The sequence below is a fragment of the Nycticebus coucang genome, chromosome 7, assembly GCF_027406575.1.
Source record: "Nycticebus coucang isolate mNycCou1 chromosome 7, mNycCou1.pri, whole genome shotgun sequence".
NCBI lineage: Eukaryota > Metazoa > Chordata > Mammalia > Primates > Lorisidae > Nycticebus > Nycticebus coucang.
The window spans coordinates 39,802,651-39,874,739 of NC_069786.1; positions in this window are offsets into that span (position 1 = coordinate 39,802,651).

The window sequence follows — 72,089 nt, forward strand, 5'->3', positions numbered from 1 at the left end:
TCTCTTGAGCCCAGAAGTTTGAGGTTGTTGTGAGCAATGAAGCCATGGCACTCTACCCAGGTGATAGAATGAGACTTTGTCTCAAAAAGAAGAAGAAGAAGAAGAAGGAGAAGGAGAAGAGAAAAGACAAGACAAGACAGTGCTATCCTGCTTTAGTAAACGTTAACATATAACAAGGGAAGATTAAGAAAATATGGAACTGTACAAAGCTACGGTTATTTGAAATAATGCTGTAAGTTAGGGTAGATCCTTCATATTGGCAAACATGGTACTGTTTAGCAATTTAAAACTAAATCAAATTACCTGGATGGTGTTTCTAAGTTTAGAAAACTTAAGTAAACACAATGGAAAACTTCAAAGAAGTATGTTATGGAACTGAATTACAGAAATAGGGGTTTATAGTACTAAGTGGGGCATTACGAACAGTTAAAAAGAAAACTAAAAAAGCAAAATACTGGCTCGTGAATTGTGAGAAGTCAATTAAGGAATGAAGATCTGAATACTCAAATCACCCCAAAGGGAGGAAATTCAGGACCAGACCAAGTGAATGCTGGAATAATTGCCTGGAATAAATTTATACATAGGATGAGAAGTCCACAAATGGAAAGAAAAGAGCATACATCTATTGTCATACACAAATGGGATGACAAAGAAATAGCACATTTGAAGATTAATTTAAAAGTACATGTGAGTATAAGATGACTATAATCTCCATTTATGGGAAATACATGCTCTTCAGGTAAGACTTGGCCCTGATCTCCAGGCTGGTTCTGTTAACTGCTTCCCCACTATCACGGATTTTTCCCAATTGGTTGCTTTCTGTAAATGTGTCTCAAAGTGCACTCCTTCAATTTGCTTGTATATAGCAGATAAAAACAAGACAATGATCCTTCAATATGTATTGGGCATGAATGCCAAGCCACGGATTTAGGCATTAAGGAATTTAATTTGATTTTATTTTTTTGATGACCGAACTTATTTTCTCTTCTGAGCATCTTTTTACCATGTGTTGAAAATTAAATTCCCATGGAAGAGTCTCTCATCTCTAAAATGAATCTTGGAGAAAGAAGTACCTAGTGTTAAAATTATATGGGCAAATATAATTGCCCATATAGTGCCATGGCTTCATTGCTCACAACCTCCTCAAATTAGATGGGTGCAGACTGGGTGGACAAGAGGGCTCTAGTCCAGCGTGGCAGTATCCATCTGCACTGGAAACCTACTGAGACTTAGATCATGCCACGTGACCTCTGATCCAGAATATGCACATGTCACTGCTCTTTCCTTCTTACAAACTTGTGGTGTCTCCAGATCAGCTTTCCCTTGATTCCTAGAAAAGTATAGCTGCTTCCATTCTGACATTCCTGGAAAGGTGCTACACTTAAGATCTATCTAAATGTTCCATGAACCCCTTTCTATGTTGGGTAATGGGAAACTCCACGTGGACTGGCTCTCTAGACCTTGTCTAGATTTGGGAACACATTCCTTTTTTTTCTCCCAGACATCCTACCCTATCCAAGATCTTTATCATCTCTGCCTTATCTTTGGCCCTACCCTCAACTACAGAATTATTTTGTATCATCTGGGGAGGGCATCTCTTACTTATGAGGAATTAATCCAAGTTTTTGCTTTGAGGTCAAAATTTTATGCCACACATAATTTACTGCTTAGAAATACTGAGAATCTGAGATTCTCTTGCAATTATAAAGCCTTTTTATAATTCAAAATCTTTTTTGCTTCTGACTTATCAACCCTTTCTTGAGACAATTTATGCTTCCCAGGCCAACAGCCAAAAGGAAGGTTATTGGATAACAGGAGATACCAGGGAAAATGCATCAGTTAACATTGAAAGTTTTGCCAGCTATTTGTAAATCAGCAGATCGTATTTCTGGACCTGGTTATAACAGCTTTTAAATACTTTCTCCCACATACATCTCAAAATGTTTAGGTCTCTAAAGACAAATCCTCTCTGACGCCTTTGTGCCTTCACTCACATGACTCCACTGTCCCAATCTGCGGGCTTCTTCTTCTCTGCCCAGGTGACTCCATACCCGTGTGGCAGAGCATCTGGGGAGAGAGGGTGGGCTCTGGATTTAGACCTTGTCTGTTCAGCTTCCCCATTTAATCCATGTGAGATGTTGGACAAATTACTGTTTCAAATGGAAATGGGAATAATAAGTATACCTTCCTTAAAGGTTTATCATGAGGATTAAATAATCTGGACCACATACTTAAAATGCTATTCATAATGCATTCAATAAGCACTGGCTGCCTTCATTCACCTTTTGAGGCTCACTCAATACCATTGTTTCCAGATGTCCTTCCTGCATGACCTTGGTTTTGGCTTTAGGACCTGTATTCCGAGGTCCCACAGTTCCTCCTGCTCATCCCAACTCTGTTCCCCTGGTGGTTATTAGGGTGAGATGTTACATGTCAGCCCCTGGGGGTGGAGAAAATAGGGCATAAGGGCTATTTAGAAGGGTACAGGGTGAATTTTTCAGAGGATAGAAACCTTTTCTACTTTGAGGAGTAACCTCATGCTAACATAGTCCCTGCAGGTTTTGTGTTTCTTCCTCTAACCCTATGTAATATTATAAACCTTCTTCTGCTTTATTAGTATATCAGGAAGTGGGGTGGGTGTGAGAATGTGGCAGGAAGGAAAAAAGATTTATAGTAAAATATTGTTAGGACTATTTTTTTAATCCCCACTTTTTCAAATAAAGAGAAAAGGTTAGTGGAACCAGAATGACAGATTTAAGGTCACAGGTCAAATAAAATGTAGTTAAATCATCATTCATCTCAGCTCTTAAGATGTGTATCATCTTTGCGTTTAGTCAATGTAATTCTACTTCTCATGAGAATGTGCCTTTTCTGAAGAACTCATTATAAATGATGTCTGGACATTGAAGACAAAGAAGACTTTGGTTCTTGAAACTGGACTCTCACTTTTCTCTCTGCTCTACAGGCCCTGCCTGGCTTGTCTTGTCTGGGTTGTAATCTCAATTTCTTAAAGCCTTACTATTAAACTTATGGACCTGAATCTTGTTCCAATGTCTCAAGTTTCTTGCCATAGATATAGTTTTTTATCTTAAAGCAAATCCTTCATTCTCTTTGTCTGCACAGAGTTCCAAGGCCTGGATATCATCTAGTCTTTGGGTAACATCTTCCAGATTTGTTTTAAGCTGATTACATGTTGCTGAACAATCAGATTTTCTGCCCTGAGCAGCACAAAACCCAGTGATGACAGTGCTGGCTCCTGGCCACCAGCAATGTGATGATGCAGCATCGGCCTTTGACAGCCACGATTTGATCCTGGGTGTTCTCAAATGGCTCACACCCTCAAAGGGTGGGAAAGGGAGTCTCTTTCGTGATGTGACAGTGATGTGAAGGCTGCTCTGCGTCCAGCCCTTCTGCTGCCTCCTCTCCCCTCTTTTATCCTCAGTCTCCTTGTCATATTCTCCTTGCACAATCCCTTACCTTTTTATACCCACTCATGTTTCTAAGTGAGGCAGATTAAGTGTTTTAAGACAGCTGTTTTACAAAGTTGAATACCAGCACAGGACATATTCTGTTTGGAAATGCAGGTAGGACTTGTTATATCTGTTTAAGAACTATAAACCTAAAATGTGGAAAAGCTTGAGCTGGAGTTCCCTTATTTTAGTTTGAATCTCTCATTCAAATTTTTCTTTTACTTACTTTGCCATCTCCTGAGTTGCAGCTACTGATGCCTTGAGCTCCATATGCCAATACATGATAGTGATTCTTATAATTCGATCTTATTTTTTGACCAAACACAACATGAGCTATCTATGGAGGCAGACATGTATGCCCAGGACATGCAAGCAGCTTTATTTATTAATAGCTTCTCTATATCTGAATACTGAATGCAGAATTCAGGGGAAATCACAATGGCTTACCTTTAGTCATTACAGAATGGAGCACTGTAAACTTTAAGAGAACAGGGGGAACAAGAAAATGCCAGTCAACTAGAGTTCACTTAGCCTTTCTAGATACTTACCAGGAGTAAGGTTTGGGACTAGAAAAGCAATGGACACGAAATATAAAATGAAGTCCCTGACTTTTAGATTTTTGATCAGGTCTAGGAAAGAGGGCATAACTAATGATAAGTCTGGTGAGTTTGAACATGATAGACAAAGTATCTGCTTAGTTCTATAGGAAGTCAGCTCTGTTAAACACTGGAAAGTGAGATGGGGATCATCATGGTTTGAAGTGACCTGAGGACGCTTACAAAATTTGAACCTATGTTGGGCTATGAAGAAAATGTAGGCAAGGCACGCACTGCAGGAGGGAGAAATACATACGCAAGATTTCAGACTGTGGAAGAAAGATTAAGAGGCCAGTGTGGGAAAGCTGAGAGATTAAGTTTGGCTAAAGGGCTCGCTCACAGAGGTGTAAAGCAGGCTGGCTCTGCCTGCCACCTAGTAGGAATTTAAAAACACGTATGAAACACACAGAAAAAGGTTAAAATGAACGATTGATGCCACATTGTGATATGTGGCTATGTTCTCTGTACTTTTTCTAGTTGGTTAAAGGCAATAGTTAAAGTAAAAAAGTTAAAAGTAAAATCTTAATTCATGCCTCCTAATACTTTAAGCAAAACCCGAATCTTCATCAGTAATCTACAGAAAATGTGTTATGATCACATTTTCTCACATGAGTGAGACCAGGCAAATAAGTGTGATAGAGGTACCTGCTTTGTGGGAGAAGAACCCAAGATGTGCAGCATCTAGAACACCAGCCCGTAAATGTACCCAGAAGTCTGGAAGTGACACCCTTTTCCAGAATTGCTAATGAGTGCGCCAGAGTTTTGATTGTGAGTCAGAGAGAGGTAGTGCCTCTCTTCTGCTCTGTTTATCTGAGTATCCCCAGGGTAGTAACTAGCCCCTTGGATAATGCTAGCACTGACAGAATGTTTGCCACAAATTCAGTGCTCAATATATACCTTTGTCTAGATTCATCCCTTAAAATACCTAATGTGGTTCTTTAATTCAGAATTTTATCAACTCAATGAAAAGATCAAGTGAGACGAAGTAAACGTGGACAATGGATCCAGCTACCCTACATATAAATATAGCTGTAAACAACCACAGTTGCAAAATTGACAGCTGTGTCACCAGTTCCTCTTCAGTGAGATGAAGAGAACGGTATGTAGTCTGGACGCGTCTAAATTCCTCTACTTAGTGCACTTTTCCGGGGTTGCTGAGTCTCACTTTCTGATTCAGGAAGTGGTCACTCCCCAACATTCACAAATTTTCCAGGGATTTGTAATTGCACAGTTTATTTTTCCAACCATCCTGAGATTCCAGGGCATTTTGTTCTCTCTACTGCTCTGCAATGTGATTTTTATGAATGCCTTATTGCCCTGGAAATGACAACTTTGTTCCTCTCCTCACTACAGCCTGGAATCTGTGTAGTTTATTGTCCCTGATTTGCTGCTGTGCTGGGGAGGATTGGTTAAATCTTGATCCTTTTCGTAACAAAACAATTTCCTGCCTGGAATTTAAAGACGAAATTTTGTGTACCTTGGCAATCATCTATATGTGATATAAAAAATATTTAAGAAAAGGAATGAGTGAAACAAAAAAAATTGCAAAACTATTTTATATTTTAAAGGTTTCTATTACTTTGTTAAAATGACACGTTATAATAATACATTCAAGGAATAAGGAAAACAAATGTGAGTAAGAAAATAAAAACATATCTAGAAATCCACACTCAGAAATGGCCATTATTAGATTACAAATGAACACTACTCTAGAGAAATATAAGGATAGGTAGATGAAATTAGAAAAAAATAATTTTTTTAAGAGAAGAATATTATAAACATGAAATTATAGGTATGTACATTGGTATAAAACCAAGTGTCAAATATAATTTTACTTATGCTTAAAACTTATGCTTTACTTATGCTTAAGTATATTTTTAAGAAAAAACACTTAAAATAATGTTGAAGAAATCACTGAAGTCCAAATACATTTTAAATCATTCCTAGACAAACAATTACTAAAATAATCTCTCTCAATTCAAGAAAAAAAGCTAAGAGGCTAAGGTCAGTATTTTTTTTTTGCTATGCTATTAAAGGAAAAAAAAGTGAAGATAATACTTTCGCTGTCTATCTCTTCTGACTCGATATTTTAATTGATATATTGGATGATGTTAAGACATAACAATATCATTACATTTCATAGTAAAATTCCAATAGCTGTTTAGAACTAGGTTTACTTTTGAACTTATTAAATGCTTGCTCCTTGTTCTTTTACCACAATCTCTGTATTCCTGAGTTATTTATTTGGAGTTAACCTCTTGGTTGGCTGGAAGCAAAAAAAAAAAAAAAACAACCACCTCACAGATGGTGTATTTTCTGGAAATTTTTATGTTTAAAAATGTCTATTCCTTCCTGTTATATTTAAATAGTATTGGGCCTGCATTTAATATTCTCAGCTCTTTTACGCATTGCTCTGTCTTCTGGCATTGACTTAATGAGAAGGTAAACTCCACGAGGGAAGTGTTTTGTCTGTTTCATTTGACTGTCGCCTGAAACAAAGTCTGACATATAATGGGTGCCCTCAAAACACTGCCAGGGATCAGCTGAGCATGGTATAAACAACACTAATACTAGCCTGGCTTTACTTCTGTTCAGGGGTCTTAAAAATTATTTTATAATTTTTTATTTGAATTTTTATTAATTTTTAATTAAAATCATAACTATACACTTAACAGGGTAAAATGTGATGATTTGATATACAATGTGGAATGCTTTAATCAAACTCATTAAGATGGGCATCACCTCACTTGCTTATTTTTTGTGGTAGGAAATTTAAAATTTACTTTTTCAAATGTGCATGATGCAAGGGCATATTTCTTTTATAATTATTAAAGTTTAATATCTTAACTAGGGTGTATTACTGACATTGACTTTTCTTATACAAATATTATCGCAACATGAATGACTCTATATTCATATTATTTTATTTCAAAAAATATCCTTTTTTTGTTAAAAATATCAGAGTTGGACAAGTTGCCCCTTAGAAAGTGGAAATGATAACTATGTCTACTTAGGTTTTAATATAAGTTAAAAGGAGCAAAGCCTTGGCGGGGGGGCATAGGAAACACGATACGTACATGTAGATACTGCTGTTATGTCTTCATTGTTATTTGCTCTGACTTCCCCTCTCAGTATTGTTTAACTCCAATTTCGTATTTGTTATGCTATGTAAATGTTATATATGAAAGATCCACAGAGGAGACTATAACTACTTTTTATGTCTTGAACAATTTATGGTTTCCTCTGGAATTATTATCTTGCTTTCTGTTTGCTTCATCTTCCCTGTACTAACTACTAATTCCTCTCCCTAGTAGGAACCTCATTTCAATATTTCCAATTAAAAGACCACATCAATGGTGCATAATCTTGGGGACCCATCTCTGTGGGCCCAATTGCCTGATCTAATGTGGACTGGATGTTCTTCGTACGCGTTACATAGTGTCATCTCAGTGTCTCCTTCACAGTCAGCAATGTGACTCTCTCTTTCTTAGATCATAAGTGTATGTTTCTCTTGGGTCACCTCAATTTGCTTATCCTCTGGTAAGCAAATTTTTTTGTGTCTGGGAAATACATAAACCATGATTTCCTATTAGTCTGATGAATTTTCCTTTCGGTTATAATGTTTAATTTTCAAAATCTCTAGGTTCTGTTTGTTTTTTCTTTTAATGTGTATTTGTAAATAGCATTCTGTTCTTGTTTCATGGATGCAATACCTGCTTTGTTTGTTCACAATGGCCTGTTCCACCTTATGATTTCTTTTTTTTTTTTTTTCTATTTTTCCTTAATGATTTATGCCTATACATTGTTTGGTTGTAGTTGTTTGCAGTTGTATTTAATTTATATGTGGGGTATTTTATCTACAACCATTGTATACTTTAGTTTGTCTCAGTTCTTCTTTTCATTGATTTAATGAAACCTGAGGTAAACCCAGTATATAATGAACACAATTAAGTGGAAACTTCTACTAATGAATTGAATACATTTTTAATATGTTGAGCTCTTTAACTTGGTAACACCAAATATTGTTGTATTATTTATATTTTCCTGATTTTATCATTGTTATTAATTTTTAAAAAATCTTTATATCTTTTTTCTGCCATCACTAACATTTTATCAAGCCCATCTCACTGCCTTGATCTGTTGGTGCTGCTATAACAGAATTCCAAATACTGGATCATTTGTAATGAACAGAAATGTAATGACTCACAGTTCTGGAGTCTATGAAAGCTGAGACACTGCAGGGCTGGTGTCTGGCAAGGGCCTTCTTGTTGCATCATACCATGGTCAAAGGCATCACACAGTAAAAGGACAAAGAGAGGGTGAGAGGGAAAACAAACCCACTCCCGCAGGAATGAGCGCACTCCCAGGATAACTGCAATAATCCCTTGACGAGAGTGGTGTCCTTGTGACCCAAACACATCCCACTGGGCCCCACCTCCCAACAGCACCACAAGGGCGATTAAATTTTAACATGAATTTTTCAGGGGACAAACATTCAAACCATAGTGATTATTATTAGGAAGATGGTTCTTTTATGCATTTTTTTCATATTTATTTGTAAGGATGTTCTTTTAGCTAGGCTATCTCCATTTTCAATTAAATCTTTTTATTTTTAAAGTCACTTATCTTTGAGCCCCAATGTTATTGCAATTTAAATTCCTGCATAATGTAACCATTCCTAGAAAATTATTTTGATCCTTGTACATTTTTTTCAGACTATGGTCTTTGTCTACTTTTCATATGCTCTATTTTTTTAAGTTTGTACTTTTCTCTCACTTATATTTATATACTTTCCTATTTCTTTTTATTTTCTTTGCTTTACCTTAATATGGGGGCTTTATTCAAATTCTCATAGTGTTCTAATATAATGTAGGTGAATTTTCCTGTGCCTTCCCCCCTTATTAGAGGATAGGTTGTCTTCACCTCAGAATTACAAAGTGCGTGTTGTGATCTTCTTTCTCTGTCCTCTGAGATGCATGTAGCAGGGTCAATAGGTGAGTGACGGGGCAGAGGAAGGGCTGTCTTGGCAAACTTGCTGTCTTGATTGGAGGCAATGAATTCTGTTATTTCTTCTGAGATTTTGACATACCAATAGTTGAGATCATGGGAACAGTGATCTAAGATTTTTTTTATCAGTCTAACAATTCTCTCTCTCTTGTAAACCTAAATTTCTTTATCATGAAGTCAGATCAACTTGTTAATTTCTTCTATTCCTTGCCCCTTAAAGTATTTTGTAGACTAGCAGCATAGCATCTGAGAGGAGCCTGTTAGAAACGCAAGGCTTCACCCCAGAGTTTCTATGTCAGAATCAGCATTAAGATAGGGGACATATTAGGGTGTCTGTGGCCCAGATATTGATAGCAAGGGAGGGACTGTCACACACCAACAAACGGGTTTGTTTTAACATGTTCTCCCACTTTTGTTCCTAAAGGTATTGATTTATTTTCTCCTTATATCCAATTCTAATAAGCTCCATTCTATTCCCTGACATATTCAGCTACATTTGCCTTTTATTATTAGTCCCTACGTCTATGATTTTACCCCCACTCCCCAAATTAATAGTGTATGAAATGGGAAGAGCCTGGGTGCTTCCATCTTGTCCCTAAAACTATGTCCCAGCAGATAGGAACTTCTCCCAGCAGCCTGTGATTTCCCACACGCCCACCTACAGGCAGCTATTGGCTTCCTCAGTCTACTTCTCCTGGACAAGAGGTTTTCTTTAAATTCTGTTCATTTCTCATTCTCTACTGCATTCTAGCTGATGAGATGGGAGGCACCAAGGTGTTATTCTAAATTTTAAATCTGAGTGTATTATTTTACAGTGCTCTAGCAACTGAAGAATACTGATATTTCTAGGGCCCATGTGTCATGACACTTCATCAGCACAGGTTTTGCAGGCAAGTGGTTCCCCCACCACCACCCCAACCCTCACTCTTCACCTTTCAGCTTGACCCTCAAGTACGCCCATCAACTGGCTTAGTGAAGCTGTGCTGGATTTATTCAGAGCCTGGTAAGCTGTGAGAGGTAATATTAGTGTGACCTTCCATGAATTTTTTCAACCTTTACAAGTAAAGGCAAACCTCCAAGTTTAAGAGATAATTCTCTTTTGCTGTTCAATTGTGCCCTGTGATCTGACTAGAAAGGTGCCAGTCAGTAATGTGCCAATATACTTCTATGAGGACACATGAGGACAAAGAAAAGAATTAACACTGATTAACAAAAGGACCCAGGGCTATAGGCTGTAGATCTATAATAGCATAAATATAGAATTATAGCTGTTTAGGGCAACATTGCATACTTAGTAGATTTAATGTTTAGTCAACCAGTTAGGAATATGAGGCATTTCAAAATATAAATGAAGAAAGGATGGCAAGAGCAGGTCAGGAATGAAAGGGAAGAAGGAAGGAAGGCAATTAAGAGAATATACTTGGTATAATTCTAATGTAATCTGTTTAATCCGTATTATGGCACTGCCATTTTTTTCATTGCCCTTTGCTGTCTCTTGAACCTAGTGCTAATATTGTCATGCCACATCCACCAGACCTGGATTATGGGCTGGAGGAATGCATTTGAACCTTGTCAGTAAAAGAGCATCCATAGTTCACTCCATTTATTTTCATGAAAAATGGGAGAAGGAGATGGGATGTTGGTTGGAAAGACAGAGAAAGCAAAAGAAACCAAGGTTCATGACAATTTAATATTGGAATATTAAGTATCAGAATTTACCTGTCTGTTCATAGCCTTTTCTTTCTTCCCCTTTCTTCTTTTCAGTTTTGTTTCATCATTACTCATGTTTTTGTGTTTGCCTTGATTTCTCTTTTTCCTGGTAAGTCCTTTCCCTTGCCTGCTCCCATTTGTCTCATGCAGACAGTATAATTTGTTCTTTGAAAACTTTCTCCTGTCCACCCATCATTTTCTTTTTAAACTCTACCTTTGGAGTAGATGGACTCCTTTCCAATTAAAGTACATCCAATTTTAGCAGAACATGGAGACTAGTGGCTGTACTCTGGAAGAGAGCTAGATCAAAAATTTTTTTCAAAAGCAGGTAAGCACTTTAACTTGATTGCTGAATAAAGAGTAGCTCAGGGCCTTCTTTTATCTGGAGAGAGTCCTGGCTCTTCTCTTGGGATTTGGGGTACAGAACTCTTCCATACCATTCTATGGAAGTAGTTCTTCAGATAGATTAATGATAAACAAATACATTCTTAATTTATTGGTTGTAAAGGAAGTACAAAAGAAAAATCTTTATCCATTGGAGACTTTGATTCCATTTTATTGTGAATTTTGATGCTGTGGCAGAGGTATTGATTCTCTATCCTGGGTGTAGAGATTAGTACCTGAATCTATGTTGCTGAAAAAACATACTACACGTATGAGAAATAAGTTAAAAACCATGTTTGCAAAGAAACACATCAAGTCAAAATAAATTTGTAACAATATAAATAAAATGCAAAATTGCCCCTTTAATGCATTATTCAGCACTAAATGGCTATTTTGAATCAGTTTGGCAAGGATTACAATAATTGCATTGGTTAGGGTTAATATCTACTGAAGGGGAGATAAGTGAATTTGGTACAGAAGAGTTCAAATCTTAGGATGACTTTGGTAAATTGAGTTTCAATTTTATAATGTATGAAGTGAAAGTAATAACAATATAGTACAGATAAATAACATAAGCCTTGCGATATTTGTTAATACATACTATGGAATGTAGCGGATAATTTTAAAGGATTAGCTCAAAAAATAAGAAGTAAATGCAGATCAACTAAGTAAAAGCACAGTTTCATTCATTTTTACTTACTTGAAACATAAATTATATTTTAATTTTAACAGCCTTTAAAAAATAACTGAAATTTGATGTACTATATATTTACCTATGTCATATAGAAAAATTTATCTAAAATGTGGGTAAATATTTATTTGATTCTTTGAACTAAATAAGTTATACCCACTAGGAATTAATCTTTTATAATAAAATAAATCCTATGGTGAAGAATTTTATAAAATAAAAATGGCTACTGTTTATTTCTTCCTTATATTTTACTTTTTTATTTTCATGAATCAACTTTTCTCTGATACTGCATAACTAATTTTGCAACACCTATGAACAGCCTTCACAACAACAAAAAAGTAGCTATCAGTGTGCCACAGCACAGGCTCTTGTTTTCAAGGAAATGGGTTGCATAATTTTAAATAGTGTAAAAAATAGCCATATATCATATGACTATTTTAAAAATTTCTATCCCATTGGCTTCAAACCTTTCCAAAAAATGCTCAGACATAAACATAATGAACAAAACTGGCATTTTTGGCATTGCCAGAAAAAAGGAAAGCCTCCTTTAAATCATTGAATATTGGGAGAGAAGCCTGAATGCAAATCTTCAGATAACTAAGTTTAACTATATGTAGCTAACATGATCATTGCACATTCAGGATGAAGATGGGCCCCGTTCTGTCTGTAACAAGATAATACTGTACTGTATTGGCAAATTCATTGATTTACTTTCTCCCGTAAACATCTCAAATTCAAATAGTACCATATGCTGCATATATAATTACTAAAACCAGTATCTTTTTTTGATACAGTGCTTTGGGAAACCAAAAATATACTTTTGAATACTTTTTCTAAGAGGACAGAGTGAAGTTCTGGTTAAGAAGAAAGGAGTTATTTCAAGGCCTTTATAGCACAGGCCCTGAGAATTTTGTTCTATACTATATAGAAAATATGATTTCCTTAGGGATCTAGTATGAGAGGACTTATAATTCTATTGATTTATGTGTTTATTTAGGTATTTATTTGAAAAGGTCTCACTTTATAGCTCTGACTGGAGTGCAGCGGCATGATCATAGTTCACTGAAACCTTCAACTTCTGGGCTCAATTTCTGCATCAGCCTCCCAACAAGCTAGGACTACAGGTATGCCACCAACTCAGCAGATTAAAAAAAAAAAATTATAAATGGAGTCTCATCGTGTTTCCCACATTGGTCTTGAACTTCTGTCCTCAAATGATCCTCTCTCTTTGCTCTCCTAAAGTGCTAAGATTACAGGTTTAAGACGCCACATCCAGATGAGGGCTTGTAATTAAGGAACTATAAGGATGTTGTTGAAAAAACATGGGGCGGCACATGTGGCTCAAGGAGTAGGGCTCTGGTCCCATATGCCGGAGGTGGCGGGTTCAAACCCAGCCCCGGCCAAAACCACAAAAAAAAAAAAAAAAAGAAAAAACATACTACACATATGAGAAATAAGTTAAAAAACATGTTTGCAAAGAAACACATCAACAAGTCTAAATAAATTTGTAACAGTACAAATAAAATGCAAAATTTTATGTAAGGCATCCATGTTTGTAACTTGTGCACTTATAAATGTTGCCGGGGGTTGAAGCTATTATTCATGGTAGACTATAATTTTTAGTAAGTAAGTTTTCAAAAAGAAAAAAAGAAAATGACGACATAGATGTCTTTTTAAATAATGATGAAATGAGTTGCAAGGGGCAGAGAAAAGGCAAACAGCATAGAGGCTTTTGGTGCTCATCGTGAAAAGGGGGTTATGTTTCCATGAGGTTTATATTACCACATTGGTAGTATGGATCATCCAAGACTACATGATGTCAATTTTATGTTTTAAGATGGTTTGCATGAAGTCCCTGGTGTAATACATTCTGGATATATCATAAAACGTGATTAATAGGGAACATTTTAATTTAGAACGTTCCACCTCCATTTTTATTGTAGTCCCTGAGCATTTCACAGGATTAACGGTCTGGCCTTGAAGTTAGCTGCTGGAAAATTATATCACCAAAATAGACTTTAAACCACACATGCTGTTTCTGTTTTACTGTCACAAGTTAACGGAACAGGGTCATTTGCTCCTTGCCTTTGAGGACCTCTGTCCTTCTGGGTCTTTTCTGCGCTCACCAAGAATCATTCCAGAGGGTCAGATGTTGAGCACTCAGGCTGATGGCATGAAACAGGTGTTAAAAATGGAGGCTGCGTGTGTAGTTGAGCGCTTGACGTGAAGGCTATTTCTGTCAGCTGCTGTGATTGACTATGCTACTTGTTAAAGTTGTTCTTTCCCAGAAGGCTCCTTAAGGATTACTTTGTGGGCCTTATTGACACCTTTAAACTTTCAATAGCCATTATACTTACACTTTTTTTTATCCTGTCATAACATTTTCCATCAGAATTATATTGATTTCGTTTTGTGAAAAATATAATAATCTTCGTAGTGACTGAATTTTTCTATTTCTGCCAGAAAGAAAACTATTAAAATGCTTGCACGTCTTCCTCAAACTGATATTACGCATTTAAAATACTTTTGTAACAAAAAATACCACACAGACATATGTATCCAGTAAAGGGTTTCCATTTTTATGACACTTGCTTCTCAAGAACAGACATATTCCTTAAAGGAAAAGAAAAAAAAAAAAAAAACGTTGCCAGCTCTGAACTGATTGACATTTGTTTACTTAACTCTCTCCTTTTGAAAGCCTGCACACCTATTTCAACCTTGAACAGTTTCCAACTGTGGTATACTGGAACATTTTTTCATTTATTAAGTTCAGTGTTGCCAACCCAAACAAAGTATAATCAGCGATGATCCGAGCAGACCAAGCTGTCTAGCACCGTACAATGTATCTGCATACTAATTTCCAAATTCCCTCACATTTCCAGAGAACTAATGGGATCATTTTCATTCTGTTACAGCAACTCAACAGTTACTGAATCACCATCTGTGTTTTCGTTAACCTGAATCAGATATGAATTCTGTTATTGCAAGGTAGAGCAGCTTGTTTAATGATTCTTAATCTTTTCTTTAATTAAATCATGCAGCCAACCTGAAAAATCTATCTTAATGCAAATTAGGAGCTTTTTTGGCATTCGCTTACAGTAATGCACTAATAAGGTTAATTTATGAAGGTTCTCTTCTAGTCTGTACAGATGATATTTGTTCACTGCATATTTTTAGCATATTGTCCCTTTTTGTAATATTTTAAGTAATAAAAACACAGTTATTTTTCACTTACACAAATGAGAGATACTGTAAGCAGTACTCTCTGTTAACCAAAACTAAGTACAAAAAAAAAAACAAAAAAAAAAAAAGAAAGAAAGAAAGAAAAATTCTAGGTAAGAGGAGAATCCATTTTGCTGAATTTCAAATGCCATTTCTTTGGAAGTAACTGTCTTTCTGTAACCATTTTCAGGTTCTAAGATGTAGGAGAAAAGGGGGAGCTGAATAATTAGATGAGAACTATTGAACTATTGGAACTATTTTTATCTTTTGGACATTAGGTAGTAGTATGAAAAATAATATTTCATGAAATAATCCTATCAGAATTTATTAGTTACATAATTATTGTGAGTTATATTTTGATAATTTCAAAATACCTTGTTTTCTAAATAAATATTTCCAAGTAGATATTATGATTATATATTTCTTGTGGTGCCAAATTTAATGTAAACACATAATCATGGAGCTTGAGTAGGTAAGGAATAGTCTAAGCTAACAAGAAATGACAAGTTAGTTGCAAGAATAGTGTGATTGAAATGTAATGAATAAAAGAATAATTTTAACCAAATAATTCTAATATTTACCTGTATGTCTTTTTTTAATGACGCTGAGTCTAATCACATTATGTTACATAACACATCATTTCATAATGAAGACACAGAGTTAGTGGCTGTATTTACTAAATCTCTTTTAAATCCAGAACTAATATTTGATTAAATAACACCAAGGATTGTTAATAAAAATAGAATGAAGATTATTGCTGTAAGTTTGTCATGGTAAGCATAAGAATTTATTAAGAATAATATATACAGAAGTATATTACAATACATTCATGTAAAGATGTGACTATAAATAAGATGTAAGATCTGCCCTTAAAAATTTCAGAAATTTTGTGTAGGATTACTAGTTTTTCACCCACAAGGTTCGCTGTGACTTAGTAAGATGACAGCATTTCCTCAAGTGCTTATATCACCTTTATATAGTTTGGCCAATTTGCATGATGTGTCTAAAGTCAGAAGGTCATTCACTAGGAATGGGCTATATATTTAATAAGATTATTAAGAACTTCTGTCCCACATAACACTTTGAAATGTGCTATGGTAGAATGCTTTTAACTAATCAATTAAAAAAAATTTGTGTGGTTTTAGCTCATCTATTCTTACAACATTTAGATTCAGTCTCCAAATAATTAACTGATTACACACATGTTAATATTGTAATCTATTTCTTAGAACAAAACTGAGTATCAATTATTTTCAATACTTAATTTCCAAACACAGCGAACTTGTTACTTATGGAGAACATTGAAGTGTTTAAAAAATCATTTTGGGATATTCATTATAGAGCTCTGAAGTGTGAGTGTATCATCCATTGCCCAAAGCATTGGGAAACATGGTAAGTAAAAGTTGAGTGCTGTGGCCTTAAAAAACGTAATAAATTGCAGAGCACAATGCATTTGCTACGACCAGGCCCCTAAGCTTACCTCCTTTAACCACAGGACAAATATATGCAAATCTTGACCTGTGGTTTTATATCTCCTAGACATTGAAAAGATAAAAACAAATTGATAAATAGGGTAACAAATGTATTATTGCCTTCAAATTCTAAAGTCCAGTACCACTATTGACTATATTTATTATATCTCCAGGTAAAATTCAGTCCAAGGGGAACTAAGCCCAACAGAAACCATTAGTCACTTGGAGAATAATTATAGAGCTTAATTATAATTAGAATCAAAGCAAGACAGTGGTGTTCAATTGCCACCAGCAAGTGGGAAAAAGTATTTCAAATACTGCGGGTCAGAGATTAGAAGATATATAGGTATTACCGTAGAGATGATCTTTGGTATGAATGAGATCCTTGTATTTAAATCTAAGAAAATACAGAAATGTTTCTTTCTAGCAGACTGTCAAGTTACATAGCCTTTTATTTCTTTGAGGCAGAAATTATAAAATGCTGAATTATTACCTTACAGCAGAACTGCAATTTTAAGAATTTTAAACTATTATTGACTGCTGTCAGATAGGTTTCTAGATTTATTGACTTAAGAAGTAGATATAAACTGAGGTGAAGGCAAGGTCAGGTCAATATTTATCTTGTGAATCAATAGATGTTGATAGTAACAAAAAGTGAAGCCCAATAAATGTGCATGGTTGATAGAAGAGGAAAAATCTGTTCAAAAAGTTTGTAATTTTCAAATTTCCTTTGCAAATTCAACTTGTCAGTTTCAAATATTATTGAATAATATTTACCCTAAAAGTATGAAAGAAAATATTTGTAAATAATAGTCTTGAAAACATAGGCTATTTAAATACATGCCCAATGTTCCCGTCTACATATGGCAGATGTTTTTCAATCATACTGTATTAGTAATTATTAAGGTTATTTCCTTATTTTAAGTTTTATTTATCTGACACAGGAGAGAAATAAACAAATTAGAAGATGTGAGATGGTGAATTGAATTTGGGTCAACTTTCACTTGAAAGGTAGTCCCTAAGAATGAGGTATAATTATTTGGTTTACTTGTGTCTTATTCATCCTATGGGCACCAAGGTATGTTCTTATGAATGAAAAACAATATTTTCCCACCGTTTCTGATTTCAGATTCTCAAAAATCATGCAAATCTATTCCAAATAGAAAGTTGATCAAAATTTATTCACAGACACCTAGGGGTAGGGAAAAATACATTTTAAAAATCCACAAAACCTATGGTGTATGCCATCCGGGTTTTTGCTTTGTCTAATGTAACAGGATAGAACACACAAGACACTCAATATTTAGCAAGCATTGTGTAATTAAATAGAAGTTATCATATTGTAAAATATGTTCCTGAGGCCCAAGAAAGGAAACATGATCACTTTGGGAAGACTTTTGGGATTCTAAATAAAATGAATTACTGAATAGGAAACAGACTTACATTCTAGTGTGATGAACAACAACAACAACAAACGAAGAGAATAGAGAAGAAATGAGTCATGTTCTCTCTATCAATATTCTTCTAGAAATACTTTGATTAAAAATTATCATAAAAATATCTGCAAACCATAAGCTCTTATTTTAAAAGTCTAGGCCAGAATGTGACTTTTTCCCACTCAATAGAAAAACTGTCTTTGTCTCAAATCTTATGTCGTGTTAACTGATTTGTTCTTTTTTTTTTTTTTTGGCATTTAAAAAGCAGCTTTAGTGAGAGATAATTGATAAACAATAAACTGTACACATAAATGTGTACAGTTTAAAGTGTACAGCCAATAAATTTTATCACATGTACATACCTATGCAACTATCACCACAATCAAAATAACACAACTATGAGTTGCAAAAGTTTCTTGGTGCCCCCCTCTTTTTTCAGTATATTTTATAGCAATATAAGTTTTTTTAAATTTTTTATTTTTATTAAATCAGAGCTGTGTACATTAATGCAATCATGGGGTACAATGTGCTGGTTTTATATACAATTTGAAATATTTTCATCAAACTGGTTAACATAGCCTTCACGGCATTTTCTTAGTTATTATGTTGACATTTATATTCTACATTTAGTAAATTTCACATGTACCCTCGTAAGATGTACCATAGGTGTGGTCCCACCAATTACCTTTCCTCCACCCATCCTCCTCACTCCCCTCCTCTCTCCATATTCTTAGGCTATAATTGGGTTATAGCTTTCATATGACAGCTATAGTAGGGCTGAGTACATTGTATACTTTTTCTTCCATTCTTGAGATACTTTGCTAAGAAGAATATGTTCTAGCTCCATCCATGTAAACATGTAAGAAGTAAAGTCTCCATCTTTCTTTAAGGCTGCATAATATTCCATGGTGTACATATGCCACAATTTATTAATCCATTCATGGATCAATGGGCATTTGGGCTTCTTCCATGACTTAGCAATTATGAATTGGGCTGCAATAAATATTCTGGTACAAATGCCTTTGTTATAATGTGATTTTTGGTCTCTTTGGATATATACCTAGTAGAGGCATTGTAGGATCAAATGGCAGGTATATTTTTAGATCTCTAAATGTTCTCCAAATATTGTTCCAAAAGGAATGTATTAGTCTGCATTCCCACCAGCAGTGTAGAAGTTTTCCCTTTTCTCCACATCCATGCCAACATCTCTGGTTTTGGGATTTTGTGATGTGGCCTAATTTTACTGGTGTTTGATGATATCTCAAAGTAGTTTTGATTTGCATTTCTCTGATGATTAAGGATGATGAGCATTTTTTCTTTTTTTTTTTTTTTAGTGACGTTGGTTTAGTTTATTTTTATTATTATTTTTTTATTAAATCATAACTGTATACATTGATATGATCATGGGGCATCATACACTCACTTCATAAACCATTTGACACATTTTTATCACAGTGGTTAACATAGCCTTTCCGGCGTTATCTCAGTTACTGTGCCAAAACATTTACATTCTACATTTACCAAGTTTCGCAAATTGATGAGCATTTTTTCATGTGTGTAGGTCGCGCACCTGTCTTCTTCAGAGAAGTTTCTCTTCAAGTCCCTTGCCCAGCCTGTGATGGGATCACTTGTTCTTTTCTTGCTAATACATTTGAGTTTTCTGTGGATTCTAGTTATGAAGCCTTTGTCAGAGACATAACCTGCAAATATCTTCTCCCATTCTGAGGGCTGTCTGCTTGCTTTACTTACTGTGTTCTTGAACCTGATCAAACTAATCTGTTCTTTTTTGCTCATATAGCCCCTTCTAACTTCTAGATTATATGTCACATCTGTAAGACATTTTAGAGCAAGAAGCATAATTATGAGACATTTCTACGACATTCTGTGTCAAGCAAAGTTTAGTAGCACATACTAGATCCTTATTCAACACATGTTAAATAAAACTTTTATGAAAAATTTTACCTATCACCTTAGTGATACATTACATTGTTGTTAATGAATTGTTGTTAATGAATTCCTTGAAAAAAGTTCCATTACCTAAATATCTATGAAAAATCACTATTGTATTTCTTAGAGTGAAAATTAAATGAGTTCATTAACTTTTCTGTTTCCACAGCACTTGGCATATAACTCCATGATAATGTGAACGGCAATTTAAAAATGTTCACATGTCTATGTCTGATACCAAGTTACGGTCTCTCAAAGGATGAGACTATGTTTTCTTTTCTTTGGTCCTGTAGGGTCTCCCATATACCTTTCATGGAGTGGAGACTCAATATGGATGAAATAGAATCCTCAAATAAAAGCTTGTGATAAATGAGTTATTGTAAGGAAACATATTCTATCCACGGAGGAAGAAAACTTTTAGGAATACTTTTCTTTGTTGTGAAGACTACTTAATTTTTGAAAAGTAGAAGAAAAAAAGACTGTACTGTATTTCTGTTTTTTTGTTTTTTTTTTTTAAATTTTTTTATTAAATCATAAGTGTAACTATGCAGCCTTAAAGAAAGATGTATTTCTGTTTTTAATATGACTTCTTTTATTTTGTTCCCATTGACAGATGCGTCAGTCTTTTGCACATAAGAGATTGACGTGGAAGTAAACAAACTCTTACAAGTATACAAGCTCAGTGAAAAAACATATTTTTTCATAAATGCTAGTAATTTTGAAGTGCACAGTTATTTGAACAATTCCAACAAAATCTAATAAGTTCTGAATGCATTTAAAGTAAAAGAAGTAGTAGAGCAAACTTGACATAGGTGTTACCACAGGGAGAGAAAGAGAGGAAGAAGGCAGCCATGTCGAGGCCTGTAAGTTTATCGTTAACCTGAGAACCAGTTTTAATACACACATGTGTATTAAAGTGTTTGTTTCAAACTTGGGTGTTATGCTTCACTAAGAGGCAATGATTGTGTGTTCTTCCAAGTGTGATCTTCAACTATGCATGCCATCCTATTTTTATCATTTAAACCAAAACACTTTCAAGAGTTAAAGGAAACACTCTTAATATCATGTTTATTGTTAGGATTAGAAGCAATGCTAGGAGTATCTAGTCCAGCTGGGACAGGTGGTTACCCTCTGTGGACCACTTGTGTTGAAATTATCTGGGGCAGGGCGGGGTTTATTTAAAAATGTGAATTCTAGGCTTGACACCCATCTCCCTGAATCATAATCTCCAAAACTGTACTGGGACTCTACATTTGAGCAAACACCCTGGAAAACACTGGTATACACTGATGTTTGGGAATTTGGAGATGAAACAGAAGGTCAAAAAGAATGGACTCAGAATGAAGAGGCAGGTTTTCACATTTCCTTCTTGCCTAGGGATGGAAGAAAGTTTATCTGCCGAGTTTATCTGGCACACATTTATATTCCTTATCATACTTGGACACACTGGACTCATAATTGAGAAGGATTGAGCAAGATTTGTGAGATTTATAATATAGAATTTTCTAATTGGATCTTGTACATCCTTTGGCGCATTATAAATCCCCTATTTTAAAGGGTGGTCTGTAAATTTGGGCTGAGTGGAGATAAGTATTCAGGCCTTAAGAGAGGCTGCCTTGCTTTGCTCTGCTCCACCAACATCTTCTGGTAACTCAGCCAAGAAAAACAATGGGAATGAAACAGGTAAGACTTAAATTCACCTCTTTACACTCACTCCCACTCCCAATTCCAGGAGTCCCAAAACAATAACTATAAATTAAAGAGGCAAAGCTCTTCTATCCTTAAAGAAATTAAGGAAAAGTATAAATAAGAACTCTTGAAAGCAGATGTTATAAGACCACATTTTTAACTGAAAATATTTAACCCAAAGATCATATTATTTTAACTTAGAATACATTCAAACTGAATGAAAAAATATATTACTTGGAAATAATATTCACTATCTCTGACTGTTGTATCTATTACTCCAATTTACTGCAATCTTATGTATACAGTGAATTCCAGCCTGTAAATGCACAGACTACATAGGCCAGAACCAAAGAAGAAATTATTTCATTTATATTCAACTTTTCCAAAATATGACTCTTTTATTGTGATTTTCCTGAAGAAAGTTTATCTGCCAAGAAATGAGCATTGGTAGGAACAATCCACTGTAACAAGGGGAGGGCTGTTTTCTTAGCATGAACTATATGCAGATTTCCATATTTCAAATAAAAATGTTAAAATTATAGCTTAAATGATTAAATATTATCTGACCCCAAATAAAAGAAAGAAATCACAGTTGTAGTTTCTAAAGGCTGAAAAGACTATTTCTCATCCAGAGCAAAAAAGGCACCATTTGTTTGATATCATTTTGATGAATTATTAATTTTATCACAGCTAAGATGACAGTTAATATTAGAACATTGAATTATTAATTTTCAAATGTGCAATAAAAGCAGATAAACATAAACTGAGCTGTGTTTTACGTATGGGTTGCATTGCTTACATATTCTATTTAAGAGAAATATCAAGGGAAACAGAAGAATTAAAAATCTTGTCAACACTTCTGATGAATTCTTTTACTTAGGAATTTATAAGCCATTTTTAGATATAAGGCACAAATAACATTATGTATTATCTGATAGCAAATGTGATTATTGAACACTAAAGTTATGCATTATCTATATCACAAGTCATTTTTGTATAATTCTAACTACGATAGTTAAATTACAAAGCCATAATACAGGGCAGAAACACTGTAGTTTTAAAGGATTCACCTCTAATCCTCCCAGAATTATTTATTGAGAGATACAAACTAATTCTTCAGCATAGCTTCAGGTTATTTTTTAGAGATTTTGTTTTTTTGGTCATGACAGTTATTTCTGTTACTTCCCAGAATAAAACTCACAGGTCCCAGTTTTCCTTGAACGTACAGTTTTGGTGAAGTTTCAGTTTAAAACCAGGACAGACTTTATACAGCTCTGTTGCACTAGGGGCCATTGTGGAACGTCCTGTCAAATATCTCCTCGTAAACACCCCCTGGACTCTTGAGCCTTCAAAGCCTTAACACACTTGATTCCTGAATACAAAAGTGTTTCCATAGTGTTGGCATTGCAATCACTCAAGCAATGCAGAAGAGAGGGAGCCACCCCTCAGAGCACGGGGACAGTGAGCAGAGACAGGAGGAGGAGGAACCTGCAAGGCAGGCAGGCTGATGGACAATTTTAGAACATGATTCTTGGCCAGAAGGAAGTAGACAGTTGTTCATCCAAGAATTCACAAGAACAACTTAATGCAGCTAAAAGGTAGATTCACTTCCATATAAAACAAAACAACAACAACAACAAAAAGATGTTTTTGTTTCTTTATTGTGGCATTTTCTATTTGGGCACTAGGGTAGGAAGTATGAAAAAAGATGAGTTTCATAGATAGGTTTAATTTTTTTTTCCATTTCATCGAAATAGGAACCCAAAGAGAAAATATGACTTACATTATATCTATGTTAGGCAAGAACAATTTAGCAGTAAATTCATTTATGATAACTTTCAAAGTCATGATGCTTAATCCTTATTTTTACCTTTCTCCATTGCAATATAAGCCCCAACCGAGGATTCTGTGTATGCTGTTAGAAGATTGCTATTAATAAATTACATTATGCTATCTAATAATTAGAATATATATATGTTATAAGACATATCACAAAGAAACAAATTTCCTAATAATCTAAATCACATATGAAAGAAGACCTAGCATTATATTTTAAGCTCTTCTACTCCAAGTTCCACAAAATAAATTTTACATATTCATCTGTTTTTTAAGACACTAAGTGACTTTCCCAACATTACGTACCTAGTAAGGATTCAGAGGCACATCTGTGAATTCAAATATCTTCCCTTTCCCATAAAATGCATCTACCTCTTGAAAATTCACAATGTATGGAATATATATAGACTATTAATATATCTAAGAACTCCTAAAATATTTTGCAATGTACTTAACTTAGCATTTGTTTCCCTAGCTTTACATAACTAACAGAGTCCTCTGAAGAACCCTATGAGCTATGTACTACTATGACCTCACTTTTAAGGGAGGGAAGGTTAATTAAATTGCTGGTTCTGGGAGATCTAGACATTGAACTCAGGATATTTGACTCAACCATGATGTTGCCTAATGTTCACATAGTAGAGCAGACTATATTGACACAGGCATAGTATAATACAACATACTAAACTAAAGGCATTGAAAATTTGAAGCAAAAGAGATTAACAGGGATTAGTACTGTTAACTCCTGGATTCTTCAGGAAGAAAAAAAATGAATTGCTTTCCTTAAATAGAAAAGAGAGGTAAGTCACCTTTCTTCCAGAATGTGGTGACTTTTCTCGCCTTTACTTCCCCCTGACCAGTCTCGGCACTCTCCCCAATCCTCTAAGATCTGTGGTCCTTCACGTCCTTTAATCCTGATGGGCTCACACTACTTTATGCTTTGAGACTGTCAGGGCCAATCTACTTTCGGTCTTTGTTGATGTTTATGTTAGTAATAAACCCAAGTCTCATTCTCTGCCCTTTATTCTGTCTCTGTGTACCTACCCCTATTTCTACACCTTCCTGATTCCCGAAACTTCCACCAGGCCCTCTTTAATTCACAGCCAACCTGCCTATGGAGGTTTATACTGTTCTTTTCTGTATACATCTGTCTTTATTTTCTGTGAATATTGCCCTTTCCTCTCTTGTTCTAAAGTGATTCCCTTCAGAACTCTGTCCTGAAGGCACTTTCTCCTCTTCAGTCCTCTCCGTTGGCGTCTGGTTTTGCTCTCCCTCACTGGGCATGAAGATTGGGTCCTTGTTTGCCTTGATCTACCACAAGATCATTGTCCTTCCTTTCTTCCTCCAAGAAAATAACTAGCCCTGAGTCCTGAGTCCTGAGACTCTCTCCCACATACGGCCCTTCCAAGTTGTGCCACCCTCCCTTGCTTTCAAAGTTTTTTTTTGAGACAGTCTCACTCTGTTGCCCCTGGCTAGAGTGCTGTGGCATCGTAGCTCACAGCAACATGAAACTCTCTTGGGCTTGAGCAGTGCTCTTACCACAGCCTCCCAAGTAGTGGGACCACAGGTAACCACCACAACACTCACTAATTTTTCTAGTTTTAGTGGAGACAGGGTCTCTACAAAACACTCAGTAATTTTTCTGTTTTTAGTAGAGACAGGGTCATGTTTTTGCTCAGGCTGGTCTCAAACTCCTGAGCTCATGAAATCCACCCTCCTTGGCTTCCCAGAGTGCTAGGATTATAGGCATAAGCCATTGTGCCCAGCCTCAAAAGTTTAATTCTTGAAGTTTCTATCATTTTCTTGAAAAATTACCCCTAACATAATTCCTTAGGATTTCAGTATCCATATGGTCATAGACAATGCTTCTGAAATGTCTTCAATTCCTTGGCCTGTGCCCTCTCTCACCTATCCAATGCCAAGGTTATACCAGGCCTAGACCTTGCGGTTCCTGATAGTTCAACTCCTTTCTTCATGTCAGTTTAAAGCCTTTCCCTCTTGCAGCACTATAGCTTGTTCTCACAGCTAGTGTCTCAGTTCCAACTGTCCCTCAGACACATCCCCACCCTTTGTCTAACTCACTCACCTTTTTGGAATCAATTTAGGTATTACTTCCCCAAGGGAGAACTTTAGTTTTCTTCTTTTGATGAGAAGTTTCTTTCCCATTACCCATCACATTCTGTTCATCTGATTTCACAATAATTTTCATGCAGTGTTTTAATATGTATATGAATATATGAATAGATATAATGTAGATAGCTGTTTATATCTCCAACCATACCTACTTTTCATAAGAGCAGGGGTCATGACTACATTGTTCATTATTGAATTCCTGCTATCTTTTACAGTTTATAGTTCATAAAGTAGCAACTCATTACACTTTCCTTGAGTTCACAGATTGAGGACAGAACTTTTGCTCTGAATTTGGCAATTTGGTGATTTCTAGTATTTATACGGATTGCGCTTTCATGATATGAAAAGTGGCAGGAAAAAGTCAGAAATTAAACAGTAAATTTTTAGAGAAGAGTAGTAGCTGTGCTCTTCAAGTTTGTATTGACTGAGGCATGAATTAATGATGGTTTTCTGGGTTTTAATGTTTCTAGTGAGGTATAGAAGGGGTGGGCCAGGGTCCTTTAGGGAGATGATACTCCAGGGACTTTTTCAAAAAGAGCCTAAGAACATGTGTCTATACCATGTAAAGGTAAATGGAAACAAAATAAAGTCCCTGGAAACAATTATCCTGATATTTCTTACTTTGGAAACTGATTTGGTTAACCATGGATTTGATCATGTGGTTATTCAATTTTTTTTCTCAGCAAATATTTATTCTGTCCTAATTACTACCAACCCTGTCCCCACACCCAACTTAGAGGTCTGGTCTCATGATGGGCAGAATGTACTCTCCCAGTATTTGACTTGTTTTGATAAATTAGGCACTAGTGAGCTTTGAGATATGCTTTTAGTGTTGGTTTCTTATACTCCTTCATTTTGGTATGAGAAGAACATGCATTAAATAAATATCTCTCATTGGTCCAAAGATTATAAGACACCTGACTCTGAACTCAGTGTGCATGTTGGAGTTAAGTCAAATCATGTCTAGCCAACATTAGCACAGACCTGTAAAGATCTACAGATCATGGCTGAGAAATAAGACCTGCCATAAGCCAGGGAGCTTGGGGTTGGTTTTTATACGCAATTACTCCAAAGATGACTAATTTTTTTTCCCTTTTCTCCTGTCCCAAAACTTCAAAAATAATTAGAACTAGGCCAGAAACAAAATATTATTGCTTCTATGTCCCTAATGAAATTACAATTATATAATAAGATATAATATATTAATATGATAGAAGCGATACTGTCCTTAATTCCTTTTGTTGTTGTTCGTTTTTGTTTTTGAGACAGAGTCTCACTCTGGTGCCCTAACTACAGTGTTGTGGCATTATAGCAGCCTCATGTTCTTAGGCTCAAGCAATCCTCTTGCCTTAGTTTTTTCTATTTTTAGTAGAGAAGGGGTTTCACTATTGCTCAGACTGGTCTTGAATTCCCGAGCTCAAGCTATCCACTACCTTCCCTGGTCTCCCAAAGTGCTGGGATTACTGGCATGAGCCACTGTGACTGGCCATCACTAAGAGATGGAAAAAGGTTGAGTTAACTTATCACTTATCTACTTCTGTGGTCCCAGCTCCCTAGTCACAGACTTGTACTTGTCTGAGGCCTGTTAGAAACTGGGCTGCACAGCAAGAGGTGAACAGTGGGCCAGTGAGTGAAGCTTCATCTGTTCCCACCACAGGCATCACCACCTGAGCTCTGCCTCCTATCACATCGGTGTAGCATTAGGTTCTCATGAGAGGGCTAACCCTACTGTAAACTGTTCATGCAGGGATTTAGGATGCATGCTCCTTATGAGGATCTAATGCCTGATGATGTGAGGTTGAGCTGAGGCCATATGCTAGATCTGGAGAGTGGCTGAAAATCCAAATTTTCATCAGCAGAGAGGTTTGACTGCACAGAGAGCATAGTAAATCAATTTCGTGCAGACTTATATCAATACCCTATCAGTCAGTGGCAAGTGACAATTTTGCTGCATATGGTGACAGGCTTTATAGCAGGAACACACCTCAGGTGTCACTGCCTCCCATCACTCCCAGATGGGACTATCTAGTTGCAGGAACACAAGCTCAGGGCTCCAACTGATACTACATTATGGTGAATTGTATGATTATTTCACTAAATATTACGATGTAATACCAATAGAAATAAAGTGCACAATAAATGTACTGCACTTGAATCACCTTGAACTTGTACCACCTCTTCTTCTGTTTGGAGAAAAATTGTCTTCTAGGAAACAAGCTCCTGGTACCAAAAATGTTGGTGACTGCTGATCTACTGATTATTTTTTGAACACTCCCCTTAGATATTCCTTCTGTGAATTTATAATCTATATGTGGATTAAAATGGCCCATGAAGCTTCCATTTAAAATACAGAATAAAATTATTCTAGTCGTCAGCAAAACCCACATGTATCCTTTGGAATTGGAGATTAATGGGTGAAAACACTCACTTGGGGTTTGTGAACATTTCCAGTTTCGGAAGCTGCTTGCTGTGCTCTGGGAGCTGAGAGTATGGCCTGACAAGATCCGACAGCATAGAAGATCGAAAGGTGGAGACTAAACTCCTCTCAAACATCAGACAGTCTTTGTAAGAGCAGCCTATCGTTTATTTCCTTCAACACATTTAATACAACTTTCTTTCAGCTGAGGAACCTTTGGCCATGCAAAGCAGGATGTTATTCTCTTATATCTGCTGCCAGAGGGACTGGGAGAGCAACAGCCCTAAAGGAAGAGTAAACATCTTTTATTTAGCTAAATGGAGTGTGAACTAAAGTTGCTACATTAAAGAAGGAGCCAAGATAGACACACATGTACATATACACACTCACACACATGCACACTCACATGCACACAACCCTAACTTTTGGCTATCTGAATCTGAAAACTTGGAAAATGTAAATTCATAATTGTCTTACCATGTCTTACTTACTAGAATTCATGCGTTACTTGATTACTGCATTTTATAATAGCAGTAAACATTTACATGGCTCTGGGTCTATGAAAGATAATGTTCTAAGCATTTTATTAAAATTAATTAATTTAATTTTTAAAAAACCTTTAATCTTTACCCAACAGCAGTAGAATACACATTCTTATTAAGTACACGTGGAATATTCTTCTGAATAGATCACATGTAAGGTCTCAAAGCAAGTCTTAAATTTAAGAAGTTCAAAATAATATTAAGTATCTTTTTCAGTCACTGGATAAAAAATCAGAAACTAATGATAGGAAGAATCTCATGTAGCAGAAATCTCTGTAAGTCAACACCCAAGCACTGTAAAAAATGTTCAACATGTGGAGGTGGTCAGCATAAGGAACTAGGCCTACTTGTACTGTTACATACATGTGGTGCGGTCTAGTCTATGAAAATTAGGGCAATTTAAGGAGGTGGTCAGCATAGGGAGGTGGTCAACTAGGGAGTGTCTACTGTATCTTATAAAGAAAGTAGTTTTATAATCTTTATAGGACTCACAATCACAGAGAACTTAGAAATTTTGCCCAGAATCACACAGTACTTGGTAGAAGCAAGTTCTGATTCCAGAATCCACATTCAAAAAACGGAAAGTATTTTGCACATTATATTTGTGCAAAAATATGGCAGGCTACCCAAGTTAAATAAACTGAATTATATAGTTGTCATTTTTTAAGTAGATCCATTTTTAAACTACCATAAAGTCAGAAGAAAGATAGAAAACAAGATGATGAAGTCCTTTATGCTTTGGCCATAACCACTGTCACTTTCAGGTCATTATTGCAGACTTAGCTCTAAAGAGTGAAAGAGCCTCCTGTAAGAAATTCATTTGTAGGTAGTTGAACATTCAATATATCATATGTTTTAACTATTTGTCACATGGTGACATTTATCACATTTTTCAGTTCCAAGGTAAAGGTTTTGGGTATTCCAGAAGTATTTATTTAGCTTAGGACTGATTTCTCATCCAAAAATTGGGAGATAGCCATGAAAACGCCATGAATTTGGGGAATCTCAAATATCAATAATAGCTAAAACTTCTTAAAAGCTATTTTGTACTGGGTATTGTTCCCAGCATGTTGTCTATATTCTTTCATTCACTCTTTACAAAAACCCAAATAGATAAGTACTGTTATTATTATTCCCATTTTACAGATAAGAAAGTCGAGGCCACATGGAGGTTAACATAATTCTATACATGTAATTAAGGGTACACACCCAAACAATCTTGTTCAGAAACTGTGTTCTTAAGAAGCTTCTCCTTCCCTTTTCCTTTCCCCAAACTTTCCCCTTTACGTTCTTTGCTAGTGGGGCTTTATTTTTCAGTGTATTGCTTTGACAATATGGCAACGAAGACTGTGTTGAATGCAAATATTTCCCTAGGGAGAAAGACGAATGAGAAGAAGGGCATGTTATGATAGAGGACTGACTTGATAGAAGGCACTGGGCTGCCAGAATGATGTATCAGGAAGCAAAATCATAAAATACCCAGGGCCCAGCTAAGAAAATGATGGGGAGCACATGAGAATAATTTATAATGGCAGCTCTTCCTATCCCATGGTTACTTCCACGATTGGCCTTCATGGCCACTGAAGTCCTTTCAGACAGCAGGCTTTTCTGCTTTCCCAGGTCTCGAGCTGCAGTCCTCTGGTAGCCTGGCAGTTGATTGCAGCTTCATCTCCATTACCAGCTGAGGTAGACCTGAGTTTTCAGCCCTGGGCATATTAGTTCAGGATTTGTGCCAGTCAATGGGGCTGAGTGATTCCCTGTAACAGTCTCCCCACCATGATTTCTCATTCTTATGACTGCGCGTCCCATGATTGCCAACTATATTGTAGCAAGCTCATCCCAGTATTGCTTGCAGGACTACACGCGTTCTCTGGCCAAACGCTTTCAACAAGTTACAAAACCTTTGGTTGTTGTCTCACTTCTTTCTGCATCTCAGCAGAAAGGGGCTCCAATCCTCCTTCAAACTAACACCAATACATTTTGAGCCTTGCTGCTGCTTAGAAAATATCGTCTTGTCTTACCTACTAGATCACTCCCCTTGAAAAAGGGACTACCTAGCATGTCATCTGGGTTTTCCTAGGACAGCAGGACATGCATCTCGGGACCAGTCATACCGCTTGTTCTTTTATTTCTCATTTTCTTTGCCTCAGCTTGTCCTTTGTTTCAATCCCAAAGTATCTTGAGTGCCAAGCCCACACAGTCTGTGACACACTTCACTTCTATCACTAACTGGAAACACAGAAAATCTACACTAAAGGAAATCTTTTCAAGTTGAACTTCTGTCAAGCACTTGGAGGAGCATGTGGTTTTGTGGTGAGGTTTTTCAGAGTGAGTGGTGGAAGTGGTAAACGATGACTTCAGTGCTCACAGAACTGCGTGAGGGGTGCCCTGCTCCCCTTACCTATTGGATTCTAATATCTTCTGAAAAAGACCCTCAGTTACTTGATATGATAATATTACGAGCCCTTTTTTTATTTTTTAAAAATGTCAATGTGGACACAGTTGAGGCACTTTACCTAACAAATGCAATCAATGCAACCTGATTCTTTGTACTCTCAATGAATCCCCAAAAATTTAAAAAAAAAGAGAGAGAAAAGAAAAAAATACCATGTGCTATGAAAAACCAGTTTCCTCTTAAAAATTATTTGAAGACAAACTTTTTTGTTGGAGTAGCTTAGGAATTCTTAGCAGAGAATCTCTAGTAATTATCCTTTCTCTTGTAGGTGAACTTAGAAAATAATGAACCAATTCTTTGCCAGAGGCTAGAATACCTGCTAGTGTGTAGTCTAGCTCAGAGACAAAAAAATTATGTATTTGAATTTTCAGATAAGCAGGTAAAATGACAAGTGACAAGAAGGCTGAGGAGAAAAGCTGTGAGAGAGTCTGGAAAATGGGATGACTAAAAGAAATTCAGTATGGCTGCAGCAGCGGGAAAGTGTGACAAGAAGAGACATGATGGTCTCAGAGACGGTGGGGCAGAGACAGTCAGAGGGGGCTCGAGCATGATGAGGGGCGGGAGGACCAGATGATAAAAGTCTGTCGTAAGCTCTAGGGGGGTATTTTCCTGGTCAGTGAAAAATTATTGCAAGGTTTTAAGCAGTAGCATCACATGCTCAAAATTTTATTTACCTTCAAAGGATTATGATGGTTTCAGTAAGGAGATAAAGAACAGAAATTAGAAGAAAAAGTTACTGTCTTTGATTCAGCTTGTGGCAAGTGTACAGAGTTGAATGGAGAGAATACAAAAGGTAGGCAGAATTACCCATTGCTCAGGAGGTTAAAACTTTTAAATACAAGAGCTCTCCATTCTCATAATCAGAGCAAACCTACCTCGCCAGTTTCCCATAGAAATCAGTCTGTCCCTCCACTCTTTATGCTCCAACCACAGTGACCTTTCAGTCCCTCAACCTCGAAGCTCTTTGCACTCCTGGTCTTTCTCATACATATTCCTTTGGCCTGGCATGCCCTCTCCTCCCTGCTCCTCCAGTTTCATACCTTCCTTCAGGACTTGTCCTGAGTCCCCAGTGAAACCTGGATATTCCTTTTATATCTATCCAGCCCACACTAATTGTTTTGTGGGGAGAAGTGTGGCAGTAACTATAATCAGATTTGAAGACTTTGCTATGAGGAGGTCTCTTTCATTATACTCCAGGATGTGAGTATTTACTTTTTACTGCATTTCTTGTGCCAGGGCACTGCCTATGTGTAGTCTGCTAAATAAAATTTGTGTCTGCTAAATAAAAAAGCAGACTCAGATATTGAGGCTTTATTAAGTCTATTATAAAACCTGCCCAACATTGTAGCATCAGTGTGACCAAAACATTTGATCTCCTTGGGTTTCTTCTGAAATTGAGTACTTGATGATGTCTATCTTCTACTTAGAGGTGACATTTATGACCTTCACCTGGTTAGCATAAGCAGTTTGTTCTAATTCTAATGGTTCTCAGCCCTGCCTGCACAGAACCAAAACTTGGGTAGCTTTTAAAAGTACGGATGTGCAAGTCCCATTCCAGATCAATTGAATCAAAATCTCTCAGGACGGGGGTAGGGGCTGGTATTTTTAGATGATCCAGGAGGTTACAATATGCATGAGAGATAACTACTGTGTGATGTTTACTTAGCCATATCAGATAAAATATCATAGAGGTGCAGATCTAGTGTTCAGATACATTTATGTAACCTAGTAAGCTCACAAAACCAGGGAGTGCATCATTATCCACTTTGCAATTCACTTAATTTTCCAGAAGCATTTATTGGGTCTGTGTTATGTGCTATTATTGCATTAGGTAATAGAGATGTAGATATTTTTAGGACTGGGTGTGTTTAGAAATAGCTTATTTCCTACCCGAGATAACAAAACATAAAATAATCTGACTTGTGTATGCAAAACCTCTTCCATTACCAATATTTTCATTGACTTGACTTTGAAAAACTTTGTTTCTATATTCCATCTTCTAAATCAGTTATGCTCATGTTTATTATTTCTGATTGCACATAGTGTTGTCATATGATTCTAAGTATACTAGCTTTTCAAACGTTGTTACATTAGACGTAATAATAGAGGAAAAGCATGTCTCCAAAGATTTATCACAGTGGAGGATACAAATGAATTACTAGACATGGTTTTTATTTTATAAAACAAAAAAGTACTATATATTGTCCACTGAAATTGTGTTTAATTGAATGTGGAAAGGAGAAATGTTGAATCTATTTTTGCTGTTTGCTGAGCAACCAGAATCTTTGTAACCTGTTGTGCTAATTTCCCGCTGAAGTACAGTACAGGGAATCCAAGGCTGTACGCATACCCTTTGTTTACAAGGCTTTTTTACTTTATAAATGGACTAGGGATGTATAGCAAAAAGTAGTAGATTGTTGCAAGATTTCCCTCTGTGTAAATTTGAATGAACTATGTGTCAGAGGCCTGTTATCTGACTCTGCTTCAACCTCTTAGTCATATTCTTGGGTGAATTCTTTTCATATTGTGACTAATTTGAATTCTCAAAATGTGACTAATTTGCAAACATCATTATTAATGGAGCCATGTACTATCATTTTGAGGACTGTCCAGCACTGCTAAGCAGATTAGAAAGGCACCATCTCACCTGCTTATCCATGTCATTTGTTTGATTTGTTTATGATTTCGAACAACCTAGAAAGTCTCAGACCCACTACGTTCAAAACTCATGTCTCATTTCCTCATGCTTTTTTGTATTCTTTTAGTTATGTGAGTTCTCTGCATGGAATTAAAAAAATGATCGTTATTACAAAATTATAGGCACCATCATTCGGTCTTTTAGGAAGTCATGTAAATTTCTGTCAAGTTCTATAGAATTGTCTTGATCAGTGAGTATTTTCTAAAATGTGTTATCTTGTTAGTATCTTCCTTTCATCCTACATCCATTATTAGTAAGAGCTCTAAGACTGCTGATATAATGATATATAAAAACTCGAATGAAAAAAACCAATAAAATGAATTTATATTTAAAAACATTTTAAGATGATATATAAAATTGTAACAATCAAATGAGAATACAATGTAGTACAGAGAAAAGAAGTAGGACTTGGACTCTATCCAGGGGTCCTCAAACTGCGGCCCGCAGGCCACATTGTTCCCGTTTTGTTTTTTCACTTCAAAATAAGATATGTGCAGTGTGCATAGGAATTTGTTCATAGTTTCTTTTTTTGTAAACTATAGTGTGGCCCTCCAATGGTCTGAGGGACAGTGAATTGGCCCCCTGTTTAAAAAGTTTGAGGACGCCTGCTCAGACCAACGATTATATCCAGGCCTGCCAATTTCTCTCTCAGAAGCTTTGGTTTAATTACCTGAAGTTTTCTTCCCGAACCTCAGTTTACTCATATGTAAAAATAAATATAAAAAAGTGTGATTAATAATAATATTCATGTTTTAATGTGAAAAATTCTAAGTACAGGGCAAAATTGATTTTAATTGTTTAAGTAGGTCTATTTTCTGCATTTATGACAAAATAACCCAAGTACGACAAGAGGGCATGTATACCATAAGCATAACAGTGCACAGCCCAAATGTTCATCCAAAAATATTTAATAAACCATTTCTCTATGTAAGACACTGTTCTTAAAAGCTAAGGATATGGGAGTGCTAGATATGGTCCCTGAGTCGTGGATATAACATTCATATTGGAAAAAAATCCTATTAAACTCTTCATTTTATCAGCTTCAATTTCAGCTAGGAGCTTTTCTTTCTACTGTCTCTTTTAAGTCAAGATCAAATGGAGAGCAAAGGGAGTGCACCTTTCCTTTTTACAGTTCCATCACTGTTCAACATAATAATCGCTACCTACTTTTCTGGGACAATTTTGAATATTAATAAGAGGACTTCTATGAGATCACCTCCTTTAGGAAAGTGTAATATAAATGCAAGGCATTACAATTCATTGCTTTTCAAATGTCATATAAGATATTTAACTGGATCTGTGTTATTAATAAAAAGTAAAACATTTAACTAAAGAGGAATTCAGAAGAGGAAGCATTTGGAATTCTACATTACTTGATATGAATAGTCTATATAATTTTTAGAAGTCATTCCAGCTTTATAAAGTATTTTTCTGTTGAGGTAGTTGAAGCTTCTAGAAAAGGAAAACTTTGAGATGCATTTTGAGGAAGCAAAAGACAAGGAGAAAAAAAGTATTTTGAGGTTTTGGGGCTGTATTATGTTAAACTATCTGTAACATTATGTCCGATGACTTGGGAATTTCAAACAGTTTGTTGCTGTTTGAACTTTAAAAATTGTCTGTTTGATTTACCTCTTTATTCACTGAGGAAAAAGTATTGAGCTGGCCTGATAGTCCCTCATGAAGAATTTGTATTAGTCATAAGAAAAAATTTACTTTTGTTAATTGGTGTGGATTAACAACAATATTGTGAAAGTATCAGTTTCTGAAAGGTGTTAATTATTAAATAGATCCTCAGTGGAGCACTTTCTTGGATTTCATTCTAAGACCAGGTCAAAGTGTAATATCTGGGAAAACCAAATCAAGTTAAGGAGGGCTGCTTGAGAAGAGAAGTTTCACCCATCAGCCCAGGAAATCATATCAGAAACTGAAAATTCTTTCAAAGTATTAATGAAGCCAAGTTTCACGACTGGAAGAAGTTCACACTTGAGATCTGAACTAATACAGGTGACCAAAAACTGTGGACAACATAATTTGGGGAGGTTTCCCCTATTACAGTCAGATTTGGGAACTCATTAATCCAATTAATACACATATGCCAATGATATGTATACTTTAAAACAATGATGTCTCTGAAGTATGTAATAAATAGTCCAAAAAATTGTTCAGCTAAGTAGCAAGAGGTTACAATCCTCTGTTGAGAGCATTGCCAAGAATTGGGACAGAATCATTGATTCTTCTTGGATGCCTCATAGAGAAGGTAAATTAAAAGGTAAAAATGTTTTCTAGAATTGTAAGTTCACAATTGAAATAACGAATAAATACCATTTTGATGGCAATAGTGAACAAATAATTTTCTTTTTAAAATTTAATTTATTTTAGTCATTATTTAAATTATTTATTTAAGTCATTTGTACATAGATCATAAATACATTTATGTCATTATGTCAAAATTGACTTTTAAAGAATCCAAAAATCCTTTCTTGTTACCTTCATAACAACCGTGGGGGTAAGAATAAATATTACTATTTTATAGCAGCCAAGGTTCAAAGAGTTAAATAATTTCTCCATAAATGACACACTGCAAATAGTAAAGTCAAATATTCATGTCCTTGCATTTCAATATTGTTGGTGATCAGTCCTGTCTGTCACATTTCCATATTGCCAGCATTTACTATTATAAGTTCTTAGGCATCAGAAATGTTTTTCCTTGTTCAACCTCTTTTTCTTATTCAAAACTTTTCATAACAAAACCAAACAAAATAAAACTTCCTTCATCTTTGTCCATCTATGCCCTCTCAGTAAGACTGCCGACTTTTCATTCTTTCTGTCTTCCTGGTTTACATGACCATCAGTTTAAGATGGTGTCATCAAAGCCCTAGATTGAGTTGTGGCAGTAGAGAAGTCTTTACTATTTTCAGTCCTGCTTTGTTATTTTTGCAATTTTAGAACTTTTCGTGCTAAGAGGGAAGGAAGGTTTACTGTTTATATTCCATGGCATCTTTAAAATTTTAGTTAATATTTAGTTCTTGGTTCCAGATTTTAAAGAGGAGAGGGCAAGGATAACCAAAATCTGTCCAGAATAAGCTTTTAGAGAGTTAAGAACAGTGAGAAAGAGCTAAGACGTGTATTAAATGCTCTATGAAACAGAGAATTACCTAAGATAACTTACCACCACGAGGTGAAAAGGAACTTAGTCCTATGCCAAGTTCTGAGTCCCAGGCCAAATTCTGAGTTCACCAGCAGCCCCTTCAGTTCTGCAGATCCCCAGGGCCTGTGGTTGTCATCCCCTTTTGATCTAATCTAATTCTTAAAACCATCAACCCTTGCTTCCATACACATGTCATTTCCCACAGCTGATACTCATCCTCTACAAGATGCTAAAGTCTGGCCGTGGGCTTAGCCTCCTTTGTTTGATTTTCCTTTATACAAATGTCATAGATCTTTCGTATATGATAGAGTCTTTGTTAATGATTTTGGGAAATCATTTAAGAAATTTAAGTTACAAAACTCCAAAATTTATATATAAAATTATTTTGGCCCCACACCACCACCACTGGGCACAATTTCTTATAAACTTACATTCTGACACTATCGTCGTCTTCCTCCTCCTAGTCTCTACCCCAGATTCCTCTTCTAACACAGAGCTGTATACTTACCTCTTCGTTCTCGCAAACCATGACTTTCAGATATCACCACCTGATCCAAAGTGTAGTGATTAAGTAGACCAATTAAATTCTCTCCTTCTCCTGTACTACTTATCAGACATTGTAAGAATGAAGGGGGATATCCATTGATGTTATAAGTTAGAAGGCGATATCACAGACACTGGAGAGAAGATCCAGGAAATCCAGTGGCGGAGGCCACTAGGATGAATTTTAATCCAGCACTCATAGTTTTGATCTGATCATCTGGTTTTTAGTTTTTGTTTAGATCTCCACATATGTATCTTTGGAATAAATTATATATTATGTGAAATAACTTGTATGTCCTTGTTTTTTATAGTTGATAATCAGTGGCATATATCCTTTATCCACTCAGATAAAGGGGAAGAAGAAACTTCTAGATAACCAGTTTATCCCTTCACTTTAGATCTTTGGCAATCTTATTGATTCCTAACACCCATACCACTTTATGGTCAAGAATACTTTCTAGGTGATGTGTGAAGATTAATAATGCATTTTTGTGTAGTTAGGTAATTAAATTTAATAAATTTGTTTGGCGTCCATTTTATTTTATTTTATTTTTTTTTTTGTAGAGACAGAGTCTCACTTTATGGCCCTCGGTAGAGTGCCGTGGCCTCACACAGCTCACAGCAACCTCCAACTCCTGGGCTTAAGCGATTCTCTTGCCTCAGCCTCCCGAGTAGCTGGGACTACAGGCGCTCGCCACAGCGCCCGGCTATTTTTTGGTTGCAGTTTGGCCGGGGCTGGGTTTGAACCCACCACCCTCGGTATATGGGGCCGGCGCCTTACCGACTGAGCCACAGGCGTCGCCCTGTTTGGCGTCCATTTTAAATACATGGCATTATGCTAATATTTTTAAGAGTAGTCTCATAAATTCAACATAACTAAATGCTAACTTGTGAATGTCCCTCTACCTCTCCGACTTTACCACACATTTCTTTAAAACCTAGTAATGTTTGGTACATCTCAGGAAGAGCTACCACCCTCAACTTTGTTGCACTTGCCAGAAATCTCAAAGTAACTTGGAGCACTAAACTTTTCTTTATCTCTATAAACAAATCAGCACCAAGTCCTGTGGATTTGTCTTCTAAATATCTCATTTCTACGGCCACACAACAAAGCCCAAGTGAAAACTAGCATCACTGCTTGGCTGGAATTACTATAGTTACCAACTCATTTGTCCCCCACATTTAATTTGGCATCTTACCAATCTCTTTTCAACAATGAGATCAGAAAAAATATTTCCAAAATGTTAAACTTACTATATGACACCATGTCACTGCTTATAATTCCTTGTATTGAATTCTGTTATTCTTAAGATAGAATAAAAATTTTTAAATGCCTGTGTGATCTCTCTAGTTATATCTTGCATTGCTTCTGCTTGCTCTTCTGTTCAAGCTTTATTTGTCTGTCCTTACTTCTGGTATCATTTAGATTTCTCTATGACTTAGGGAATTTTTATGAGCTTCCCTCACTTTTCTTAAAATATTTCCAAGCCCTGCTGCTCCTCACAAGTCCAAGCCTACTTTTCCTTTACTTCTCAGCCAAAACTTTACTTTCTCATACGGGCCTTTTTTGATCCTGGCCCTACTTTAATTTTTTTTTTTTTTTTTTGATAAACACTCACAGAAAGATGTCTTTTCCTTTGGTGGCCTTATCTCTATTCATTGTTACATAATAATACAGAGGAATCAACAGTACTTCTTTACAAGCATAAACCAGCTCAATCAACAGTGGGGGGTGGGGATTTAGCACAAAGTTATAGTGAAGACCAGGATACATATTTGGGTTTCACTGGATACTGAAGCAAGGGACTAGAAAATTGGGAATTGCGATCAACCTCTCTTTCTGGAGTTGCATAATTTCACATATATTTTTGTCTCTGGGCTTCTATTTCTTATTTTTAATGAGATATTATTCTATTCTTTAAGTTCCATTTGGAAATCTGGCAAAGTGTAACATCTTATCATTCCAATGATCATGCTGATCAATGGAACTTCTATATAGATTATTGAACTTTCTTGAGACGAGATTGTTATTGATGTAATTTGAGTGGGATAACTACACCTGATCCAATAAGCTTTGGCCAGATGGCTAAGATCACCAACATGGCTCCCTAATTTCCCCCATTCCAGAGAAGATTGTGGAGTCAATCTCAAAGGGTTGTGGGTTGGGCAAGTAACACCCAGGAACAGGCTACACTATGGTTGGCGACAGAATGGACATGGGGAATGTTAAACCGTTGAGAAAGAAGGGATAAGTCTAATGTGTTTAAGCTGATTAGAAAAATTAGAATACAGTTGGAAGAACTTGGAAGTTAAAGGGAAGAACTGCATTGCAAAAAAAGATTGAGAATGGCACATTATTATTTTTTAAGAGATGTTATGAAATTAGTTTGGAGAAAGTGAGTTAGGAGAAAATTTGAGTCATTTGACTTTGGGCCATGATGTGTGAGAAATTAACCTGAATAAGGCTTTTTTTAAACCCCAAATTCCTCACATCTTGATTTCTCAGTTTAACATACCAACTCCTTTCCTTTTCATCAGGTGTATACAAACCAAGTCAAAATTTTTCTCTGGTTATTTCTTTAGGCTTAATTTCTGAAGTTCACTGATGGACATTTAACATTGAACAACAGTTACAGTTGTGGAAATTTAAGCATAACATGAAATATGTTAAAGTCTTTCTTGAAGAAGAAAATTGGTAACTTAATAAACTCAGTAGTTATTTATACTGATGGTAAGATCACATCTATCCAACACACTTCTAAATTTGTGATGATGTGGGCAATTTATGCTGAATCGAAAACAATGAACCATAGTGTGAAAAATGATGATATTGCTTAAATTTTCTTTATTAGTGATCTATAGATAGGTGCCAAAAATGTTTAACTTGGCAGTCAAATTGTATATACTATGGACAGCTGGAATGAATGACTCCTGCTTTAGGATTATTTGGGATTTAAAGGATATTTTTTACAAGTGCAATTGCAATTGACTTTGTGAAAAAGTCAGACAATTTATGATAGTGAAGTACCAATTATTACTGTCATACACTTTTCACTTTTTCATAGGACTTCTGAACAGCATACAATATTTATATTCAAAAAACGAAGAGAACTTTAGTAGTATTCATTTTTTAAAACCACCAAGGCAAAAATAAAATCAAGGAATTTATCACAGAATTAAATAACATGACAAAGGATATCAGAAACTAAGATACGAGAATTTATACACAATAGCATGTGTTTTGTGGGTAGTGATAGCCCACTGAAATCTAATTTAATCAAATATTTAAAGAGGTAATAATTAATTTTTAACGAATTGAAGTGAACCATAACTAGGAAGAAATGTTATTGTTTATTTTTAATGCCAGAAGTGTATTCCTGATGCAATTTTAATATTTTATTAAGGCAGTAACTTTCATATTGTGGGTTTTATCCCAGGTTTTTATGTTTGATGATATATTTTCTCTCCTCTTGAAAAAAGTTGTAATTTTATTGCCTAGTACTGGTGGATGATGGGAAGTGCTGTTTTTCTATCCATTTGATTATGTTCTATTCTCCCTAAATTACTAGGGATTAATCAAACAAAGTATAAAATGTATATTGGCTGTATATGAAACAGAACTTACAGTCATGCATAGCACTGCATGTTTTATGGACATTGAGCAAAAATATTTCACTACATACTGTTCTTCAAAAGTTTTTTTTATGCTACATAGCACTTAGGTGCAATGTAAATCATGTGTAAGGTCCACTCAATTTTGACTTTCATTTTTCATTAGTTTCAAAGCACAGTATATTTCTCACATTTTGAGCAGTTGCCTCTGAATTTGGGAAGTCATTTAAATCTTTCTCACTTCAGCCATAGTTAAGAGTGTGAACTACTAAAACTGAAAGGATATACACATATCAACATGGCTATAAAACAATATTTGGCAGAAGAACGCATTTTAAATGAATGTTTGACAAAAATCAATTAATTTAAAAAATAGAAAAAAGTAAAAGACTGATAGATAATGACAATATATAGTTGCAGTTTTGATCTATGAGGTACAAAAGGTCATGAACCAGAATTGTACTTATTTTAAGACGTTAGCTTTTTGTGTGTGTGTTTGCTTGTTTGCACATTGTACCCTGACTCCAAATTGTGACTCTTCTGTTATCAGTGGTCCTTTTATATTTTGCGAGACTTGAATACTTAGTCATCTGGGATTTACGGTGAGATTAAGGCTCTGTAATGAATATGTTGTGAATCTCTTTATTTTATTCAAAAATATACTATTCTTTCACAAGGTATAGGTAGAATTCTGAAAATAGGCTTACCCCAACAGTAGGGAATAGTTAGTCCTAACTAATTACTGCTTTAGTTTTGCCTAACAAGCCTTAAAAATAAAACCTAAAAAGCTCAAACTATTTCTAAGTAATATACTATGTCTCTTAAAAATATTTGTGGGAACATACATACAAAATGTAGTACATAGTAAATTAAGGTACACAGTGTTCAATTAACAAATATGCAACGAATCAGGATCATCCAAATCATATGGCAATAAGCCAGCCAGTCAATGGAAACCAACACAAAATTCATGCATATGGGGAGTTAAGAAAGACATTTAATCATTTGTATAATTGTGCAAACTAATAAATGTTTAAGAAGTTAAACTGAGATATGAAGGAATGAAACAAATAAAGCTGATCCAAATTGGACTTTTAGGTAAAAATTTTCAGTGTGTGAGACAGAAATCATAAAGGGTGGAATTTAAGACATATTAAACATAGCAAATTTAAAAGTTAGTAAAAGAAGAGATATAGCAATAGAAACAATCCAAATGAAATGTGAAGGGAAAGAAAATGATTTAAAAAAGGGAAAATGATTTAAAAAATTAAACAGAGCATTAGGAGGGAATCCATGGAATTTCAAACAGGCTAATACAAATTTAATGGAAATTCCTGAAGGAGGATATGAGAGAAAACATATTTGGCTAACAATTGGCTAAATATTTTCAAAATACATTAAAACAGTACCCTATAGATCTAAGAAGTTCAATGAACATCACACGCATGCACACACACGTGCGCACACATGCACACACACAAAATCACAACATAGCACATTGCAACCAAACTGCTCAAAACTAAACTTTTTTCTCTATTTTTTTGTTTTTAATTATTGTGAGTACATAATAGTTGTATACCTTTATAAGATAAAGAAAAATTCTTAAAAACAGCTATAAAGGAAAAGTATATTAAGAACAAATAAAGTATGGAATATTTCTCATTAGAATAAGACAAGGGAAAAGACAGAAGAACAACATGATTAAAAAATAACAATAATAATAATAAATGGTATTTAAAAAGGAAAGAAAAACGTATTGAGAATTCTATACCCAGCAAAACAACTTTCTTTCCTTTTTTTTTTTTTTAACTGTCATATGTATTTATTTCAACGAAGAAGAAAACTGTCATATGTATTTATTTCAACAATGGGACCTTGTTTTCTTATTTTGGGTGCTGGTTGATTCAGTTACACATCTTCCATCAATAGCCCATACCTTTAGTACAGCCTTTTTTATTACAACCTCTTGATTATCACAAACTATTTAATAATATCTTAATTGTTTAGGCAAGCAACAGTAATAATAAAAGTTATACACATGTAGACTTATACCTCATACTATATGGTTCTTAAATTAGGCCAAAATCCAAGATGAACTACGAATGCATATAATCTAATAAATTATGGATTTTTTTCTTTTATTAAAATTTTAAGCTGGCCTACGTGACTCACATATATTAGTTCCAGCACTTCTTGCTTTGTCATCTGGGCTAAAGTGCAAGGGTGTGATCATAGCTTGCTACAACCTTAAACTCCTGGGCCCAAGTGATCCACCAAGCCTCCTGCATTAGCCTCCTGAGTAGCTGGAACTACATATACATGCCACCACACCCAGCTAATTTTTAAAAAAAATTTCATAGAGATAAGGCCTTGCTATGTTGTTAAAAACAACTTTCAAACACTGGAAAATAAAGATAATGAAGACACAAAACTTTATTATCAGCAAACCTATACTTAGATAGAAGTTAAAGGATGTTTATCTGACAGAAAGAATGTGATATGAAGGTGAAATCTGCATCGACAGAAAGAAATGAAGAACATGGAGAATGATAACTTAGAAAAGATCCATATTATAAACTCTAAAGCAAACGTTCAATTGGAAAATAAAAAGTATAAGTAACAAGCCATCGAAGAAGGTAAGGGGAAATCATAAATATATTCAGTTGACAAAAAGACTTTTTCTTAAATTGCCATTTATCCCTTAATACGGTAGGACTTCCAGAGTTGACCACTTCCATGCCTTGACCACCTCCTTAAGTTGACCTAATTTTCATAGAGTGCACATGTACCACATGTGCATATCAATACAGTAGGCACAGTTATTTATGTTGACCACCTCCGTATGTCGACCAGTTTGTTACTCCCTTGGGTGGTCAACTTTACAGAGGTTCTACTGTATGTTTATTACAAGGGCTCACTTGGAGACATAATTTAATAACACAGAAACAAAACAACACCACATAGAGTCCTATACATAGATCAATGATAAGAAAAATGATATCAACTTAAGACATGAAACTATAAAAATACTTGAAGAAAGTGCAGGGAAAACTCTCCGTATGTCGACCAGTTTGTTACTCCCTTGGGTGGTCAACTTTACAGAGGTTCTACTGTATGTTTATTACAAGGGCTCACTTGGAGACATAATTTAATAACGCAGAAACAAAACAACACCATATAGAGTCCTATACATAGATCAATGATAAGAAAAATGATATCAACTTAAGACATGAAACTATAAAAGTACTTGAAGAAAGTGCAGGGAAAACTCTTGAAGGAATTGGCCTCAGTGAATATTTTATGAGGAGGACTCCCCAGGCAATTGAAGCAGTATCAAAAATACACTACTGGGACCTGATCAAACTAAAAAGCTTCTGCACAGCCAAGAACATAGTAAGTAAAGCAAACAGACAGCCCTCAGAATGGGAGAAAATATTTGCAGGTTATACCTCCGATAAAGGTCTTATAACCAGAATCCACAGAGAACTCAAATGTATTAGCAAGAAAAGAATACGTGACCCCATCTCAGCGTGGGCAAGGGACTTGAAGAGAAACTTCTCTAAAGAAGACAGACGCACAATCTACAAACACATGAAAAAAAGCTCATCATCCTTAATCATCACAGAAATGCAAATCAAAACTACTTGGAGTTATCACCTAACCCCAGTAAGAGTAGCCCACATAACAAAATCTCAAAACCAGAGATGTCGGTGTGGATGTGGAGAAAAAGGCACACTTCTACACTGCTGGTGGGAATGCACACTAATATGTTCCTTCTGGAAGGATGTTTGGAGAATACTTAGAGACCTAAAAATAGGCCTGCCATTTGGTCCTATAATTCCCTTACTAGGTTTATACCCAGAAGACCAAAAAATCACAATATAACAAAGACATCTGTACCATAATGTTTATTGCAGCCCAATTCATAATTGCTAAGTCATGGAAGAAGCCCAAATGCCCATCGACCCACGAATGGACTAGCAAATTGTGGTACATGTATACCATGGAATATTATGCAGCCTTAAAGAAGGAGACTTTACCTCTTTCATGTTTACGTGGATGGAGCTGGAACATATTCTTCTTAGTAAAGTATCTCAGGAATGGAAGAAAAAGTATCCAATGTACTCAGCTCTACTATGAAGCTAAATTATAGCTTTCACATGAAGACTATAACCCAACTATAGCACAAGACTATGAGGAAAGGGCCAAGGAAGGGGAAGGGAGGGGGGAGGTTTTGGTGGAGGGAGGGTCATGGGTGGGGCCACATCTATGGTGCATCTTAATGTGCACAGCTATTATTTAACAATAAAAATAAATAAATTAAAAAAAGAAAAATGATATCAAAAAATTGAGATATAAAAAGACATCTCGAGAAGATGGTAGGGGCAGATTGGGTCAGTAATCTTTACTGGAGACCTACTGTGAGTATGTTTCTTGTGGGAACTTATTAAAGTCTGTGGGGTTTGTTTGTTTTCTATATCAGAAAGAAATGATAGAAAACACATATCAAGATGTTTATATCAGTAATTACAGTAAACGTTAATGCTCCAATATTGCAACAGAAATTCATAAATGGTAAAAAAAAAAAAAAACCCACAGAACTAAAACTCATCTACATATGGCACACAAGAAACACACTTCAAATATAGAATCAAAGATAAGATAAAAGTAAAATTATACAAAAAATATATGCTACATTCACAATAATAATAAGACAACTGAAATGGGTGTGTAAGACTAAGTAGATTTAAAAGCCAATATAGATACTCTAACTTAATAATAAAGGAGTCGACTGGATGCGGGGGTCATGCCTATAATCCTGGCTCTCTGGGAGGCTGAGGCAGGTAGAATATTTGAATGTTTGAGTTCAAGACCTAAGAAAGAGCCAGACCCTATCTCTACCTCGAATAGAAAAAGAAACCAGCCAGGCTTAGTGCTACACACTAGTCCCAGCTACTCTGGAGGCCGAGGTAAGAGCCTTGCTCAAGGCCAAGAGAGTTTGAGGTTGCTGTGAGCTATGTTGTCACAGCACTTTACCCAGGATGACAGAGTGAGACTCTGTTTCAAAAACAAACAAACAAGCAAAAAATCACAATAGTAAAGGAGTCAATTGCTTAGGAGATATAACAAACCTGAATATTTATGTACCTAGTAACAGAACTTCAAATTATATGAAGCAAAAATTGATAAAACTACAAGAGCAATATAAACATTCATAATTACTGTCAGATATTTTAATAGCTCTCAATAATAAGAGAACACATGAAAAATCAGCGATACAAATAGAGAAGATTTGAATAAACCAACTTGACCTAGCTGGGTTTGGTTTAATCTATAATACTACAATTTCTTAGTGTGGAAGCTGGGGTTCTTTATTTAAAAGTTGTCTATTGTGCTAAATTTTCTCCTAAGTACTGATTTTGCAGCATCCCACACCATTTGAATATACAACATATACAATTTTATTTAGATCTAATAACTTCTTTCTTTTTTTTTTTTTTTTTTGGTTTTTGGCCGGGGCTAGGTTTGAACCTGCCACCTCTGGCATATGGGACCGGCGCCCTACTCCTTGAGCCACAGGCAACGCCCTAGATCTAATAACTTCTAATTTCTTGTTTGATTTCCTCTAAGATGATAGGTTATTTAATCATGTGTTACCTTGTTTACAAATATTTGGGGAATTCTGAAGCATCTTTCTATATTGATTTTTTTTATTTCATTTTACTGAGACCAGAGAACATAATTTTTATGGCATAAATCCTTTAAAAATTTGTGAAACTTGTTTTATATTGGTAAATGTTCTGTGTGCAGCTGGAAAAATATGTAGATTTTACTGCCCCTTGTTGGGTAGAGCATTTTATTTAGCTACCTTTTTCTATTTCTTCCTATGAATGGTGACTTTTGAAAAACTCTGTATAATAAGTGAATATTATGGACTATAAGTCAATAAATTCAACAAGTTAGATGAAGTGGAAAATTACTTAAAAGACACAAACTACCAGAGATTGCTCAAGAAGAAATAGACAAACTGTATATCACATTTATTAAATAAATTATTTTAAATTAAATACATTTTTTTACACAAAAAATTATGCCCAATTGGCTTCACTGGGAAATTCTTCCAAACATTTAAAGAAAAAACCCACTAATTTTACATATATTCTTCCAAACATTTAAAAAGAAAGAAGTACTTTCCAATTCATTTTTGAGGTCAGCATTATCCTGATAACAAAACTAACAAATGCATTATTAAAACACAAAAGAAAACTTGAGACTATTATCTCTTACGATAATAGATGCAAAAGTTCTAAATAAAATTTTAATAAATTCAATCCAACAATAAACAAAGAAAAGATTGCCTCATGGCCTATTTACTTTTTTTGCCAGCAATTCAAGGGTTGCTCAATATTGAAAATATGTCAATGTAATTCATCACATTAATGAACTAAAAAAAGAAAAATATTATCATCTTCATATATGCAGAAAAGTTGACCAAATGTGTTATCTAAGGAAAATTGTAAGCAAAATAGAAATAGAAGGGAACTGCCTCAACCTAATAAAGGACTCTACATAAAATCCATAATTAACATCATAGCTAATCGCAAAACAGTAAATGCTTTCCCCATAAGATCAGGGGAAAAAACGTCCAGGATGTCCATCCCCACTACCTTTATTCTGTGTTGTGCTAAAGGTTCTATCTAGCACATTAGGACAGGAAGCAAAAAAAAGATGGATTTAAAGAAAAAGGTAAAACCGAATTATTGATATAACATGTATCTCGAGGATTATCTATTATCTAATGGAATCTATAAAATAGCTACTATAACCAGTAAATGAGCTTAGAAGACGTGCAGGATACAACCTAATTATTTAAAAAAAAGGTATGCGTGCATATTAGCAACAAACAATTGAAAAGTAAAGCTCAAAATATCTTTATAATAGCATAAAATGAAATTTTTAGGGATAACTCTGACAAATTATGTGCAAACCTACACATTGAATTCTACAAAATATTTCCAAATAAATTGAGATATATACCATGAACATAACATCAAAGTCCCAGTATTGAGATGTCAAATACATCTTAAGTTGATCTATAGATACGATGCAATCCCAAACAACATTCTAGTACTTTTTTTCATAGATATTGACAAGTATATTCCAAAATTTGTATGGACACACAAAGGACCTAGAATACTCAAAATTACTTTTAAAAGGTTGAACAAAGTTGAAGGACTAAGGCCATCCGATTTCAAGACATTATAAAGTTATTCTAATTAAGAGAGTTGTGCTATTAGCATAAAGCAGGTAAATAAATCAATGGCGCAGAATAGAGCGCCTAGAAATAGATGCATGCATACCTGCACAACTAATTTTTGACGAAACTGTGAAGGCAATTCAGTGAAGAAATTACATTATTAAAATTGGTGCTTGAAAAATTGGATATATAAATGCTGAAAACTACACTACATATTTTTCACTATACACAAAAAATATGAATGCAAACAAATTAAAAACTTTGACATACAATTGAAATGACACAACCATTTTAGAAAAATAGTTTGGCATTTTTTAAAAAAGTTAAACATACATTTACCATATGTGTTAGCCATACCCTCCCAAGGTATTTACCCAAAAGAAAAAAGTGTATGTTCATACAAAGAGCTGTTTAGGGATCTTCATATCTGCTTATTCTCTCTTTTTTTTTTTTTCTTTTGAGACAGAGTCTCACTATGTTGCCCTCAACAGGGTGTCGTGGCATCACAGATCACAGCAACCTCAATCTCCTGGGCTTAGGTGATTCTCTTACCTCCCAAGTAGCTGGGACTACAGGTGTCTGCCACAATGCCCAGCTATTTTTTTGTTGCAGTTGTCATTGTTGCTTAGTTGGCCTCGGCTGGGTTCGAACCTGCCAGCTTTGGTGTATGTGGCCAGTGCCATAACCACTGTGCTACGGGCCCTTAAGAGCCCAAACCTGAAAAGAACCCCCAAATCCACAACTAGGTAAGTGTGTAAACAATAGGAGTCTAGCTACCAACAAAGTACAAAAGTAAACTACTGAAACATGCTACAGCATAGATGAGACTCAAGATAATTATGATGTGTGAAAGAATCCAGACCAGAGAAAATAACCTAATTTATGATACCATGTATAAAAAAATGCTTAGGAAATGCAAACTTATGCATACTGACTGAGAGCAGACCAGTGTTTGCAATATTTGATGTATGTTTGGAAGAATGAGGGGAGTAGGATGGAGGAGTTAGAACAGCTAGGATGAAAATTTTGTGAGTAATGAAATACATTCATTATCTTGATTGTGGTGATGCTTTCATGGGGGTGAATGCATATGTCCAAACAAAAAAAATTATACACACATTACATTCTTACATTCATTCACACATTCTGTGAAGATTATTGCATGTTTATTATACCTTAGTAATAAATACTGTTAAGAAGAAGAGAAAATACAGAAATAACCAGGCTCAGGAAACACCAGGAAACAGAAAACTTACTTGAAACAGATGGACTGTACTTTCAAGTCTCCCCTGGGATGGGTGAGCAGCAGTAATTCCACTCCATCCTTCCTTGTCCCTCTTCTCTAGACTCAGTTAAAGAAAGAAACAGAGAATGAGAGAGGGAAAGAGGGAGTGCTCATGGGTGCCTTTCTTCAAACTTGAGTCATATTTTTATTATTTGCCTAGGGAGGATGAATTACTTCAGCTTGAAATCTGTACACATTGGACAGAAATTATTTCCCTGAAAAAAGTTTGTTAGAATATTATGAAGTGAAAAAAGAATGGATGACCAAAGTAAACATTTTGCATAAGTAATCATATTTATTCAATTCACTTAGCATTCAACAAATATTTATTGACTGTCTATCACATCCATGATGACTGGAATGATGCTAGGGTTTCAGATTTCAGAGAGTCACCTTTGAAAGTGGTACATTATAGAGCGATAATGAGAGTAGCAGATTGGATTCATGTTCTCTAAGTTTGGGACCCTATGCAAATCCATGAAACTATCTCACAGTGTAAGCCAGAACACAAAATCTAGAAGCAAAGGAAATATGTGTACTTCAGGGCCATACAAATGGAAAGAGAAGGCATTTCGGGGGGGATGAACAACTAGTAGCACATATTTAGCAAAGAGGATTGAAGAAAAGTAACATCCTTTAAAAACAGTTCAGTACAGAAGAGTGAGCAATTGGAAACCAGAACTTTAAGCACTTAATGCAAATAGTAAAAGAAAGCACAAACGAAATATACAAATAAAACAAATTAAGGTGGGACAAAATCAGTTCAGGATCAGCAGAAATTGTGAAAAGAAAGCAGCGCTACCTGCAACAGACCAGCTTAGATGTTGAGACTTTCTCTCGGTCCATTGGACAGGAAGAATTACATAAAAGGTGCTCATATGTGCAGCTGAAAAGAACTAGGTTGACAAACTCCTCTGCCACTTATATGTGAAAATTTATGTTGGCAATTAAGTTCTCTCTTCAAATTCTGATCTGTTCAAAAAGTGATAATATTAGTAGCTACCTCACATACGTATTATGAGACATTCAAGAGATAATGTGCAGAAAGCCCTTAACACAGTGGTTCTCAACCTTCCTAATGCGGCGACCCTTTAATACAGTTCCTCATGTTGTGGTGACCCTCAACCATAAAATTATTTTCGTCATTACTTCATAACTGTAATTTTGCTACTGTTATGAATTGTAATGTAAATATCTGATATGCAGGATTTATTTAGGTGACCCCTGTGAAAGGGTCGTTTGATCCCCAAAGGGGTCACAACCCATAGGTTGAGAACCACTGTCTTAACAGAATACTTGATTGAATGAATGATAGAAATAGATTTTAGGAATTATTGGAAACTGATACTATGTTACCTATAATTTGTTAATTATAATTTTATGCATATTAGCTTTAGGTATCTTCAATATATTTGCCTTTTCTTACATTCATAAAACATAATTGTCTTTGCTAGGAATCTGTTCTATGTGCAACACGAAAGATAGACATTCCTACCACATGACGGAATGTTTTAGCCATTCCGTCCCAAGGTATTTACACAATTCTTTACTCCTTTCTTCTCTCCAATGACCAGAAAAATGGGTGGCACATACTTGTTCAACAACAAGAATGGATAGGTTGAATTTGGTCTAAATATAGCAGTCAGGAGGCCAGTGGTCAGAGTAAAAAAAAAAAAAAAATGAGTTGTGTAGCAGCAGGGAGAATATTATCTAGTAACCTGAACAATTTATTCCTAATTGATTTTAACAATGTGCTAGTCCTCCAGGATCTCTAATGTTTAACGTTCTGTATGCTTGAAGTTTTTCTTGCATGGCTTCAGATGTGAGAGAGCCCTATTTATTTTAATAATTGTTTTTGAAGAACCATTTTCTTCCTATGCTTTGTAATTGTATTTAGAAATGTACAATTGCATGTGTTTATTTATATATGTGTATACACGTATATATATATATTTTACAATTTATCTTACAGTAAAAAAAGGGGATAATCAATCACTGTTTTTCTATTTTTTTACCCTGGAAGTTTATTCCTATATGATATACCCAAAAAGAAACTTAAATATATCTTTGTTTTGAGTAAAAGTACATATGGAACAAGATCTGCTCACTAATAATGAAGTAAATGTTGTGTTATATTTCTTCAACATTTTCGAGCTTTATATTTTTGGAATGATATTTATGTTTTTATAATCACATATATCCTAAGTACTATACAATTTACTAATTTCAGGTTAAAATACAATAGTGCAAACACAGAACAAGAGTCATTGCTGGATAACTTTTTACCCCACAGTTTTTATGGCAGCCTCACTCTCTAATCAGAATTTTGAGCCAGTCAATTGCTGAACTAGCAAACTGTTTGTAAGTTACATATGGTACTAGCCAAAACTGCAGACTTTGCAAGACTTTCCAAGAATTTCAGAAATGGTACAAAAGGAAATATTAAGTATATCCAGTAGTAAAGGTATGATGAGGAAGATGCATTCAATGGCAAAGTAAATTTGTTCAGAAAAAGAGCAGCACAGGCAATCAAGATAACCAGTGTTACCACATTGCCCCTGAGAAAGGTATTGAGAATTCTGGCCTCCATCTTTGCTAGAGATAAACTCATCACTTCACAGCTCAAGACTTCCAAAATAGAAAATGCTTGATTCTTACTCTCTCACAAATGGGTGAAATAACAAACCAAGCAAAGGAAGCACTTTTCAATGGTCAGAAAAGCCACCTTCTACCTTCTCACCCCATCCGCTCAGAAATACTTCAAACCAATCCAAGTGCCATATGAAATTAAATGCATTAAATTTATTTTACAAGATCATAATAACTGTGGACCAACAACTCAGCAAACTAATGAACAGCATCTAACTTGGAAACCTTTCTTTCCATTTGGAAATATTGCAGCCATGAAAAAAAGAATTTGAAGAAAATATAGAAGGCAAATAACAATCTTTGGAAGTAAGAGAAGTGAATAAGAAATAAAATAGCATACTGATGGAGGGGAAAGATGCATGACTGACTTTTCCAGGGCTATGTTGCAGGGGTCTTTTGGAAGTCGGGAATTATTGGATTGGCCAGAGTCTGTTTTGTTGTGCATGGAGCTTCCTGTTAGCTGGCCAGGCGTAGTATATTATTAAGCAATTCGGACCAGAGCATCAGTATTTTCCATGAAGAATTTAAAGAAGATCTTGACTTGAGCTGATTGCAAGAGGAGTCATGCTGTGCCATGCAGTATAAAAATATCATCAGACTTATGCCACTGGCACATTCAAACACCTAGTGGGATAAGCCAGGCATCAATGTTCAAGGTTTTATATAAGGTAACAGCTGCTTTGGTCAGACAGTTAATTAAATATGTTAATTTCCCACACAACCAACAGTAGCGACAACAGATCAAAGAGGGATTTTATGACATTTCTGGGTTCCTTTCTATACCCAGGACGATGGATTGTGCCCACATTATCTCCCCATCTCCTTTGTGGAGATGTTGCCTTCCCCCTTTGGAAATGGTCCTGTTCTATGACACTGCAAATATTGTACATGCTTTGGTACCACACTAACCAATGCCAGTTGTCACCACTCCAGTCATGAAAGGCTGTTTGGGTCTGATCCCATTGCTAGTGTTTGGTTAGTCGGTAAATATCACAAATCATGCTGAAGGGGGGAGATGGGCTCTTTCTCCATTTGTGTCATTCTAACTTGGCTTTTGTGTTTTATGTTTGTGGAGCTGATAGGACACAGATTGTAAATCACTGCAAGAACAATGACTAGATGCTATCCTAGGCATGTAGAAGCAAGGAAAGCGTGTTCTAGATGGTGTTATGAGTTAATCACACAGAGTACACAAAATTCAGAGTATATGTCTGAACACACTCAAATGTACTCATAGTGTTACAATATGGTACAATGTGTGACATTGTGAAAGGAAGAAAATGTTCTCACTCAAGTCATGAAAAATGCAAATTATAATATCTGGGTGTTACAGATATAACTCAGATGTGGAACCATTTGCAATACTTTTTGGGTCATATGAGGATTCATATGAATCCCCCTTGAGGATTTCTAGGAATATTGCACACTGTTCATAACAAATGCTTCTCCTGACTGCCTATTATTTGCCTAAATGAAAGGTTTATAGAATCTGTGCTGTTGAAGAAAAATTGGAGCAGGTCAGCAATGGTGATTAACATTTCATAGAAATATCATCCTACAAGCTTTTCAGAGAACTTCAAAGGACTCATAGTTGCTGATTAGGTAATCATCACAACAATACATACATTCTCATGTCTAACGTAATTTTTTAAGGTGGCTCATGATTATGTAGCATATGTACTGGTCACATTGTTTATAAACATCTATGTTTAAAATCATCTGTACTCCATATCATTATAACTAAAAGCAAAGTGTTGTAATTGCCGTATGTCTCTATTTTCTCATTTATAAAATGAGGGGCTTGAAGAAATAAACATCAAGATTACGTCCAGTCTAATATTCTATTTAAAGCCCTGTAATAGAAACACTATGGCCTACCACTAACCAGCTGGTGACTTTGAGCAATTCATTTAACTCCAAGTCTTCAAAAGTCTTTGTGTCTAAGGACATAATATATGTGAATATGATTAGCAAATTGCAAAGTCCTATAAAATATTAGCTGTTAATATTTTAAGATTTGTCATTCTCTATTTTTAAGACCTACAATTAATTCTTTCAATAAAAGGTACAAGTTTGATTATTTCAAACATCTCAGTAGACTAGGAAATATTTAAATGGAATGTATGAATACGTGTGTTGAAGGATAGAATTAGTCAGAACTCTACATGAGAACGTAAATATGATCTCCCCGCCCAGTCTGAAATTTGACTGGATAGACCTTTACATGGAAAATGACCATTTCATTGCTTACTACTAGATGGACATAAGAAAAAGGAAGTACAATGAAGTATAAGTACAGTATATGTATGGAAAAGAGAACTATGAACATTGTGGAAGCTCAGTGGAGAATACTAAGATGAGGATTAAAAAATAGAGTAACAAAAATGATATTGCACAAATAATTTATACAATTTCCAGGAAAGAATACAGATGGCCATCACCTTATATGGATACATTGTGATAGTTATATAATTATATGGTGGAGGGATTCAAATTATTCATACATCTCCTGAAAGCCTTCTATTTTTATAAGATGAGTATACCGTAGTTCTTGATATATCTTGAAGAGAGTTTTCCGTCTACAGGTAAAGAAAGCAATGAGGGCCATTGTTTACCAGGGCCAATTTCCAAAGATCAAGGAAATGGTTGGATAAGTAGATATGGTAATGATTTCAGAAACACATAAGCAGATTTTCTTTGATGTTCTAATGGCGAAAAAAATAGTTGGCAAAGAAAAGTCACAAGATCTCATTTATTTTTTTCATATGTGAATTTAAGGAGCACAAGTACAGTTTTGATAGATGAATATATTGGGTAGTGGTGTTAAAAATTACCTGAATAATGTACATTGTATCTTTGAAGTAATTTCTCATCCCTCACTTCCGCAAACCATTCCAAATCGCTAATGTCCATTATTCTACAATTTATGTCCACAGGTATGCATTATTTAGCTCCCACCTAAAGGTGAGCATATGTGTTATTTCACTTCCCATGTCTGAGTTTTTTCACTTAAGATAATGACCTTCAGTTCTATCCGTGTTGCTGCTAAACACATGATTTCATTGTTCTTTATGGCTGAGTAGTCTTCATGGTGTATCTAGACCATGTTTTCTTTCTATAATCATCTGTTGATGAACACTTAGGTTGATTCCATATATTTGCTAGTGCTGCAATAAACATAACCAGTGCAGGTGTTTTTTTTTATGATAATTTTTTTCCTTTGTGTAGATACCCACTATTGAGATTTCTGGATCAAATGAAAGTTCTATTTTTAATCTTTGAGAAAACTCTACACTGGCATCCATAGAATTTATACTCATTTATATCCCCCCAGCAGAATAAGACAGTTTTTCTTTCTCTGCATCTTTACCGACATTTATTACGTTTTTACTTTTTTTTTTTTTTTTTAGACAGGATCTCATTCTGTGGCCCTAGGTAGAGTGCTATGGTTTTGTGATAGCTCACAGCAACCTCAAACTCTTGTGCTCAAGTGATCCTCTTATCTCAGTTTTTTTACTTTTAGTAGAGACAGGGTCTTGCTCTTGCTCGTTTGGTCTCGAACTCCAAAGCTCAAGCGATTCACCAGCCTTGGCCTCCCAGAGAGCTAGAATTACAGGTGTAAGCCACCTGGCTGGGTCTATTTTTTGACTTTTTAGTAATAGCCACTCTCACTAGTGTAAGATGATATCTTACTTTTGTTTTATTTGCATTTCCCTGATGCTTAAGGTTGATGATTTTTCATATGCTTTTTGGGCATTTGTATGTCTCCTTTTAAAAAATATCTATTAATGTCCTTTGTTCACTTTTAATGGAGTTATATTTTTGTTGTTAGTGTTATGCTATTTCAGTTCCTTGTAAATTCTAAATATCAGTCTTCTATCAAGGCTGTGGTTTGCAAATATTTTCTCCCATTTTACTGGTTGTATTTTTACTCTCTTGTTTCTTTTGCTATCCAGAAGATATTTAATTCAACTAAATTCCATTTGTCTATATTTGTTTTTGTTGCTTGTGCTCTTGAGGTGTTAGTTGCCTAGGCCAATGGTCCACAAGAGTTTTCCCTTAGTATTATTGTATCTTCAGGTCTTAAATTAAAGTTTTTAACTCATCTTAAGTTGATTTTTATATATGATGAGGGAGAGCATCCAGTTCCACTCTTCTGAAAATGAAAATCCAATTTTTTAGCATTATTTACTGAAGAATTTTCTTTGTCTAGTGCAGGTTTTTTAACACCACTATATATATATGTAGTGCTGTTAAAAAACATGCACTAGACAAAGAAAAAAATATATATATATAATATATATATGGCTTAATTTCTGTGTTCTCTGTTCTGCTCCATTGTTCTATGAGTCTATGTGTTTATTCCTATGCCAATATCATGCTGTTTGTATTATTATAGCTTTGAAGTATAATTTTAAGCCAAATAATGTGATACCTCCAGCATTATTCTTGTTGCTTAGGATTTCTTTGACTATGTGAGTTCTTTATTGGTTCCATATGAATTTCAGGTATTTTTTTTTTCTGTGATAAATGACATTAGTAATTTGATAGTGATTGAATTGAATCTGTAGATTACTTTGGGCAGTGTGATCATTTCATGGTATTAATTCTGTTATCTATGAACAAAGAATGTTTTTCCATTTCTTTGTGTCATCTACAATTTCTTTCATCAGTATTTTGTAGTTTTCCTTGCAGAGCTCATTTTCTTCCTTGGTTAAATATATTTTGAAGTATTTTAATTTTCTATAGTGATTGCAAATGGGATTGCTTTCTTGATTTAGTTCTCAGCTTGATAATTATTGGTGTTTGGAAATTCTACTGATTTTAGTACAGTGATTTTATATCCCGAAACTTTAGTGAATTCATTTATCAAGTCTAAGAGTTTTTTGAACATGTCCTTAGAGTTTTCTAGGTTACAAACATGTCGTCACCAAGCACATAATTTGGCTTCTTTTTCAATTTGTATGACTCCCTCTCCCCCATTACTAATAGCTTTGTCTAAGACTTTCAGTACTATGTTGAATATGACTGGTGAAAGTGGCATTCATGTCTTGCCCCACTTTTTAGGGAAATGGCTTTCAACTTTTTCTCTTCAGTATGAACTTGGCTATGGGTTTGCTATAAAGTTTGGAAAAATATGGGTATGATCCCAAGGTTTGGGATACTAAAAAGGAATAAGAACAAAGCCTGAAGAGTCAGTCAAAATTACAATGCATTTAATTCTAAGTAATTAAAATGAACATAAAATGGTGAGAAAGGAACTATTTGAGAATTCTGAATTCCAATTTGGCATGTGAGAAGTTGGAGTTTGCCCCTCTGTCCCCCTAACAAGTAAAAAGCTGAACAAACTGAAAGAATGAACAACCCTTCTTTGATCAGCCAGAAAAGTGTTGTCACAGAGCAAATCGCTGCTCTCCAAATTGGAGAGGCCCACAAGTAAATATAGAGAATAAGGGATTGTAGAAGCAGAGAGAGATCCATGGGCATGAACCTTCATGAGAACCAGTGCCAGGATAGGGAAACCTGAATTATAACTGATGAATTCCTGAGTGCTCAGTGCGGATAAGTCTGAGAGATGAAAACCTCAGTCACTGGGGCTCTCAGATTTTGTTTAGGAGCTAAAACAAATTCATACAGTGAATATTGGGTTAAAATCCCCTGCTGCTTCTGGCAGGTGGAGGGTAAAATTAACTATTTTGACATATGCTTGACTGCTCCGTTCTTCTTAATAAGTTCTTGTATCAGGAAAAACTATTTAATCAGAACCTAACCTGCTGGAGTGTTATTAGAACATAACTTACTGGGGTAAAATGAGATACCCAACTCTAGCTGGCTCTAGATGGAGTTGAGAGAGAAAAAGAAGAAGAAAAACAAAAACCCACCAACCTAGAATTCAGTGCCCTGCAAAATTATCTTTTAAGAAGAAAGGAGAAATAGATACTTTCTCAAAGAAATAAAAATTGAGGGAGTTTGTTGCCAGTTCACCTGCCCTGCAAGAAATATTAGAAGAAATTCTTTAGAAAAGTGATAAAGTTCAGAAACTCAGCTCTCTATAGTAAAGAAATGAGAATCATCGGAAAAGGAATAAGTGAAGATAAAATAAACACTTTTCCTTATTCTTAATTGATTTAACATATTTTATTAAAAAAACAGAAAAGCATCTCTAATTTTGTTAAATTTCTAATAAATGAATGCAACCATTGACACAAGAGATAGAAGTAAATAGGATTTATCTTACACCATCCAGGAAAGTGGCTTTGATTAGTTAAAAATATTTATTATAAACTGAAGGGCAATCACAATAGAATTAAGAAAAATTTTTAACTGAGATGCTAACAAAGTAAAAGATTGGCAATTATAAAGTACTAAATTAACACTACCAAAGTCAGAGAAAGAGTGGAAGACAAAAAAGTAGGAATAAATAATAAAAGCAACAAAGATAAAACAACTATGGGTTTGGTCTAACAATCTAACTATATCAGTAATCATTTTGAAAATCAATGCTGTAAATACACCAATTAAAAGATAAATTTTTAGAGTGGATGAAGAAATAAATCCCAAGTATATGTTGTCTATAAGAAATATGATTTAATAAATTATGGTATATGTACACCATGGAATATTATGCAGCCTTAAAGAAAGATGGAGACTTTACCTCTTTCATGTTTTAGAGCTGGAACATATTCTTCTTAGTAAAGTATCTCAAGAATGGAAGAAAAAGTATCCAATGTACTCAGCCCTACTATGAAACTAATTTATGGCTTTCACATGAAAGCTATAACCCAGTTATAACCCAAGAATAGGGGGAAGGGAGAAAGGGAGGAGAGGAAGGGGGGAGGTGGGCGGAGGAAGGGTGATTGGTGGGATTACACCTGCAGTGCATCTTACAAGGGTATATGTGAAACTTAGTAAATGCAGAATGTAAATGTCTTTTTTTTTTTTTTTCTTTTTTTTTTGTAGAGACAGAGTCTCACTGTACCGCCCTCGGGTAGAGTGCCGTGGCGTCACACGGCTCACAGCAACCTCCAACTCCTGGGCTTACGCGATTCTCTTGCCTCAGCCTCCCGAGCAGCTGGGACTACAGGCGCCCGCCACAACGCCCGGCTATTTTTTTTTTTGTTGCAGTTTGGCGGGGGCTGGGTCCGAACCCGCCACCCTCGGCATATGGGGCCGGCGCCCTACTCACTGAGCCACAGGCGCCGCCCCAGAATGTAAATGTCTTAACACAATAACTAAGGACATGCCAGGAAGGCTATGTTAACCAGTGTGATGAAAATGTGTCAAACGGTCCTTGAAACCAGTGTATGGTGCCCCATGATTGCATTAATGTACACAGCTATGATTTAATAAAAAAATTAAAAAAAATAATAGATGCAAAATAATTTTCAATAAACTATGTTCTAGATGATGATTCCTTTATACAGAAAAAAAAAAAAAAGATTTAGGAGCCTCCAAAGGCTGTGGATGGAAAAGCAATTGCTACAGAGCTGTCAGGTACTAAAGTCATACACACGTAGCTAAGTTGTCTGCTTTTAATTCCTGAATTAAAAGAAGAAACCCAACAAATTAAAAAAAAAAAAAAAAGGAAGGGAAGAAAATGTATCCAATGTACTCAGCCCTACCATGAAACCAAGTTATAGATTTCATTTGAAAGCTATAACCCAATTATAACCCAAGAATATGGGGAAAGAGGATAGGGAGCGGAGAGGGAGGATGGGTAATTGGTGGGACCACACCTACGGTGCACCTTACAAGGGTACATGTGAAATTTACTAAATGTTGTATACAAATGTCTTAACACAATAACTAAGAAAACCGTGAAGACTATGTTAACTGGTTTGATGAAAATATTTCTAATTGTATATAAAACCAGCACGATGTACCCCATGATTGCATTAATGTACACAGCTATGATTTAATAAAAAAGAAAAAGAGAGAAAAAAATATGATTTAACTATAAAGACACATATAGATTAAAAGTTAATGGGTGGGAAAAGATACCAGGCTAACACTAGTTGAAAGAAAACAGGAGTAACTACAATAATGTCAGAGACACCAGACTTCAGAGCAAGGCACATTAGCAGAGATAAATAAAAAGAGGCTTTGTGTAATAATAAAGAGGTCATTTATTCAAGAAGACATAACAGTTTTTGATGTGTATGTGCCTCATTATAGAGCATCAAAATATATAGTGGAAAAACTGACAGAACTTCAAGGAGAAATAGATAAATCTACTATTGTAGTTGGAGACATGAACAGTCTTTATCAGAAATGGACAGATTGACCTGGCAGAAAATTGGGGATGTAGTCGAATTCAACAATACCAATTAGCTGGATAAAATCGGTATCTCTAGACTACTTTTTCCAACAACAGGACATAACATTTTTCTGAAGCTCACATGGAACATTCAACAAGATAGACCACATTTGAGGCAATAAATTACACCTTAACAAATTTAAAAGAATAAAAATCATATGATGTCAGCTCATACACACCACAATATAATTAAATTAAAAATCAGTAACAGTAATTAACTGTAGGTATTAAAAGTACTTGGACAATAAATAACATACTTTTAATAATATATTAGTCAAAGAAGAAAAAGGAATTTGAAATGAAAATGAAAACAAAATTCATGGAATACAGTGAAAGAATGTTTGGATGGAAATGTACATATTTTAGAAAAGGAAAAATACCAAAAATCTATAATATAAGCTTCCATCTTAGGAAGCTAGAAAAGGGCAAATTAAATCCTAAGTAAACAGAAGAAAAGAGCAATAGGAATTAGAACAGAAATCAATGGAATTGAAAATAGGAAATCAATAGAGAAATTTTGATAAATCCAAAAGAAGATTGCTTTAAAATATGCAAGATCTTTTACTTTGAAAAATCCAGAGATCAATAACCATGCTAACGAAAGAGAGGACAGAAATTACTATAATAATTACCAGAAATGAAAGAGGGTACACCACTACAAATCCCATGGATATTAAAAAAGATAAAGACTATTTGATTTATAGCAATTGTTCTGAAATGAACAAATTACATACATACACACACACAAAACAAACGTTTTAAAGATGGTTATAAGAAATATAATGATTGATAAATTCTAATGGGCTGTGCAAATATAATTATTTGATTAAAGGACAGAATATTTGAGGTCTTTAAATCCTATACCCTGCCCCCCCCCATTTTTGGAATAAGGGTGTGATTGAATTAGGGAAAGGACCTCTGTTAGAAAATAAAACATCAACATTTAGTATAGATTAAGGAGTAGCTACTAACTTTCTTCTTCCTCTGTAATCTAGGAGCTCAGTGAGAAGTCAACCAGGAAAGAGCAGAATTGACATCACAAAGAGGAAATTTTTTAGGACAGGTGGAATCTCTAGCACCATTAGAGTTTCCTTCTGGGAGAAAATGTAGATTCTAACTATGACTACAGAATAGATAACATACCTTACTGGCTGAGGGAGTGAGAATGTGAGTGATTATTGAAAATAAAAATTATAGCCTTCAAGTTAAAATGTGCCAGCATATTAAATATGACTTGTAAGCCATGTACAAGTTAATAGCGATGGTTGTTATGAAACTGCTTGCTTTTTCCTGAATAGGCTGCTAGAAGATGGAAGTGGCATGCCGCCATTGTCCATGGCCTCAGTTGTGCACATGGATCCAAACCACAATGACCAAAGGAACCATTCTGAGATTTCCAGGTCAGTACCCAGGTCATCAGTGCTGAGTTTCTTTACCAAATGAAAAGGCATCTAATGAAATGAAGATTAAAAAATAAAACACAGAAACTCTTTTCCTGCCAAATCCTTAGATTTCAGTTCAAAAATAAAAATTTGCACAAAGGTCAAACATTGCTTAGTTTTTTTTTCTTTTAGCATTTTTTTATTAACTCTTTTGTACATAGATTATAAATACATTTATGCCATTTTCAATGTGTTGATTATTTGTACAAATTGGAGTGCTTACATCATACTAATCAACATAGCTTTCACCTTATTTACTCGATTATAGCATTAGGACATTTGTGTTCTACACATGATAGATCCAACTTGTACTTGCAATGTGCTCCATAGGTGTGGTCCATCTACTATCCCCTGCTATCCCTCCCATCCCCTCCCCTCCCTTCTCTCTCCCCTTCCCTCCCTCATCCTAGGCTAAAGTTGTGTTTCATTTTTCATATAGAAGTGTGAATGATTATAAATTGGTTTCACAGTAGTACTGAGTACATTTGATACCTTTTTTTCCTCATTCCTGAGATACTTTACTAAGAAGAATATTTTCCAGCTCCATCCATGTAAACATAAAAGAGGTAAAGTCTCCATTTTTTTTACTGCTGCATAGTATTCCATGGTATACATATACCACAATTTATTCATGGATCGATGGGCACTTTGCCTTCTTCCATGACTTGGCAATTATAAATTGAGCTGCAATGAACAATCTGGTGCAAATATCTTTATTGCCAAATGATTTTTGGTCCTTTGTATGTACACCTAGTAGAGGAATTGCAGGATCAAAAGCAGGTCTACATTTAGATCCCTGAGTGTTCTCCAAACTTCCTTCCAAAAGGAACATACTGGCTTGCATTCCCACCAGCAGTACAGTATTCCCTTTTCTCCATATCCACACCAACATTTGTTGTTTGGGGATTTTGTGATGTGGGCTACACCACTGGAGTTAGATGGTAACTCAGAGTAGTTTTGGTTTGCATTTCTCTGATGATTAAAGAAGATGAGCATTTTTTCATGTGTCTGTAGGCCATGTGCAGGTGTGTAGGTCTTCTTCAGAGAAGCTTCTGTTCGTGTCTCTTGCCCACAATGAAATGGGATCACTTGTTTTTTGCTTAGTAATAAGTTTGAGTTCTCTGTGGATTCTGGTTATTAGACCTTTGTCAGAAGTATAACTTGCAAAAATACTCTCCCATTCTGAGGGCTGTCTATTTGCTTTACTTAGTGTGTTCTTTGCAGTGCAGAAGCTTTTTAATTTGGTCAGATCCCAGTAATGTATTTTTGATGTTGCTTCAATTGCCCGGGGTGTCTTCCTCATGAAGTATTCTCCCAGGCCAATTTTTTTTAAGTGTTTCCCCTGCACTCTCTCTAAGAATATTTATAGTTTCATGTCTTAAGTTTAAGTCCTTTAACCAGTGAGAGTCAATTTTTGTTAGAGGAGAAAGGTGTGGGCCCAGTTTCAGTCTTCTACTAGTTGCCAGCCAATTCATCCAGCACCACTTATTGAATAAGGAATCTTTCCCCCAATTTATATTTTTAACAGGCTTATCAAAAACAAATGACAACAGTGTCTGGGTTCACCTCTTGGTCTTCAATTCTGTTCCATACATCTACCTCTCTATTTTTGTACCAGTACTATGCTGTTTTGATCACTATAGATTTATAGTATAGTCTGAAGTCTGGAAGCATGATTCCTCCCCATTTGTTTTTATTTCTGAGTATTCAAGAAATACTTGGTTATTCAAGGCTTTTTCTGTTTCCATATAAAACAAAGTACTAATTTTTTCCAGGTCTTTAAAATATGACAGAGGTGCTTTAATAGGGATTGCGTTAAATCTATAGATTGCTTTGGGTAGTATAGACATTTTAACAATGTTGATTCTTCCCAGCCATGAGCATGGTATATTTTTCCATTTGTTAACATCTTCAGCTATTTCTTTTCTCAGAGTTTCATAGTTCTCTTTATAGAGATCCTTCACGTCCTTAGTTAGATACACTCTCAGATATTTCATCTTCTTTGGGACTATTGTAAAAGGAATAGAGTCCATGATTGTTTTTTCCTCTTGACTATTGTTGATGTATATAAAGGCTACAGATTTCTGAGTGTTAATTTTGTATCCTGAGATGTTACTATATTCCTTGATGACTTCTAGGAGTTTTGTAATTGATTCCATGGGATTTTCCAGATATACACTCATATCATCTGTGAAGAGTGAAAGTTTAATCTCTTCTGACTCTATATAGATACCCTTGATCACCTTCTCTTGCCTGATTGTGGTGGCTAAGACTTCCATTACAATGTTAAAAAGTATTAGGAGACAGTGGCCATCTTTGCTGGTTCCTGATCTGATTGGAAATGATTTCAATTTTACTCCATTCACTATGATATTGGCTGTGGATTTGCTGTAGATAGCCTCTATCAGTTTAAGAAATGTTCCTTCTACACCTATTTTCTTAAGCGTTCTGATCAAGAAAGGATGCTGGATATTGTCAAAAGCTTTTTCTGCATCAATTGAGAGAATCATATGGTCTTTGTTTTTTAATTTGTTTATGTGATGTATTATGTTTATGGATTTATGTATATTGAAGCATCCTTGGGAGTCTGGGATGAAACCCATGTGGTCGTAGTGTAGAATTTGTTTAATGTGCTGTTGGATTCTGTTTGCTAGGATCTTATTGAATATTTTTGCATCAATATTCATTAAAGATATTGGTCTATAATTTTCTTTTCTTCTTGGGTCTTTTCCTGGTCTGGGTATCAGGGTGATATTTGCTTCATAGAATGTGTTGGGAAGTATTCCTTCTTTTTCTATGTTTTGGAAAAGATTAAGTAATATAGGTACTAGTTCCTCTTTAAAGGTTTGGTAGAATTCTGATGTGAAGCCATCTGGTCCTGGGTTTTCTTTTTGGGGAGATTTCTTATAGTTGATGCTATTTTAGAGCTTGTTTTAGGCTTGTTCAACATTTCCACTTCTTTCTGGTTAAGTCTAGGATGGTGGCATGTTTCCAAGTATTGATCTATTTCCCTCAGATTTTCATACTTCTGAGAGTAGAGTTTAATGTAGTATTCATTAAGGATTTTTTTAATTTCTGAGGAGTCTGTTGTTATTTGGCCTTTATCATTTCTGATTAATGAAATTAGGAATTTTACTCTTCTACTTCTAGTTAGGTTAGCCAATGGTTTATCTATTTTATTGACCTTTTCAAAAAACCAACTCCTTGGTTGATTTGTTGTATAATTCTTTTGTTTACCTTGGGCATCTGAAAGACGGTAGTTCACAGCAGATGAAATTTGTGGATTCTGTAATGAGCATCATGATCTAGTCATATCATCTGCATAGTGAGTTATTTATTGTTAAAAATTATTCCTGATTTTAGTCTGATATTGCACATTATGTCACAGAATTGAAATTAGCATAATGCTTCTTGTAAAAGATTTGGAATAAATAATGTATAGAGTTGAAGTTTGATCATTTCCCTATCCCTTTTTTTTTGTGGGGGGGGGTGTCCTGTTTTTACCACATTTGTATTGTTAAGTTAACATGTAGCTGGCACAGGTGACAAACTTTATATCAGTTCTATAAGAAAAATTATTTTCTTGCAGGGTAAGGATATTTAAGAGATGAAGAAACCTAGACTTGATCTTGTAAAGTAACCATCCCAAGCTCAGGTATCCAGGAATTCGTTAAGGATTCCAACACAAGTTTATTTGGCCTTTCCGTCTTCAAAACTAGCATTTCACCTCCCAACAATGTAAGGCAGAAACTGGAACATCCATCAGAGTACCTGGCAGAAAGTGGTTAAAAAATTATTATAACATTATGATGGATCCTTAGACATATTTAATCTAAGAGTCTAATGTAGCTTTTGTGAAGCAGCCCTAGTGGATCAGGGATTTTCAGAGAACTTACCCAAAGAAAATGGGATAATGAAAGTTGGAGAAAGATCTCTCGTGAGCAGTTAAACAACTCAGTCCTTCATCCGAATTTATTCATTTAAAAAATTCATTAGTTATGATTCTACTTCATAGTTGAATATTGTTTTGTAGTCCATAGGATACTTTAAAATAAGTTATGTTTTGATCCTTATAAAAATTTTACTATATAGTGAAGGGAAATGTTACAGTCTTAATTTCACAAGTAAAAAAACTAAGATTCAAGCTATAAAACTATCTTAAAATCTCTTAACTAATAGAGCTATATCAAAACAAGATTTTTTGTTTGTTTGGGGGTTTCCAGCTGCAAATATTACATTCTTTCTACCACAGTATCCCAGTTGACGTGACATGACATGACATATGATCACATAATGTATATGTAACAAATCCTCAAACAGTTTGATGAATTTATAATGCTCTTTAAGTTTTGAACTCAGGTACAATAGAAATAAAGGTAAAGGCCATATTTAGATTTAAAAAGAAGACTCAAATGTAACTTGAACTTCTCCTAACAAATGCAAACAATGTAAGTTAATCATATGCATGATCATATTAATCTGAAAAAAATAAAAAATAAATATTATGTCTTAATTGTAAAAAGGAGAACATTGCCCTGAATTATGATAAATTCTTTGTCACAGCTTGCTGGGGGTCAACACTGTAATAGAACCATTGTTAGTAAAAATAAGGCAGAATTGAGAGAAGTGTATTATTCTAGGCAATGGGAGTGATAGCTTTGTCTTTTTTGCATCAATCAGAATACAAGTAGAGTTTTTAGGTCAGTAATTGGTAAGACAGTTAAGAATGATATTGACAAGCTGAAGTAACTCAGTGATGAGTGAGCAAATAGATCTGTTGTCTTTTTGGTAAGGCAACCAAGGGCATTGCCCATTGCCACAGGCAGAGTTCTCAGGATCTGAAAACAATTATTTCCTCTGACCAACATAATAAGCAAACTAGAAACTAGCATTATTCCCATTTCATAGATGAGGAAAGTGAATATTTATTTTTCCAATACTGAGAATAAAATTCTAGGAAACAGTTATTTGCTGTGAACAACTTTGCAAGAAGGAACGTACTTGTAAAGGTATGCAGTTGTGCTGGAGAACATCACATAAGGTTATGGATTTATTTATTATTTGATGTTCTTCTAATTCCCACATCCTATCCTCCTAAAATCTTAAAATTCAACTGAAAACGTTAATATTCATTAGCACAAATATGAATGTTTATGTTAATATAAAGTTTATCTATACAATTACATATACTGTAGGTACAATATAGATATCTATACATTTACACTGGTTCTCAGTTAACCATATATTTTTTATGGTATGAAATTAGAAGAAAATATTTTTCAGCACCAGAGTGCTGAAAAGTATTTTTTTCACTGTTACTTACAGTAACTAAATCCTTTCTTAGCTAATTCTACTTTTACATTTTTGAATATTTAATTATTTTTAAATTTAAAAAATTAAAGAATAGGTAAAAAGACAGAGAAGAACTAAAGGTAAAGTTACATCTATAATGCTCTGACAACAATTCTCTGATGTCAACTGAAATTCAATTCATTTGTGACACTCACTACCTGGAGTGTCATGAGCCCACGATTCCAAAGTCAAGAAGAAAGTTCCACAAAAGGCAATCTCACTTCAGATGCCGGTCACAATTTTTGGGGACTTGTACTTCTGACTTACCAACTGTAAATCTGGTGAGTCTCACAACTTTCTCAAGTTTCACAATTTGCCAGAACTACTGGTAGAATTCACTGAAGCATTTTGATTATCTTTTTCCTATAAAGGATACAGATCAGGTGTAACCAAAGAAGAGATAACTATTATGAGATCTGAGGGAGTAAGCTTCTAACATAGAGCTTCTATCTATGTGCTCTCTTCATGGAATCTGGGCATATGGCCTTCCACAGCCTCATGTTTCCAGTGAGTCTTTCATTTCAGAGTTTTTATTGGAGTTTCATTAGGGAGGCCTGACTGAGTAAATCATTGGCCACCTGATTAACCTGAATCTGCAGCCTCCTCCTCTTCCCCTGATGTCAGACTGACCCAAAGTTCCAACCCTCTAATTACATGGTTACTCTTTTGTGCATTAACCTCTTCCTGAAACTATCTCAAGCCCCCGCCCCACAATTGTCTCAACAGTATAAAAGAGACACTCCCATCACTCAGGAAATCCCAAGGAGTTTTGCAACTGTGTGTTATGAAGTGGGGACAAAGACCAGACGTATGTGTTATAACACTGCCTGTCTATCTACCTACCTAGCAGCTTAATGCAGTTTATAATAAAAGTGACAGGTCCTTTCTATCACATTTAAACTTTGAGAAAATATTAGTAGATCAAGTGTTGGTCAAACATCAGGAAAATTCATGTTTAAAAATATCTTCCTGTCGTGGGTTCCAACTCAACCCCCAGCCCCCTCCCCCCAAAAACTGCAAAAACAAATATATATATATATATATAAAGATACATATAAAAAGATATATATATCTTCCTTTTTGTTGGTGAGTAATGAGGAAATTGAAGGGTTTTACTGAGTAGACATGCCCAGAATGATTGTGATGACTTCTCACATATCGGGCCCTTTAGATGTATTTATCCTGGGTTGAGGAATAATGGGTCATGTTGAAGTGAATGTAAGTTGTACAACTGGAAACCATTTGCAGTTTTTTGTCCTACTCTTTGGTAAATGAAGCACTGACTTTAAGCTTTCTCATTCCCATGAAGCAGTCACTTTGATATATTAATTAAAGTGCCCCGTTTAGCCAATAACTCAATCTGATTCTTTTCATGTGATTTTTTTTTTTTTGTCTAAATACATCTCTAGGAGTGAAGGTATATTATCATTTATGTCAGAAAATGACATGATCTTTGTACTTGTTAATCAATAAATAAGGATAAGGCAGGGAAAATGAAGGGGTGGGGAGAGGAACAATGCTGGGCACAGGGTTTCTGTGGGTGCTCAGCAGAGCGTGAGGCAATGAGGATGATGCTGGCTCAGTTTTCATCCTATTCATCACCGAGTTGTGTAAGTAATACAATGAATAAATGCTGCGGTTCCTTTAATTCAGCCTAATGCACATGCACATTCTAGTGTTTATAGCTTTCCTAAGATTTTTGTGGCAATGTTTGTAAAAACTTCAGAACTGTGAGGACTAATCCCTGAGAAACGCAGTACTCTTGTCAGATGAGTGGAGAGTCAGGGCATATATCCTGCTGCTGGACTCCGGAGTCTAGATGCAAATGCTGAAATGACAGTAGAGAGAGGAGATTACCATGCCTGTTCATAGTCCTGAGATGACATCCATTGGATACATCTTCCTGCCAGCGAAGAAACAGACTATCTGGTATTTTGACAAGAAAGAGTTTATAAACACTAGAGAAAACTTGGACCTTTAGAAAGAAGAGATTATAAGAGAGGGAGCAGGGAGGCAGTGTCAAACCAAGAATGTCTGGATGAAAATCAGCTAATATGACGCTGCATTGCTGAAGAATCTAATGATGTGAGTTTTAGTGGCAGAGAAGGCTGAGTAGCAGTTTGGGACATCTTGGACTTATTTTTCTTGTCATGCTATTAAAGAAACAATATAAACTTCTCATAAAAATCATTTTGAATAATTTCTAATTAAGCTGAGGCAGAGAAGGCATGAGAGACTTTCATGTAGCTCTTTATATATCTCAGGAATGAAATATTTTCACACGCACAAAATGGACTTAAGTGATTCAAACTACACACTTAGCTGTTCATCAAATGAGGAAGGAGGCAGACAGGGTCATGGCGGAAAGTCCTGCTTGAGCCTCAAGAAGGCTACAAAAGAGGCACAACCACCTTGGTGACACGTTCTTACTTAATTTGCTCCATGTCTTTCCGTGTCACTGTAGCTACTGCAAAGGTTTCATTAGTAAGTGATGAATATAGTCAAATATTATAGCCACATGGGCTGCACAAATGCATTTTCGTATTATTAACATGTTGCCAACTTGCAGCTCTTCAAAGTTTGAGTAAATGTTTTGACAAGAAGAGACAGCAAGGACAAATATGAAGTAGCTGTCTTGAAGAAATTCAGCCCTGGTTCTAACAGCTTTAAAGTCTTAAGAGTGTTTTCACTAGGGCAGGACAGATAAATTGCTCTTATATGTGCATGCAAGAGACTAAAATTCCTTTGAAAGTTTATAATTTCTCATGGGAAAACACAACATAAAAGTTACTTTTACTCATAGAAAAACAAAACCATATTTTCCTGTCAACCTTTGCTGTTGGGAATTTCAAACTTTTTGCATTTTTTTCCTGTGATTCTTAGCTGGCCCAAGGGACAGGCATTTACAACATAATTTACTTTCAGCATGTCTTTGTAAATCATTGTAATACTCTCTATTGCTTATGGAGAGGAAAAAAAAGGCGGGGGGGGATTGAAACACTCCCCACAGGGCTTTATACTCTACTCTCCTTAGATTCCAATAGCCTAAACTTAAACAGAAAATTTTCCTTTTCATGTCCAGACTCAAAGACAAACACACAGAAAAGAAATATATACAATGCATATAGGTAAACTTAGAGCTATGGGTAGTCTTCCAGGGAACAGATATTTTAAGCTTAATGGGGAGAAGGGAGATTTGTCCTGGGTAATATAGAAATTATAGAAAAGCTCAACTCATTCTACAGTACGTGGGTTACCTTTAGGCAAATCACTTAAAATCTTTTTTTTCATAAAAATTTTTTTCATAAAAATTTTGAGGACTTGTTAACACACTTTTGCCAAGCTATTAATATCAAGGCTCATTCAGTTTTATATGAGAATTTGATGACTTATACACTGGTTGAACCTTCACCTTTTACAACCTTAATGGGGATTTATTAGCTATTTCACAGTGTGTAAATTTGAATCTAGGTCACATGAGGAAGAAATATAGGGCATATTCAGACCGAAAGAGTAACCTGGAAAATAATAGATCAGAGTCAAAAAAAGAAAAAAAAGGAAAAGAAAAGGTACAAAATTAAACAGATGATTGAAAGTGTCTTAAGCAATCTGAGATTTGAAGACAGAACCTGATAAATTGAAAGGCAATAGAGACCAGTTCAGGTGACTAGTGAGCCTGGTTCTTATACAAGTGCTGCAGATTAAGGAGTTAAACTAGCTTATTAACCTGCTTCTGCTAACTGTCTATAACAGGAAATGTAACCCAGGTGGGTTTGATAGTCACAAGATTAAAGCTTATGTCTACCATCAAATGGTGACCACATTAAAGCTGTTTTAATGAGGCTGGGGGAGATAATGAATGAATGTTGCTAATTCACTGCAGAGGAGACAGCCTGACCTTCTTCTGACCTCTTTGCCGCCAGGTATCTTAAACAACATATTAGTTCTGCTTAAAGCCAAAATGGGCTTCTCCGTAAGACAAAAACAAGCCAAAATCTTAGAAGAATGACTTTTGCTAGTGTTGAAGTCAGAAAAAAAATTTTTTTTTTTCTCCCTAGAGTCTTTATGAAAAGGACTCTGTGTAACAGGAAGATGATCTTCCTTACTGTCACCTTTATCACAGACACAGCCTCCAGTTTCATGAGGGAGTTTCCTATAGGGCCCCTCAATATTGTCCAGTGACAACATGCAAGGGAAATCTCACTATGTAAAGGCTTGGGTGGGGGACTATTATTTAAGGATATAACTCTCTGCTGGTTTAACTTAATCCTGAGTAAATTTTTGAGGATTTGGAGGGAGTGCTTATCTTTCAGGTTAGCCTTCATAAATATCAAGCATTTGATAGATTTAAGACAGCAGTGTACTGGAGATTGCACTTGCTAGAAAATGCACGGAGTGCAGCAGCTCTGTTGCCAATTTATTGTGCTTCCACCTGTTTTTTCCAGTCAGCAGAAGTAAGTGGGTAGGTCTTTGTGGAAACTGAGGACTTAGTGATGACTTTTCCTAAATAAAAGATAATATCTTTTGCTAAGAGGTGAACTAAAGTAACCCTAATCAAGGGGCATGCATGAAATATAGCACCTAGTTTGAGTCAATGAATACAAAAGCTATCAGAAAAAAAGAAATTAATACAAGCAAGAATATATTTTAAGACTTTATCAACTAGATACAGTAATTAGTTTCAAAACACATTTGGGAAGAAAAGAAACACATTAGATACAATTAATGAAGTTTTACAAGAGCCTTGTGTTGGAAAACATTTTCCCTTAACAAGTTTAT